The 72,089-nt window shown below is 45.0% G+C and overlaps 1 protein-coding gene across 1 annotated transcript; it reads right to left on the bottom strand.

Moving 5' to 3' along the window:
• Window positions 1-36,519: 36,519 nt before the first annotated feature.
• On the bottom strand, window positions 36,520-61,520 carry LOC148517508 (protein kinase C theta type-like). Its single transcript, XM_088478580.1, has 6 exons — window positions 61,371-61,520; window positions 47,332-47,423; window positions 45,615-45,750; window positions 42,457-42,648; window positions 38,863-38,991; window positions 36,520-36,669 (listed from the first exon to the last, which is right to left on the bottom strand). The coding sequence occupies exons 1-6, from the start codon at window positions 61,518-61,520 to the stop codon at window positions 36,520-36,522; spliced, it is 849 nt and encodes a 282-aa protein (XP_088334706.1).
• Window positions 61,521-72,089: the final 10,569 nt, after the last annotated feature.

Here is a 72,089-nt window from a genome sequence, read left to right as displayed (position 1 = left end):
CTCGGTACTGTTAGAGGAGAGATCTCACTACTGTTAGAGGAGGGATCTCAGTACTGTTAGAGGAGAGATCTCAGTACTGTTAGAGGAGGCTTCTCAGAACCGTTAGAGGAGGCATCTCAGAACTGTTAGAGGAGGGATCTCAGTACCATTAGAAGAGGGATTTCAGTAATGTTAGAGGAAAGATCTCAGTACCATTATAGGAGGGATCTCAGTACTGTTAGAGGAAGGATATCAGTACCGTTAGAGGAGGGATCTCAGTACTGTTAGAGGAGAGATCTCAGTACGGTTAGAGGAGAGATCTCAGTACTGTTAGAGGAGGGATCTCAGTACTGTTAGAGGAGAGATCTCAGTACTGTTAGCGGAGGCATCTCAGTACTGTTAGAGGAGGGATCTCAGTACCGTTAATATGGCACCAGCGTCTCAGTCTAGATGGCCATGCTGCATGACCATAAGGTTGTGCACAAGGGCTATTATCGGAGATCTTGTGTACAGGTTGCGAATGTGTACACAGTGCTCTTTGCGTTTACTCCAGTGGGCGTCTCAGGACTGTTAGAGGAGGGATCTCAGTACCATTAGAGGAGGGATCTCAGTACTTTTAGAGGAGGGATCTCAGTACCGTTAGAGGAAGGATCTCAGTACCGTTAGAGGATGGATCTCAGTACTGTTAGAGTAAGGATCTCAGTACTGTTAGACGAGGGATGTCAGTACTGTTAGAGGAGAGATCTCAGTACTGTTAGAGGAGAGATCTCAGTACTGTTAGAGGAGGGATCTCAGTACTGTTAGAGGAGAGATCTCAGTACTGTTAGAGGAGGGATCTCAGTACTGTTAGAGGAGGGATCTCAGTACTGTTAGAGGAAGGATCTCAGTACTGTTAGAGGAGGGATCTCAGTACCGTTAGAGGAGGGATCTCAGTACCATTAGAGGAGAGATCTCAGTACCGTTAGAGGAGGCATCTCAGTACCTTTAGAGGAGGGATCTCAGTACCGTTAGAAGAGGGATCTCAGTAATGTTAGAGGAAAGATCTCAGTACCATTAGAGGAGGGATCTCAGTACTGTTAGAGGAAGGATCTCAGTACCGTTAGAGGAGGCATCTCAGTACTGTTAGAGGAGAGATCTCAGTACTGTTAGAGGATAGATCTCAGTACTGTTAGAGGAGGGATCTAAGTACTGTTAGAGGAGAGATCTCAGTACTGTTAGAGGAGGGATCTCAGTACCGTTAGAGGAGAGATCTCAGTACCGTTAGAGGAGGCATCTCAGAACCATTAGAGGAGGCATCTCAGAACCGTTAGAGGAGGGATCTCAGTACCATTAGAAGAGGGATTTCAGTAATGTTAGAGGAAAGATCTCAGTACCATTATAGGAGGGATCTCAGTACTGTTAGAGGAATGATCTCAGTACCGTTAGAGGAGGGATCTCAGTACTGTTAGAGGAGAGATCTCAGTACTGTTAGAGGAGGGATCTCAGTACTGTTAGAGGAGAGATCTCAGTACTGTTAGAGGAGGCATCTCAGTACTGTTAGAGGAGGGATCTAAGTACCGTTAAGATGGCACCAGCGTCTCAGTCTAGATGGCCATGCTGCATGACCATAAGGTTGTGCACAAGGGCTATTATCGGAGATCTTGTGTACAGGTTGCGAATGTGTACACAGTGCTCTTTGCGTTTACTCCAGTGGGCCTCTCAGTACTGTTAGAGGAGGGATCTCAGTACCATTAGAGGAGGGATCTCAGTACTTTTAGAGGACGGATCTCAGTACCATTAGAGGAAGGATCTCAGTACCGTTAGAGGAGGGATCTCAGTACTGTTAGAGTAAGGATCTCAGTACTGTTAGACGAGGGATGTCAGTACTGTTAGAGGAGAGATCTCAGTACTGTTAGAGGAGAGATCTCAGTACTGTTAGAGGAGGTATCTCAGTACTGTTAGAGGAGAGATCTCAGTACTGTTAGAGGAGGGATCTCAATACTGTTAGAGGAGGGATCTCAGTACTGTTAGAGGAAGGATCTCAGTACTGTTAGAGGAGAGATCTCAGTACTGTTAAAGGAGAGATCTCAGTACCATTAGAGGAGGCATCTCAGTACCATTAGAGGAGGCATCTCAGTACCATTAGAAGAGGGATCTCAGTAATGTTAGAGGAAAGATCTCAGTACTGTTAGAGGAGGGATCTCTGTACTGTTAGAGGAGGGATCTCAGTACTGTTAGAGGAGGGATCTCAGTACTGTTAGAGGAAGGATCTCAGTACTGTTAGAGGAGAGATCTCAGTACTGTTAGAGGGGGATCTCAGTACTATTAGAGAGATCTCAGTACTGTTAGAGGAGGCATCTCAGTACTGTTAGAGGATGGATCTCAGTACCATTAGAGGAGGGATCTCAGTAATGTTAGAGAGATCTCAGTAATGTTAGAGGAGGGATCTCAGTACTGTTAGAGGAGAGATCTCAGTACTGTTAGAGGAGGGATCTCAGTAATGTTAGAGGAGGGATCTCAGTACTGTTAGAGGAGGGATCTCAGTACTGTTAGAGTAAAGATCTCAGTAATGTTAGAGGAGGGTCTCAGTACTGTGAGAGGAGGGATCTCATTACTGTTAGAGGAAGGATCTCAGTACCATTAGAGGAGGGATCTCAGTACTGTAAAAGGAAGGATCTCAGTCCCGTTAGAGGAGAGATCTCAGTACTGTTAGAGGAGAGATATCAGTACTGTGAGAGGAGAGAACTCAGTACTGTGAGAGGAGGGATCTCAGTACTGTTAGAGGAGGGATCTCAGTACCATTAGAGGATGGATCTCAGTACTGTTAGAGGAGGGATCTCAGTACTGTTAGAGGAAGGATCTCAGTACCATTAGAGGAGGGATCTCAGTACTGTTAAAGGAAGGATCTCAGTCCCGTTAGAGGTGGGATCTCAGTACTGTTAGAGGAGAGATCTCAGTACTGTTAGAGGGGGGATCTCAGTACTGTTAGAGGAGAGATCTCAGTACTGTTAGAGGAGGCATCTCAGTACTGTTAGAGGAGGGATCTCAGTACTGTTAGAGGAGGGATCTCAGTACTGTTAGAGGAGGATGTCAGTACTATTAGAGGAGGGATCTCAGTACTGTTAGAGGAGAGATCTCACTACTGTTAGAGTAGGGATCTCAGTACTGTTAGAGGAGAGATCTCAGTACTGTTAGAGGAGGCTTCTCAGAACCGTTAGAGGAGGCATCTCAGAACCGTTAGAGGAGGGATCTCAGTACCATTAGAAGAGGGATTTCAGTAATGTTAGAGGAAAGATCTCAGTACCATTATAGGAGGGATCTCAGTACTGTTAGAGGAAGGATCTCAGTACCGTTAGAGGAGGGATCTCAGTACTGTTAGAGGAGAGATCTCAGTACGGTTAGAGGAGAGATCTCAGTACTGTTAGAGGAGGGATCTCAGTACTGTTAGAGGAGAGATCTCAGTACTGTTAGCGGAGGCATCTCAGTACTGTTAGAGGAGGGATCTCAGTACCGTTAATATGGCACCAGCGTCTCAGTCTAGATGGCCATGCTGCATGACCATAAGGTTGTGCACAAGGGCTATTATCGGAGATCTTGTGTACAGGTTGCGAATGTGAACACACTGCTCTTTGCGTTTACTCCAGTGGGCGTCTCAGGACTGTTAGAGGAGGGATCTCAGTACCATTAGAGGAGGGATCTCAGTACTTTTAGAGGAGGGATCTCAGTACCGTTAGAGGAAGGATCTCAGTACCGTTAGAGGATGGATCTCAGTACTGTTAGAGTAAGGATCTCAGTACTGTTAGACGAGGGATGTCAGTACTGTTAGAGGAGAGATCTCAGTACTGTTAGAGGAGAGATCTCAGTACTGTTAGAGGAGGGATCTCAGTACTGTTAGAGGAGAGATCTCAGTACTGTTAGAGGAGGGATCTCAGTACTGTTAGAGGAGGGATCTCAGTACTGTTAGAGGAAGGATCTCAGTACTGTTAGAGGAGGGATCTCAGTACCGTTAGAGGAGGGATCTCAGTACCGTTAGAGGAGAGATCTCAGTACCGTTAGAGGAGGCATCTCAGTACCTTTAGAGGAGGGATCTCAGTACCGTTAGAAGAGGGATCTCAGTAATGTTAGAGGAAAGATCTCAGTACCATTAGAGGAGGGATCTCAGTACTGTTAGAGGAAGGATCTCAGTACCGTTAGAGGAGGCATCTCAGTACTGTTAGAGGAGAGATCTCAGTACTGTTAGAGGATAGATCTCAGTACTGTTAGAGGAGGGATCTAAGTACTGTTAGAGGAGAGATCTCAGTACTGTTAGAGGAGGGATCTCAGTACCGTTAGAGGAGAGATCTCAGTACCGTTAGAGGAGGCATCTCAGAACCATTAGAGGAGGCATCTCAGAACCGTTAGAGGAGGGATCTCAGTACCATTAGAAGAGGGATTTCAGTAATGTTAGAGGAAAGATCTCAGTACCATTATAGGAGGGATCTCAGTACTGTTAGAGGAATGATCTCAGTACCGTTAGAGGAGGGATCTCAGTACTGTTAGAGGAGAGATCTCAGTACTGTTAGAGGAGGGATCTCAGTACTGTTAGAGGAGAGATCTCAGTACTGTTAGAGGAGGCATCTCAGTACTGTTAGAGGAGGGATCTATGTACCGTTAAGATGGCACCAGCGTCTCAGTCTAGATGGCCATGCTGCATGACCATAAGGTTGTGCACAAGGGCTATTATCGGAGATCTTGTGTACAGGTTGCGAATGTGTACACAGTGCTCTTTGCGTTTACTCCAGTGGGCCTCTCAGTACTGTTAGAGGAGGGATCTCCGTACCATTAGAGGAGGGATCTCAGTACTTTTAGAGGATGGATCTCAGTACCATTAGAGGAAGGATCTCAGTACCGTTAGAGGAGGGATCTCAGTACTGTTAGAGTAAGGATCTCAGTACTGTTAGACGAGGGATGTCAGTACTGTTAGAGGAGAGATCTCAGTACTGTTAGAGGAGAGATCTCAGTACTGTTAGAGGAGGTATCTCAGTACTGTTAGAGGAGAGATCTCAGTACTGTTAGAGGAGGGATCTCAATACTGTTAGAGGAGGGATCTCAGTACTGTTAGAGGAAGGATCTCAGTACTGTTAGAGGAGAGATCTCAGTACTGTTAAAGGAGAGATCTCAGTACCATTAGAGGAGGCATCTCAGTACCATTAGAGGAGGCATCTCAGTACCATTAGAAGAGGGATCTCAGTAATGTTAGAGGAAAGATCTCAGTACTGTTAGAGGAGGGATCTCTGTACTGTTAGAGGAGGGATCTCAGTACTGCTAGAGGAGGGATCTCAGTACTGTTAGAGGAAGGATCTCAGTACTGTTAGAGGAGAGATCTCAGTACTGTTAGAGGGGGATCTCAGTACTATTAGAGAGATCTCAGTACTGTTAGAGGAGGCATCTCAGTACTGTTAGAGGATGGATCTCAGTACCATTAGAGGAGGGATCTCAGTAATGTTAGAGAGATCTCAGTAATGTTAGAGGAGGGATCTCAGTACTGTTAGAGGAGAGATCTCAGTACTGTTAGAGGAGGGATCTCAGTAATGTTAGAGGAGGGATCTCAGTACTGTTAGAGGAGGGATCTCAGTACTGTTAGAGTAAAGATCTCAGTAATGTTAGAGGAGGGTCTCAGTACTGTGAGAGGAGGGATCTCATTACTGTTAGAGGAAGGATCTCAGTACCATTAGAGGAGGGATCTCAGTACTGTAAAAGGAAGGATCTCAGTCCCGTTAGAGGAGGGATCTCAGTACTGTAAGAGGAGAGATATCAGTACTGTGAGAGGAGAGATCTCAGTACTGTGAGAGGAGGGATCTCAGTACTGTTAGAGGAGGGATCTCAGTACCATTAGAGGATGGATCTCAGTACTGTTAGAGGAGGGATCTCAGTACTGTTAGAGGAAGGATCTCAGTACCATTAGCGGAGGGATCTCAGTACTGTTAAAGGAAGGATCTCAGTCCCGTTAGAGGAGGGATCTCAGTACTGTTAGCGGAGAGATCTCAGTACTGTTAGAGGAGAGATCTCAGTACTGTTAGAGGGGGGATCTCAGTACTGTTAGAGGAGAGATCTCAGTACTGTTAGAGGAGGCATCTCAGTACTGTTAGAGGAGGGATCTCAGTACTGTTAGAGGAGGGATCTCAGTACTGTTAGAGGAAGGATGTCAGTACTATTAGAGGAAGGATCTCAGTACTGTTAGAGGAGAGATCTCAGTACTGTTAGAGGAGAGATCTCAGTACTGTTAGAGGAGAGATCTCAGTACTGTTAGAGGATGCATCTCAGAACCGTTAGAGGAGGCATCTCAGAACCGTTAGAGGAGGGATCTCAGTACCATTAGAAGAGCGATTTCAGTAATGTTAGAGGAAAGATCTCTGTACCATTATAGGAGGGATCTCAGTACTGTTAGAGGAAGGATCTCAGTACCGTTAGAGGAGGGATCTCAGTATTGTTAGAGGAGAGATCTCAGTACGGTTAGAGGAGAGATCTCAGTACTGTTAGAGGAGGGATCTCAGTACTGTTAGAGGAGAGATCTCAGTACTGTTAGCGGAGGCATCTCAGTACTGTTAGAGGAGGGATCTCAGTACCGTTAAGATGGCACCAGCGTCTCAGTCTAGATGGCCATGCTGCATGACCATAAGGTTGTGCACAAGGGCTATTATCGGAGATCTTGTGTACAGGTTGCGAATGTGTACACAGTGCTCTTTGCATTTACTCCAGTGGGCGTCTCAGGACTGTTAGAGGAGGGATCTCAGTACCATTAGAGGAGGGATCTCAGTACTTTTAGAGGAGGGATCTCAGTACCGTTAGAGGAAGGATCTCAGTACCGTTAGAGGAGGGATCTCAGTACTGTTAGAGTAAGGATCTCAGTACTGTTAGACGAGGGATGTCAGTACTGTTAGAGGAGAGATCTCAGTACTGTTAGAGGAGAGATCTCAGTACTGTTAGAGGAGGGATCTCTGTACTGTTAGAGGAGAGATCTCAGTACTGTTAGAGGAGGGATCTCAGTACTGTTAGAGGAGGGATCTCAGTACTGTTAGAGGAAGGATCTCAGTACTGTTAGAGGAGGGATCTCAGTACTGTTAGAGGAGGGATCTCAGTACCGTTAGAGGAGAGATCTCAGTACCATTAGAGGAGGCATCTCAGAACCATTAGAGGAGGGATCTCAGTACCATTAGAAGAGGGGTTTCAGTAATGTTAGAGGACGGATCTCAGTACCGTTAGAGGAAGGATCTCAGTACCGTTAGAGGAGGGATCTCAGTACTGTTAGAGTAAGGATCTCAGTACTGTTAGACGAGGGATGTCAGTACTGTTAGAGGAGAGATCTCAGTACTGTTAGAGGAGAGATCTCAGTACTGTTAGAGGAGATATCTCAGTACTGTTAGAGGAGAGATCTCAGTACTGTTAGAGGAGGGATCTCAGTACTGTTAGAGGAGGGATCTCAGTACTGTTAGAGGAAGGATCTCAGTACTGTTAGAGGAGAGATCTCAGTACTGTTAAAGGAGAGATCTCAGTACCATTAGAGGAGGCATCTCAGTACCATTAGAGGAGGCATCTCAGTACCATTAGAAGAGGGATCTCAGTAATGTTAGAGGAAAGATCTCAGTACTGTTAGAGGAGGGATCTCTGTACTGTTAGAGGAGGGATCTCAGTACTGTTAGAGGAGGGATCTCAGTACTGTTAGAGGAAGGATCTCAGTACTGTTAGAGGAGAGATCTCAGTACTGTTAGAGGGGGATCTCAGTACTATTAGAGAGATCTCAGTACTGTTAGAGGAGGCATCTCAGTACTATTAGAGGATGGATCTCAGTACCATTAGAGGAGGGATCTCAGTAATGTTAGAGAGATCTCAGTAATGTTAGAGGAGGGATCTCAGTACTGTTAGAGGAGAGATCTCAGTACTGTTACAGGAGGGATCTCAGTAATGTTAGAGGAGGGATCTCAGTTCTGTTAGAGGAGGGATCTCAGTACTGTTAGAGTAAAGATCTCAGTAATGTTAGAGGAGGGTCTCAGTACTGTTAGATGAGGGATCTCAGTAATGTTAGAGGAGGGATCTCAGTACTGTTAGAGGAGGGATCTCAGTACTGTTAGAGTATAGATCTCAGTAATGTTAGAGGAGGGTCTCAGTACTGTTAGATGAGGGATCTCCTTACTGTTAGAGGAAGGATCTCAGTACCATTAGAGGAGGGATCTCAGTACTGTAAAAGGAAGGATCTCAGTCCCGTTAGAGGAGAGATCTCAGTACTGTTAGAGGAGAATATCAGTACTGTGAGAGGAGAGATCTCAGTACTGTGAGAGGAGGGATCTCAGTACTGTTAGAGGAGGGATCTCAGTACCATTAGAGGATGGATCTCAGTACTGTTAGAGGAGGGATCTCAGTACTGTTAGAGGAAGGATCTCAGTACCATTAGAGGAGGGATCTCAGTACTGTTAAAGGAAGGATCTCAGTCCCGTTAGAGGAGGGATCTCAGTACTGTTAGAGGAGAGATCTCAGTACTGTTAGAGGGGGGATCTCAGTACTGTTAGAGGAGAGATCTCAGTACTGTTAGAGGAGGCATCTCAGTACTGTTAGAGGAGGGATCTCAGTACTGTTAGAGGAGGGATCTCAGTACTGTTAGAGGAAGGATGTCAGTACTATTAGAGGAGGGATCTCGGTACTGTTAGAGGAGAGATCTCACTACTGTTAGAGGAGGGATCTCAGTACTGTTAGAGGAGAGATCTCAGTACTGTTAGAGGAGGCTTCTCAGAACCGTTAGAGGAGGCATCTCAGAACCGTTAGAGGAGGGATCTCAGTACCATTAGAAGAGGGATTTCAGTAATGTTAGAGGAAAGATCTCAGTACCATTATAGGAGGGATCTCAGTACTGTTAGAGGAAGGATCTCAGTACCGTTAGAGGAGGGATCTCAGTACTGTTAGAGGAGAGATCTCAGTACGGTTAGAGGAGAGATCTCAGTACTGTTAGAGGAGGGATCTCAGTACTGTTAGAGGAGAGATCTCAGTACTGTTAGCGGAGGCATCTCAGTACTGTTAGAGGAGGGATCTCAGTACCGTTAATATGGCACCAGCGTCTCAGTCTAGATGGCCATGCTGCATGACCATAAGGTTGTGCACAAGGGCTATTATCGGAGATCTTGTGTACAGGTTGCGAATGTGTACACAGTGCTCTTTGCGTTTACTCCAGTGGGCGTCTCAGGACTGTTAGAGGAGGGATCTCAGTACCATTAGAGGAGGGATCTCAGTACTTTTAGAGGAGGGATCTCAGTACCGTTAGAGGAAGGATCTCAGTACCGTTAGAGGATGGATCTCAGTACTGTTAGAGTAAGGATCTCAGTACTGTTAGACGAGGGATGTCAGTACTGTTAGAGGAGAGATCTCAGTACTGTTAGAGGAGAGATCTCAGTACTGTTAGAGGAGGGATCTCAGTACTGTTAGAGGAGAGATCTCAGTACTGTTAGAGGAGGGATCTCAGTACTGTTAGAGGAGGGATCTCAGTACTGTTAGAGGAAGGATCTCAGTACTGTTAGAGGAGGGATCTCAGTACCGTTAGAGGAGGGATCTCAGTACCATTAGAGGAGAGATCTCAGTACCGTTAGAGGAGGCATCTCAGTACCTTTAGAGGAGGGATCTCAGTACCGTTAGAAGAGGGATCTCAGTAATGTTAGAGGAAAGATCTCAGTACCATTAGAGGAGGCATCTCAGTACTGTTAGAGGAAGGATCTCAGTACCGTTAGAGGAGGCATCTCAGTACTGTTAGAGGAGAGATCTCAGTACTGTTAGAGGATAGATCTCAGTACTGTTAGAGGAGGGATCTAAGTACTGTTAGAGGAGAGATCTCAGTACTGTTAGAGGAGGGATCTCAGTACCGTTAGAGGAGAGATCTCAGTACCGTTAGAGGAGGCATCTCAGAACCATTAGAGGAGGCATCTCAGAACCGTTAGAGGAGGGATCTCAGTACCATTAGAAGAGGGATTTCAGTAATGTTAGAGGAAAGATCTCAGTACCATTATAGGAGGGATCTCAGTACTGTTAGAGGAATGATCTCAGTACCGTTAGAGGAGGGATCTCAGTACTGTTAGAGGAGAGATCTCAGTACTGTTAGAGGAGGGATCTCAGTACTGTTAGAGGAGAGATCTCAGTACTGTTAGAGGAGGCATCTCAGTACTGTTAGAGGAGGGATCTAAGTACCATTAAGATGGCACCAGCATCTCAGTCTAGATGGCCATGCTGCATGACCATAAGGTTGTGCACAAGGGCTATTATCGGAGATCTTGTGTACAGGTTGCGAATGTGTACACAGTGCTCTTTGCGTTTACTCCAGTGGGCCTCTCAGTACTGTTAGAGGAGGGATCTCAGTACCATTAGAGGAGGGATCTCAGTACTTTTAGAGGACGGATCTCAGTACCATTAGAGGAAGGATCTCAGTACCGTTAGAGGAGGGATCTCAGTACTGTTAGAGTAAGGATCTCAGTACTGTTAGACGAGGGATGTCAGTACTGTTAGAGGAGAGATCTCAGTACTGTTAGAGGAGAGATCTCAGTACTGTTAGAGGAGGTATCTCAGTACTGTTAGAGGAGAGATCTCAGTACTGTTAGAGGAGGGATCTCAATACTGTTAGAGGAGGGATCTCAGTACTGTTAGAGGAAGGATCTCAGTACTGTTAGAGGAGAGATCTCAGTACTGTTAAAGGAGAGATCTCAGTACCATTAGAGGAGGCATCTCAGTACCATTAGAGGAGGCATCTCAGTACCATTAGAAGAGGGATCTCAGTAATGTTAGAGGAAAGATCTCAGTACTGTTAGAGGAGGGATCTCTGTACTGTTAGAGGAGGGATCTCAGTACTGTTAGAGGAAGGATCTCAGTACTGTTAGAGGAGAGATCTCAGTACTGTTAGAGGGGGATCTCAGTACTATTAGAGAGATCTCAGTACTGTTAGAGGAGGCATCTCAGTACTGTTAGAGGATGGATCTCAGTACCATTAGAGGAGGGATCTCAGTAATGTTAGAGAGATCTCAGTAATGTTAGAGGAGGGATCTCAGTACTGTTAGAGGAGAGATCTCAGTACTGTTAGAGGAGGGATCTCAGTAATGTTAGAGGAGGGATCTCAGTACTGTTAGAGGAGGGATCTCAGTACTGTTAGAGTAACAATCTCAGTAATGTTAGAGGAGGGTCTCAGTACTGTGAGAGGAGGGATCTCATTACTGTTAGAGGAAGGATCTCAGTACCATTAGAGGAGGGATCTCAGTACTGTAAAAGGAAGGATCTCAGTCCCATTAGAGGAGAGATCTCAGTACTGTTAGAGGAGAGATATCAGTACTGTGAGAGGAGAGAACTCAGTACTGTGAGAGGAGGGATCTCAGTACTGTTAGAGGAGGGATCTCAGTACCATTAGAGGATGGATCTCAGTACTGTTAGAGGAGGGATCTCAGTACTGTTAGAGGAAGGATCTCAGTACCATTAGAGGAGGGATCTCAGTACTGTTAAAGGAAGGATCTCAGTCCCGTTAGAGGTGGGATCTCAGTACTGTTAGAGGAGAGATCTCAGTACTGTTAGAGGGGGGATCTCAGTACTGTTAGAGGAGAGATCTCAGTACTGTTAGAGGAGGCATCTCAGTACTGTTAGAGGAGGGATCTCAGTACTGTTAGAGGAGGGATCTCAGTACTGTTAGAGGAGGATGTCAGTACTATTAGAGGAGGGATCTCAGTACTGTTAGAGGAGAGATCTCACTACTGTTAGAGTAGGGATCTCAGTACTGTTAGAGGAGAGATCTCAGTACTGTTAGAGGAGGCTTCTCAGAACCGTTAGAGGAGGCATCTCAGAACCGTTAGAGGAGGGATCTCAGTACTGTTAGAGGATGGATCTCAGTACCATTAGAGGAGGGATCTCAGTAATGTTAGAGAGATCTCAGTAATGTTAGAGGAGGGATCTCAGTACTGTTAGAGGAGAGATCTCAGTACTGTTAGAGGAGGGATCTCAGTAATGTTAGAGGAGGGATCTCAGTACTGTTAGAGGAGGGATCTCAGTACTGTTAGAGTAAAGATCTCAGTAATGTTAGAGGAGGGTCTCAGTACTGTGAGAGGAGGGATCTCATTACTGTTAGAGGAAGGATCTCAGTACCATTAGAGGAAGGATCTCAGTACTGTAAAAGGAAGGATCTCAGTCCCGTTAGAGGAGGGATCTCAGTACTGTAAGAGGAGAGATATCAGTACTGTGAGAGGAGAGATCTCAGTACTGTGAGAGGAGGGATCTCAGTACTGTTAGAGGAGGGATCTCAGTACCATTAGAGGACGGATCTCAGTACTGTTAGAGGAGGGATCTCAGTACTGTTAGAGGAAGGATCTCAGTACCATTAGAGGAGGGATCTCAGTACTGTTAAAGGAAGGATCTCAGTCCCGTTAGAGGAGGGATCTCAGTACTGTTAGCGGAGAGATCTCAGTACTGTTAGAGGAGAGATCTCAGTACTGTTAGAGGGGGGATCTCAGTACTGTTAGAGGAGAGATCTCAGTACTGTTAGAGGAGGCATCTCAGTACTGTTAGAGGAGGGATCTCAGTACTGTTAGAGGAGGGATCTCAGTACTGTTAGAGGAAGGATGTCAGTACTATTAGAGGAAGGATCTCAGTACTGTTAGAGGAGAGATCTCAGTACTGTTAGAGGAGAGATCTCAGTACTGTTAGAGGAGAGATCTCAGTACTGTTAGAGGATGCATCTCAGAACCGTTAGAGGAGGCATCTCAGAACCGTTAGAGGAGGGATCTCAGTACCATTAGAAGAGCGATTTCAGTAATGTTAGAGGAAAGATCTCTGTACCATTATAGGAGGGATCTCAGTACTGTTAGAGGAAGGATCTCAGTACCGTTAGAGGAGGGATCTCAGTATTGTTAGAGGAGAGATCTCAGTACGGTTAGAGGAGAGATCTCAGTACTGTTAGAGGAGGGATCTCAGTACTGTTAGAGGAGAGATCTCAGTACTGTTAGCGGAGGCATCTCAGTACTGTTAGAGGAGGGATCTCAGTACCGTTAAGATGGCACCAGCGTCTCAGTCTAGATGGCCATGCTGCATGACCATAAGGTTGTGCACAAGGGCTATTATCGGAGATCTTGTGTACAGGTTGCGAATGTGTACACAGTGCTCTTTGCATTTACTCCAGTGGGCGTCTCAGGACTGTTAGAGGAGGGATCTCAGTACCATTAGAGGAGGGATCTCAGTACTTTTAGAGGAGGGATCTCAGTACCGTTAGAGGAAGGATCTCAGTACCGTTAGAGGAGGGATCTCAGTACTGTTAGAGTAAGGATCTCAGTACTGTTAGACGAGGGATGTCAGTACTGTTAGAGGAGAGATCTCAGTACTGTTAGAGGAGAGATCTCAGTACTGTTAGAGGAGGGATCTCTACTGTTAGAGGAGAGATCTCAGTACTGTTAGAGGAGGGATCTCAGTACTGTTAGAGGAGGGATCTCAGTACTGTTAGAGGAAGGATCTCAGTACTGTTAGATGAGGGATCTCAGTACTGTTAGAGGAGGGATCTCAGTACCGTTAGAGGAGAGATCTCAGTACCATTAGAGGAGGCATCTCAGAACCATTAGAGGAGGGATCTCAGTACCATTAGAAGAGGGGTTTCAGTAATGTTAGAGGACGGATCTCAGTACCGTTAGAGGAAGGATCTCAGTACCGTTAGAGGAGGGATCTCAGTACTGTTAGAGTAAGGATCTCAGTACTGTTAGACGAGGGATGTCAGTACTGTTAGAGGAGAGATCTCAGTACTGTTAGAGGAGAGATCTCAGTACTGTTAGAGGAGATATCTCAGTACTGTTAGAGGAGAGATCTCAGTACTGTTAGAGGAGGGATCTCAGTACTGTTAGAGGAGGGATCTCAGTACTGTTAGAGGAAGGATCTCAGTACTGTTAGAGGAGAGATCTCAGTACTGTTAAAGGAGAGATCTCAGTACCATTAGAGGAGGCATCTCAGTACCATTAGAGGAGGCATCTCAGTACCATTAGAAGAGGGATCTCAGTAATGTTAGAGGAAAGATCTCAGTACTGTTAGAGGAGGGATCTCTGTACTGTTAGAGGAGGGATCTCAGTACTGTTAGAGGAGGGATCTCAGTACTGTTAGAGGAAGGATCTCAGTACTGTTAGAGGAGAGATCTCAGTACTGTTAGAGGGGGATCTCAGTACTATTAGAGAGATCTCAGTACTGTTAGAGGAGGCATCTCAGTACTATTAGAGGATGGATCTCAGTACCATTAGAGGAGGGATCTCAGTAATGTTAGAGAGATCTCAGTAATGTTAGAGGAGGGATCTCAGTACTGTTAGAGGAGAGATCTCAGTACTGTTACAGGAGGGATCTCAGTAATGTTAGAGGAGGGATCTCAGTTCTGTTAGAGGAGGGATCTCAGTACTGTTAGAGTAAAGATCTCAGTAATGTTAGAGGAGGGTCTCAGTACTGTTAGATGAGGGATCTCCTTACTGTTAGAGGAAGGATCTCAGTACCATTAGAGGAGGGATCTCAGTACTGTAAAAGGAAGGATCTCAGTCCCGTTAGAGGAGAGATCTCAGTACTGTTAGAGGAGAATATCAGTACTGTGAGAGGAGAGATCTCAGTACTGTGAGAGGAGGGATCTCAGTACTGTTAGAGGAGGGATCTCAGTACCATTAGAGGATGGATCTCAGTACTGTTAGAGGAGGGATCTCAGTACTGTTAGAGGAAGGATCTCAGTACCATTAGAGGAGGGATCTCAGTACTGTTAAAGGAAGGATCTCAGTCCCGTTAGAGGAGGGATCTCAGTACTGTTAGAGGAGAGATCTCAGTACTGTTAGAGGGGGGATCTCAGTACTGTTAGAGGAGAGATCTCAGTACTGTTAGAGGAGGCATCTCAGTACTGTTAGAGGAGGGATCTCAGTACTGTTAGAGGAGGGATCTCAGTACTGTTAGAGGAAGGATGTCAGTACTGTTAGAGGAGGGATCTCGGTACTGTTAGAGGAGAGATCTCACTACTGTTAGAGGAGGGATCTCAGTACTGTTAGAGGAGAGATCTCAGTACTGTTAGAGGAGGCTTCTCAGAACCGTTAGAGGAGGCATCTCAGAACCGTTAGAGGAGGGATCTCAGTACCATTAGAAGAGGGATTTCAGTAATGTTAGAGGAAAGATCTCAGTACCATTATAGGAGGGATCTCAGTACTGTTAGAGGAAGGATCTCAGTACCGTTAGAGGAGGGATCTCAGTACTGTTAGAGGAGAGATCTCAGTACAGCTAGAGGAGAGATCTCAGTACTGTTAGAGGAGGGATCTCAGTACTGTTAGAGGAGAGATCTCAGTACTGTTAGCGGAGGCATCTCAGTACTGTTAGAGGAGGGATCTCAGTACCGTTAATATGGCACCAGCGTCTCAGTCTAGATGGCCATGCTGCATGACCATAAGGTTGTGCACAAGGGCTATTATCGGAGATCTTGTGTACAGGTTGCGAATGTGTACACAGTGCTCTTTGCGTTTACTCCAGTGGGCGTCTCAGGACTGTTAGAGGAGGGATCTCAGTACCATTAGAGGAGGGATCTCAGTACTTTTAGAGGAGGGATCTCAGTACCGTTAGAGGAAGGATCTCAGTACTGTTAGAGGATGGATCTCAGTACTGTTAGAGTAAGGATCTCAGTACTGTTAGACGAGGGATGTCAGTACTGTTAGAGGAGAGATCTCAGTACTGTTAGAGGAGAGATCTCAGTACTGTTAGAGGAGGGATCTCAGTACTGTTAGAGGAGAGATCTCAGTACTGTTAGAGGAGGGATCTCAGTACTGTTAGAGGAGGGATCTCAGTACTGTTAGAGGAAGGATCTCAGTACTGTTAGAGGAGGGATCTCAGTACTGTTAGAGGAGGGATCTCAGTACCGTTAGAGGAGAGATCTCAGTACCGTTAGAGGAGGCATCTCAGTACCTTTAGAGGAGGGATCTCAGTACCGTTAGAAGAGGGATCTCAGTAATGTTAGAGGAAAGATCTCAGTACCATTAGAGGAGGGATCTCAGTACTGTTAGAGGAAGGATCTCAGTACCGTTAGAGGAGGCATCTCAGTACTGTTAGAGGAGAGATCTCAGTACTGTTAGAGGATAGATCTCAGTACTGTTAGAGGAGGGATCGAAGTACTGTTAGAGGAGAGATCTCAGTACTGTTAGAGGAGGGATCTCAGTACCGTTAGAGGAGAGATCTCAGTACCGTTAGAGGAGGCATCTCAGAACCATTAGAGGAGGCATCTCAGAACCGTTAGAGGAGGGATCTCAGTACCATTAGAAGAGGGATTTCAGTAATGTTAGAGGAAAGATCTCAGTACCATTATAGGAGGGATCTCAGTACTGTTAGAGGAATGATCTCAGTACCGTTAGAGGAGGGATCTCAGTACTGTTAGAGGAGAGATCTCAGTACTGTTAGAGGAGGGATCTCAGTACTGTTAGAGGAGAGATCTCAGTACTGTTAGAGGAGGCATCTCAGTACTGTTAGAGGAGGGATCTAAGTACCGTTAAGATGGCACCAGTGTCTCAGTCTAGATGGCCATGCTGCATGACCATAAGGTTGTGCACAAGGGCTATTATCTGAGATCTTGTGTACAGGTTGCGAATGTGTACACAGTGCTCTTTGCGTTTACTCCAGTGGGCCTCTCAGTACTGTTAGAGGAGGGATCTCAGTACCATTAGAGGAGGGATCTCAGTACTTTTAGAGGACGGATCTCAGTACCATTAGAGGAAGGATCTCAGTACCGTTAGAGGAGGGATCTCAGTACTGTTAGAGTAAGGATCTCAGTACTGTTAGACGAGGGATGTCAGTACTGTTAGAGGAGAGATCTCAGTACTGTTAGAGGAGAGATCTCAGTACTGTTAGAGGAGGTATCTCAGTACTGTTAGAGGAGAGATCTCAGTACTGTTAGAGGAGGGATCTCAATACTGTTAGAGGAGGGATCTCAGTACTGTTAGAGGAAGGATCTCAGTACTGTTAGAGGAGAGATCTCAGTACGGTTAAAGGAGAGATCTCAGTACCATTAGAGGAGGCATCTCAGTACCATTAGAGGAGGCATCTCAGTACCATTAGAGGAGGGATCTCAGTAATGTTAGAGAGATCTCAGTAATGTTAGAGGAGGGATCTCAGTACTGTTAGAGGAGAGATCTCAGTACTGTTAGAGGAGGGATCTCAGTAATGTTAGAGGAGGGATCTCAGTACTGTTAGACGAGGGATCTCAGTACTGTTAGAGTAAAGATCTCAGTAATGTTAGAGGAGGGTCTCAGTACTGTGAGAGGAGGGATCTCATTACTGTTAGAGGAAGGATCTCAGTACCATTAGAGGAGGGATCTCAGTACTGTAAAAGGAAGGATCTCAGTCCCATTAGAGGAGAGATCTCAGTACTGTTAGAGGAGAGATATCAGTACTGTGAGAGGAGAGATCTCAGTACTGTGAGAGGAGGGATCTCAGTACTGTTAGAGGAGGGATCTCAGTACCATTAGAGGATGGATCTCAGTACTGTTAGAGGAGGGATCTCAGTACTGTTAGAGGAAGGATCTCAGTACCATTAGAGGAGGGATCTCAGTACTGTTAAAGGAAGGATCTCAGTCCCGTTAGAGGTGGGATCTCAGTACTGTTAGAGGAGAGATCTCAGTACTGTTAGAGGGGGCATCTCAGTACTGTTAGAGGAGAGATCTCAGTACTGTTAGAGGAGGGATCTCAGTACTGTTAGAGTAAAGATCTCAGTAATGTTAGAGGAGGGTCTCAGTACTGTGAGAGGAGGGATCTCATTACTGTTAGAGGAAGGATCTCAGTACCATTAGAGGAGGGATCTCAGTACTGTAAAAGGAAGGATCTCAGTCCCGTTAGAGGAGAGATCTCAGTACTGTTAGAGGAGAGATATCAGTACTGTGAGAGGAGAGATCTCAGTACTGTGAGAGGAGGGATCTCAGTACTGTTAGAGGAGGGATCTCAGTACCATTAGAGGATGGATCTCAGTACTGTTAGAGGAGGGATCTCAGTACTGTTAGAGGAAGGATCTCAGTACCATTAGAGGAGGGATCTCAGTACTGTTAAAGGAAGGATCTCAGTCCCGTTAGAGGTGGGATCTCAGTACTGTTAGAGGAGAGATCTCAGTACTGTTAGAGGGGGGATCTCAGTACTGTTAGAGGAGAGATCTCAGTACTGTTAGAGGAGGCATCTCAGTACTGTTAGAGGAGGGATCTCAGTACTGTTAGAGGAGGGATCTCAGTACTGTTAGAGGAAGGATGTCAGTACTATTAGAGGAGGGATCTCAGTACTGTTAGAGGAGAGATCTCACTACTGTTAGAGGAGGGATCTCAGTACTGTTAGAGGAGAGATCTCAGTACTGTTAGAGGAGGCTTCTCAGAACCGTTAGAGGAGGCATCTCAGAACCGTTAGAGGAGGGATCTCAGTACCATTAGAAGAGGGATTTCAGTAATGTTAGAGGAAAGATCTCAGTACCATTATAGGAGGGATCTCAGTACTGTTAGAGGAAGGATCTCAGTACCGTTAGAGGAGGGATCTCAGTACTGTTAGAGGAGAGATCTCAGTACGGTTAGAGGAGAGATCTCAGTACTGTTAGAGGAGGGATCTCAGTACTGTTAGAGGAGAGATCTCAGTACTGTTATCGGAGGCATCTCAGTACTGTTAGAGGAGGGATCTCAGTACCGTTAATATGGCACCAGCGTCTCAGTCTAGATGGCCATGCTGCATGACCATAAGGTTGTGCACAAGGGCTATTATCGGAGATCTTGTGTACAGGTTGCGAATGTGTACACAGTGCTCTTTGCGTTTACTCCAGTGGGCGTCTCAGGACTGTTAGAGGAGGGATCTCAGTACCATTAGAGGAGGGATCTCAGTACTTTTAGAGGAGGGATCTCAGTACCGTTAGAGGAAGGATCTCAGTACCGTTAGAGGAGGGATCTCAGTACTGTTAGAGTAAGGATCTCAGTACTGTTAGACGAGGGATGTCAGTACTGTTAGAGGAGAGATCTCAGTACTGTTAGAGGAGAGATCTCAGTACTGTTAGAGGAGAGATCTCAGTACTGTTAGAGGAGGGATCTCAGTACTGTTAGAGGAGGGATCTCAGTACTGTTAGAGGAAGGATCTCAGTACTGTTAGAGGAGGGATCTCAGTACTGTTAGAGGAGGGATCTCAGTACCGTTAGAGGAGAGATCTCAGTACCATTAGAGGAGGCATCTCAGTACCATTAGAGGAGGGATCTCAGTACCGTTAGAAGAGGGATCTCAGTAATGTTAGAGGAAAGATCTCAGTACCATTAGAGGAGGGATCTCAGTACTGTTAGAGGAAGGATCTCAGTACCATTATAGGAGGCATCTCAGTACTGTTAGAGGAGAGATCTCAATACTGTTAGAGGATAGATCTCAGTACTGTTAGAGGAGGGATCTCAGTACTGTTAGAGGAGAGATCTCAGTACTGTTAGAGGAGGGATCTCAGTACCGTTAGAGGAGAGATCTCAGTATCGTTAGAGGAGGCATCTCAGAACCATTAGAGGTGGCATCTCAGAACCGTTAGAGGAGGGATCTCAGTACCATTAGAAGAGGGATTTCAGTAATGTTAGGGGAAAGATCTCAGTACCATTATAGGAGGGATCTCAGTACTGTTAGAGGAAGGATCTCAGTACCGTTAGAGGAGGGATCTCAGTACTGTTAGAGGAGAGATCTCAGTACGGTTAGAGGAGAGATCTCAGTACTGTTAGAGGAGGGATCTCAGTACTGTTATTGGAGAGATCTCAGTACTGTTAGAGGAGGCATCTCAGTACTGTTAGAGGAGGGATCTCAGTACCGTTAAGATGGCACCAGCGTCTCAGTCTAGATGGCCATGCTGCATGACCATAAGGTTGTGCACAAGGGCTATTATCGGAGATCTTGTGTACAGGTTGCGAATATGTACACAGTGCTCTTTGCGTTTACTCCAGTGGGCGTCTCAGTACTGTTAGAGGAGGGATCTCAGTACCATTAGAGGAGGGATCTCAGTACTTTTAGAGGACGGATCTCAGTACCGTTAGAGGAAGGATCTCAGTACCGTTAGAGGAGGCATCTCAGTACCATTAGAGGAGGGATCTCAGTACCGTTAGAAGAGGGATCTCAGTAATGTTAGAATAAAGATCTCAGTACCATTAGAGGAGGGATTTCAGTACTGTTAGAGGAAGGATCTCAGTACCGTTAGAGGAGGCATCTCAGTACTGTTAGAGGAGAGTTCTCAGTACTGTTAGAGGATAGATCTCAGTACTGTTAGAGGAGGGATCTCAGTACTGTTAGAGGAGAGATCTCAGTACTGTTAGAGGAGGGATCTCAGTACCGTTAGAGGAGAGATCTCAGTACCGTTAGAGGAGGCATCTCAGAACCATTAGAGGAGGCATCTCAGAACCGTTAGAGGAGGGATCTCAGTACCATTAGAAGAGGGATTTCAGTAATGTTAGAGGAAAGATCTCAGTACCATTATAGGAGGGATCTCAGTACTGTTAGAGGAATGATCTCAGTACCGTTAGAGGAGGGATCTCAGTACTGTTAGAGGAGAGATAGTACGGTTAGAGGAGAGATCTCAGTACTGTTAGAGGAGGGATCTCAGTACTGTTAGAGGAGAGATCTCAGTACTGTTAGAGGAGGCATCTCAGTACTGTTAGAGGAGGGATCTCAGTACCATTAAGATGGCACCAGCGTCTCAGTCTAGATGGCCATGCTGCATGACCATAAGGTTGTGCACAAGGGCTATTATCGGAGATCTTGTGTACAGGTTGCGAATGTGTACACAGTGCTCTTTGCGTTTACTCCAGTGGGCGTCTCAGTACTGTTAGAGGAGGGATCTCAGTACCATTAGAGGAGGGATCTCAGTAGTTTTAAAGGACGGATCTCAGTACCATTAGAGGAAGGATCTCAGTACCGTTAGAGGAGGGATCTCAGTACTGTTAGAGTAAGGATCTCAGTACTGTTAGACGAGGGATGTCAGTACTGTTAGAGGAGAGATCTCAGTACTGTTAGAGGAGAGATCTCAGTACTGTTAGAGGAGGTATCTCAGTACTGTTAGAGGAGAGATCTCAGTACTGTTAGAGGAGGGATCTCAATACTGTTAGAGGAGGGATCTCAGTACTGTTAGAGGAAGGATCTCAGTACTGTTAGAGGAGAGATCTCAGTACTGTTAAAGGAGAGATCTCAGTACCATTAGAGGAGGCATCTCAGTACCATTAGAGGAGTCATCTCAGTACCATTAGAAGAGGGATCTCAGTAATGTTAGAGGAAAGATCTCAGTACTGTTAGAGGAGGGATCTCTGTACTGTTAGAGGAGGGATCTCAGTACTGTTAGAGGAGGGATCTCAGTACTGCTAGAGGAAGGATCTCAGTACTGTTAGAGGAGAGATCTCAGTACTGTTAGAGGGGGATCTCAGTACTATTAGAGAGATCTCAGTACTGTTAGAGGAGGCATCTCAGTACTGTTAGAGAATGGATCTCAGTACCATTAGAGGAGGGATCTCAGTAATGTTAGAGAGATCTCAGTAATGTTAGAGGAGGGATCTCAGTACTGTTAGAGGAGAGATCTCAGTACTGTTAGAGGAGGGATCTCAGTAATGTTAGAGGAGGGATCTCAGTACTGTTAGAGGAGGGATCTCAGTACTGTTAGAGTAAAGATCTCAGTAATGTTAGAGGAGGGTCTCAGTACTGTTAGAGGAGGGATCTCATTACTGTTAGAGGAAGGATCTCAGTACCATTAGAGGAGGGATCTCAGTACTGTAAAAGGAAGGATCTCAGTCCCGTTAGAGGAGGGATCTCAGTACTGTTAGAGGAGAGATATCAGTACTGTGATAGGAGAGATCTCAGTACTGTGAGAGGAGGGATCTCAGTACTGTGAGAGGAGGGATCTCAGTACCATTAGAGGACGGATCTCAGTACTGTTAGAGGAGGGATCTCAGTACTATTAGAGGAAGGATCTCAGTACCATTAGAGGAGGGATCTCAGTACTGTTAAAGGAAGGATCTCAGTCCCATTAGAGGAGGGATCTCAGTACTGTTAGCGGAGAGATCTCAGTACTGTTAGAGGAGAGATCTCAGTACTGTTAGAGGAGGCATCTCAGTACTGTTAGAGGAGGGATCTCAGTACTGTTAGAGGAGGGATCTCAGTACTGTTAGAGGAAGGATGTCAGTACTATTAGAGGAGGGATCTCGGTACTGTTAGAGGAGAGATCTCAGTACTGTTAGAGGAGTAATCTCAGTACTGTTAGAGGAATGATCTCAGTACCGTTAGAGGAGGGATCTCAGTACTGTTAGAGGAGAGATAGTACGGTTAGAGGAGAGATCTCAGTACTGTTAGAGGAGGGATCTCAGTACTGTTAGAGGAGAGATCTCAGTACTGTTAGAGGAGGCATCTCAGTACTGTTAGAGGAGGGATCTCAGTACCATTAAGATGGCACCAGCGTCTCAGTCTAGATGGCCATGCTGCATGACCATAAGGTTGTGCACAAGGGCTATTATCGGAGATCTTGTGTACAGGTTGCGAATGTGTACACAGTGCTCTTTGCGTTTACTCCAGTGGGCGTCTCAGTACTGTTAGAGGAGGGATCTCAGTACCATTAGAGGAGGGATCTCAGTAGTTTTAAAGGACGGATCTCAGTACCATTAGAGGAAGGATCTCAGTACCGTTAGAGGAGGGATCTCAGTACTGTTAGAGTAAGGATCTCAGTACTGTTAGACGAGGGATGTCAGTACTGTTAGAGGAGAGATCTCAGTACTGTTAGAGGAGAGATCTCAGTACTGTTAGAGGAGGTATCTCAGTACTGTTAGAGGAGAGATCTCAGTACTGTTAGAGGAGGGATCTCAATACTGTTAGAGGAGGGATCTCAGTACTGTTAGAGGAAGGATCTCAGTACTGTTAGAGGAGAGATCTCAGTACTGTTAAAGGAGAGATCTCAGTACCATTAGAGGAGGCATCTCAGTACCATTAGAGGAGTCATCTCAGTACCATTAGAAGAGGGATCTCAGTAATGTTAGAGGAAAGATCTCAGTACTGTTAGAGGAGGGATCTCTGTACTGTTAGAGGAGGGATCTCAGTACTGTTAGAGGAGGGATCTCAGTACTGCTAGAGGAAGGATCTCAGTACTGTTAGAGGAGAGATCTCAGTACTGTTAGAGGGGGATCTCAGTACTATTAGAGAGATCTCAGTACTGTTAGAGGAGGCATCTCAGTACTGTTAGAGAATGGATCTCAGTACCATTAGAGGAGGGATCTCAGTAATGTTAGAGAGATCTCAGTAATGTTAGAGGAGGGATCTCAGTACTGTTAGAGGAGAGATCTCAGTACTGTTAGAGGAGGGATCTCAGTAATGTTAGAGGAGGGATCTCAGTACTGTTAGAGGAGGGATCTCAGTACTGTTAGAGTAAAGATCTCAGTAATGTTAGAGGAGGGTCTCAGTACTGTTAGAGGAGGGATCTCATTACTGTTAGAGGAAGGATCTCAGTACCATTAGAGGAGGGATCTCAGTACTGTAAAAGGAAGGATCTCAGTCCCGTTAGAGGAGGGATCTCAGTACTGTTAGAGGAGAGATATCAGTACTGTGATAGGAGAGATCTCAGTACTGTGAGAGGAGGGATCTCAGTACTGTGAGAGGAGGGATCTCAGTACCATTAGAGGACGGATCTCAGTACTGTTAGAGGAGGGATCTCAGTACTATTAGAGGAAGGATCTCAGTACCATTAGAGGAGGGATCTCAGTACTGTTAAAGGAAGGATCTCAGTCCCATTAGAGGAGGGATCTCAGTACTGTTAGCGGAGAGATCTCAGTACTGTTAGAGGAGAGATCTCAGTACTGTTAGAGGAGGCATCTCAGTACTGTTAGAGGAGGGATCTCAGTACTGTTAGAGGAGGGATCTCAGTACTGTTAGAGGAAGGATGTCAGTACTATTAGAGGAGGGATCTCGGTACTGTTAGAGGAGAGATCTCAGTACTGTTAGAGGAGTAATCTCAGTACTGTTAGAGGAGAGATCTCAGTACTGTTAGAGGATGCATCTCAGAACCGTTAGAGGAGGCATCTCAGAACCGTTAGAGGAGGGATCTCAGTACCATTAGAAGAGGGATTTCAGTACTGTTAGAGGAAGGATCTCAGTACCGTTAGAGGAGGGATCTCAGTACTGTTAGAGGAGAGATCTCAGTACAGTTAGAGGAGAGATCTCAGTACTGTTAGAGGAGGGATCTCAGTACTGTTAGAGGAGAGATCTCAGTACTGTTAGCAGAGGCATCTCAGTACTGTTAGAGGAGGGATCTCAGTACCGTTAAGATGGAACCAGCGTCTCAGTCTAGATGGCCATGCTGCATGACCATAAGGTTGTGCACAAGGGCTATTATCGGAGATCTTGTGTACAGGTTGTGAATGTGTACACAGTGCTCTTTGCGTTTACTCCAGTGGGCGTCTCAGGACTGTTAGAGGAGTGATCTCAGTACCATTAGAGGAACGGATCTCAGTACTTTTAGAGGAGGGATCTCAGTACCGTTAGAGGAAGGATCTCAGTACCGTTAGAGGAGGGATCTCAGTACTGTTAGAGTAAGGATCTCAGTACTGTTAGACGAGGGATGTCAGTACTGTTAGAGGAGAGATCTCAGTACTGTTAGAGGAGAGATCTCAGTACTGTTAGAGGAGAGATCTCAGTACTGTTAGAGGACGGATCTCAGTACTGTTAGAGGAGGGATCTCAGTACTGTTAGAGGAAGGATCTCATTACTGTTAGAGGAGGGATCTCAGTACTGTTAGAGGAGGGATCTCAGTACCGTTAGAGGAGAGATCTCAGTACCGTTAGAGGAGGCATCTCAGTACCATTAGAGGAGGGATCTCAGTACCGTTAGAAGAGAGATCTCAGTAATGTTAGAGGAAAGGTCTCAGTACCATTAGAGGAGGGATCTCAGTACTGTTAGAGGAAGGATCTCAGTACCGTTAGAGGAGGCATCTCAGTACTGTTAGAGGAGAGATCTCAGTACTGTTAGAGGATAGATCTCAGTACTGTTAGAGGAGGGATCTCAGTACTGTTAGAGGAGAGATCTCAGTACTGTTAGAGGAGGGATCTCAGTACCGTTAGAGGAGAGATCTCAGTACCGTTAGAGGAGGCATCTCAGAACCATTAGAGGTGGCATCTCAGAACCGTTAGAGGAGGGATCTCAGTACCATTAGAAGAGGGATTTCAGTAATGTTAAAGGAAAGATCTCAGTACCATTATAGGAGGGATCTCAGTACTGTTAGAGGAAGGATCTCAGTACCGTTAGAGGAGGGATCTCAGTACTGTTAGAGGAGAGATCTCAGTACGGTTAGAGGAGAGATCTCAGTACTGTTAGAGGAGGGATCTCAGTACTGTTAGAGGAGAGATCTCAGTACTGTTAGAGGAGGCATCTCAGTACTGTTAGAGGAGGGATCTCAGTACCGTTAAGATGGCACCAGCGTCTCAGTCTAGATGGCCATGCTGCATGACCATAAGGTTGTGCACAAGGGCTATTATCGGAGATCTTGTGTACAGGTTGCGAATATGTACACAGTGCTCTTTGCGTTTACTCCAGTGGGCGTCTCAGTACTGTTAGAGGAGGGATCTCAGTACCATTAGAGGAGGGATCTCAGTACTTTTAGAGGACGGATCTCAGTACCGTTAGAGGAAGGATCTCAGTACCGTTAGAGGAGGGATCTCAGTACTGTTAGAGTAAGGATCTCAGTACTGTTAGAGGAGAGATCTCAGTACTGTTAAAGGAGAGATCTCAGTACCATTAGAGGAGGCATCTCAGTACCATTAGAGGAGGCATCTCAGTACCATTAGAAGAGGGATCTCAGTAATGTTAGAGGAAAGATCTCAGTACTGTTAGAGGAGGGATCTCTGTACTGTTAGAGGAGGGATCTCAGTACTGTTAGAGGAGGGATCTCAGTACTGTTAGAGGAAGGATCTCAGTACTGTTAGAGGAGAGATCTCAGTACTGTTAGAGGGGGATCTCAGTACTATTAGAGAGATCTCAGTACTGTTAGAGGAGGCATCTCAGTACTGTTAGAGGATGGATCTCAGTACCATTAGAGGAGGGATCTCAGTAATGTTAGAGAGATCTCAGTAATGTTAGAGGAGGGATCTCAGTACTGTTAGAGGAGAGATCTCAGTACTGTTAGAGGAGTGATCTCAGTAATGTTAGAGGATGGATCTCAGTACTGTTAGAGGAGGGATCTCAGTACTGTTAGAATAAAGATCTCAGTAATGTTAGAGGAGGGTCTCAGTACTGTTAGAGGAGGGATCTCATTACTGTTAGAGGAAGGATCTCAGTACCATTAGAGGAGGGATCTCAGTACTGTAAAAGGAAGGATCTCAGTCCCGTTAGAGGAGGGATCTCAGTACTGTTAGAGGAGAGATATCAGTACTGTGAGAGGAGAGATCTCAGTACTGTGAGAGGAGGGATCTCAGTACTGTTAGAGGAGGGATCTCAGTACCATTAGAGGACGGATCTCAGTACTGTTAGAGGAGGGATCTCAGTTCTGTTAGAGGAAGGATCTCAGTACCATTAGAGGAGGGATCTCAGTACTGTTAAAGGAAGGATCTCAGTCCCGTTAGAGGAGGGATCTCAGTACTGTTAGCTGAGAGATCTCAGTACTGTTAGAGGAGAGATCTCAGTACTGTTAGAGGGGGGATCTCAGTACTGTTAGAGGAGAGATCTCAGTACTGTTAGAGGAGGCATCTCAGTACTGTTAGAGGAGGGATCTCAGTACTGTTAGAGGAGGGATCTCAGTACTGTTAGAGGAAGGATGTCAGTACTATTAGAGGAGGGATCTCGGTACTGTTAGAGGAGAGATCTCAGTACTGTTAGAGGAGGGATCTCAGTACTGTTAGAGGAGAGATCTCAGTACTGTTAGAGGAGGCATCTCAGAACCGTTAGAGGAGGCATCTCAAAACCGTTAGAGGAGGGATCTCAGTACCATTAGAAGAGGGATTTCAGTAATGTTAGAGGAAAGATCTCAGTACCATTATAGGAGGGATCTCAGTACTGTTAGAGGAAGGATCTCAGTACCGTTAGAGGAGGGATCTCAGTACTGTTAGAGGAGAGATCTCAGTACGGTTAGAGGAGAGATCTCAGTACTGTTAGAGGAGGGATCTCAGTACTGTTAGAGGAGAGATCTCAGTACTGTTAGCGGAGGCATCTCAGTACTGTTAGAGGAGGGATCTCAGTACCGTTAAGATGGCACCAGCGTCTCAGTCTAGATGGCCATGCTGCATGACCATAAGGTTGTGCACAATGGCTATTATCGGAGATCTTGTGTACAGGTTGCGAATGTGTACACAGTGCTCTTTGCGTTTACTCCAGTGGGCGTCTCAGTACTGTTAGAGGAGGGATCTCAGTACCATTAGAGGAGGGATCTCAGTACTTTTAGAGGAGGGATCTCAGTACCGTTAGAGGAAGGATCTCAGTACCGTTAGAGGAGGGATCTCAGTACTGTTAGAGTAAGGATCTCAGTACTGTTAGACGAGGGATGTCAGTACTGTTAGAGGAGAGATCTCAGTACTGTTAGAGGAGAGATCTCAGTACTGTTAGAGGAGGGATCTCAGTACTGTTAGAGGAGGGATCTCAGTACTGTTAGAGGAGGGATCTCCGTACTGTTAGAGGAGGGATCTCAGTACTGTTAGAGGAGGGATCTCAGTACCGTTAGAGTAGAGATCTCAGTACCGTTAGAGGAGGCATCTCAGTACCATTAGAGGAGGGATCTCAGTACCATTTGAAGAGGAATCTCAGTAATGTTAGAGGAAAGATCTCAGTACCATTAGAGGAGGGATCTCAGTACTGTTAGAGGAAGGATCTCAGTACCGTTAGAGGAGGCATCTCAGTACTGTTAGAGGATAGATCTCAGTACTGTTAGAGGAGGGATCTCAGTACTGTTAGAGGAGAGATCTCAGTACTGTTAGAGAAGGGATCTCAGTACTGTTAGAGGAGGGATATCAGTACTGTTAGACGAGAGATCTCAGTTCCGTTAGAGGAGGCATCTCAGAACCGTTAGAGGAGGCATCTCAGAACCGTTAGAGGAGGTATTTCAGTAATGTTAGAGGAAAGATCTCAGTACCATTATAGGAGGGATCTCAGTACTGTTAGAGGAAGGATCTCAGTACCGTTAGAGGAGGGATCTCAGTACTGTTAGAGGAAAGATCTCAGTACGGTTAGAGGAGAGATCTCAGTACGGTTAGAGGAGAGATCTCAGTACTGTTAGAGGAGGGATCTCAGTACTGTTAGAGGAGAGATCTCAGTACTGTTAGAGGAGGCATCTCAGTACTATTAGAGGAGGGATCTCAGTACCGTTAAGATGGCACCAGCGTCTCAGTCTAGATGGCAATGCTGCAAGACCATAAGGAGGGATCTCAGTACTGTTAAAGGAGAGATCTCAGTACTGTTAGAGGAGGGATCTCAGTACTGTTAGAGGGATCTCAGTACTGTTAGAGGAGGGATCTCAGTACTGTTAGAGGAGGGATCTCAGAACTGTTCGAGTAAGGATCTCTGTAATGTTAGAGGAGGGTCTCAGTACTGTTAGAGGGATCTCAGTACTGTTAGAGGAGGGATCTCAGTACTGTTAGAGGAGGGATCTCAATACTGTTAGAGGAGGGTCTCAGTACTGTTAAAGGAGGGATCTTAGTACTGTTAAAGAGGGATCTCAGTACTGTTGGAGGAGGGATCTCAGTACTGTTAGAGGAGAGATCTCAGTACTTTTAGAGGAGGGTGTTATTTCACAAACAATCGCACCTTCGCAGTATACAAAATCGCAGCTGTGATTGAAACACCATCTCTGAACCGGGCCCTAGATGGGTACATTCGTTCATATGCAAATTTGTATACATCTGCGTCTGGACCACAGCTATCCATGTGCCTGGTTCACCGCCATCATCGTTATCAGTGTGCACTTATACCATCTCTTGACTGGTGGAGATCTGTCTGAAAACAGTTATAATTACGCTTACACACAACTCTACATCATACTTGCCGGGGAGTAGAAGCAGCTGGGTGGCAATGGGGGTTGGGGACATGACGGTCCGCATCATTAAGCCCCGCTCCCTCACGGTAAATTGCTGTGATGCACGCATATTTAAATACGGGGTGGAGCCAAATGACAAGATTCTATTAAGCCCCGCCCCATACATGGGGACCCGCGATCGCCGTAGAAATTCTCCCCATTCTGCCCACTTCACTAGGAAGTGGGCAGGAATGAGGGAGAAATGCCTACTCTACCGAGGGTGCAGGGGGGTACCCAAAAAAACGGTGACTTCCGGGAGAGTAGGCATGTATGCTCTACATATCCTGCTATTCTGTTGACGATCCCCCTCCAAATTTTGCCTACACCCCGTTGCAATCCAGTTACTCCCCACCAGCTGCAAGTGGAGATGCAACTGGATCGTGTACGACTCTGTATGATCCATACTTGTGTACGATTGGTTCCAGCGCACGTGCAGTACAAAAAAACGCAAGTAATGCTTGTCAGACAGACTTGCAATGAACTCAGCCCATGTTCCTCCACAAAAATGTATTCAATAATTGAAGCACTCAACACGGGATGGGAGAGTGGTAAGATATATTGGTATGGTCGGCTTCTCCAATAATGTCCAAGGCGCCAAAGATTTCTATGACCTAAAATGAGAATCCATCATCGTGTAATATTTGGTGTGATCAAATTTAAAAATTTCATTTCTAACGGCTCTCACCCCACTGAGGAGCTTCATTTATTCAGGTCTACATTTTTGCACAGAATCATGGGGCAAACTTACCTACTTTCAATACAAAGAATTCGGGAGAATCCCGTAGGGGGCAACCAGATGTGAGGTGCAGGTGTGAAGGTGGGCACGGCGTCACAATTGCGTCATTGTTGCTCATCACCCCGCGGTATAAAGTCACGTTATGTAATATTTTACAATGTGAGCAGGACCAGGATAATGTGATTCGCAATAAATTGCGTCATCAAGCTCCCGGACTGCCCACTTCACTCAGGAAATGGGCAGCATTCAGGAAAGTGGCTAGCACTCTAAAGGGGTATATTTACTAAAGTGCGGGTTATTAGAAGTGGAGTTGTTGCCCATAGCAACCAATCAGATTCTACTTATTTATCTAGCATCTTCTAGAAGATAAAGGCTAGAAGCTGATTGGTTGCTATGTGCAACAACACCACTTCTAAAACCCACACTTTAGTAGTTATACCTCTTAGGAGGCCAGGACAGTTCCCCAAAATGAGTGAGTATCCCGACCATTCCTGGAGAGTAAGTAAGTAGGAGATAGGGGTGAGCAATTAGCCCACATTTCGTGCTCTAAAACATTTGGGGATCTTTGCCTGTATTCAGAGTTTGCTTCATCTACTGTACAGTATGTAACTAGACAGCCCTATACATCCGTTTGTGAGAGTAGCACTCTTCATTATAGGTGCACAGACACGAGTGGCGTCACAAGAGGGGTACGGGCCGCACACGGATGTCACCCGGGGTGACACCAAAGTACAGACTCCCCCTCAGTGACAGAAGCCGAGTGCTGCACTGTAGTATTAAGTGCAGCACTCGGCTCCTGACATTGTGAGGGAGCCGGCACACTGCACACAACACAGTCCACACCTCTTGCACCCCCCCAGTAGAAGAACTGGACCACAGGGGTTCATTGTCACCCAGTTACACCCATTTAGCCAGAAGTGGAGATGTGGCTAAATAGCCTGCAGGTCCACAGAGGTACATATGCCCGCCTCGGACACATCCGCAGTGCGAAAACTTGCAGATGCAGCCAATTTGCGTACGACTCTTACTCAGGCCCACAGTGAGCTCTTTACGCGTATTGACTTTTTACACATGTAGTACATTTCTGCACCAGAATCACTACTGGGTTTGTCAGGTAATTGAGATTGAAAATCTATTACATCTGGCTTACACCAAAGCCACCATTTAAAAAAAAAAATAGGGTTATGGATGAGCTGCAATTACGGTTAGGCTGCAATTACGGTTATGGATAAGCTTCAATTAGGGTTAGGCTGCAATTAGAGTTATGGATATGCTGCAATTAGGGTTAGGCTGCAATTAGAGTTACGGATAAATTGCAATTAGGGTTAGGCTGAAAATAGCGTTATAAACTGCAATTATGGTTAGGCTGCAATTTGGGTTATGGATAAGCTGCAATAAGGGTTAGGCTGCAATTAGAGTTATGTATAAACTGCCATTAGGGTTAGGAATAGGCTGAAATTAAGGTTAAATATAGGCTGCAATTAGGGTTAGGAATAGGATGCAATTAGGGTTAGGGTGGTATATGTTCAGAGTGTCGACATAGAAGGGGTGTCAACATTTACAATGTTGACGATGACATAATGTCAATTAAAAAGGAAGGAAGAGGGGAAGACTTGGAAAAACAATTGCACAGGAGTAAAAGTAGGTCAGAAAATAAAGTCTACTCAGGTAGGGTCTCTACTTCAAGGAAAAGATGGGGGAGCTCCCAATCCAGACATAATGCTGAGCATAAAGCTAAAATGAAGTCTGTTTTCCATGTAAGGAATTTGAGGTCAACAGATTCTAGTAGCTCGAAAAGTGGAAACTGAAAAGCTGAGGACTAAATTTAGGTACTAATGAGCTATCGGCAGAACAGAAGGTAACTAAATGTGCAGGGGTCCATATGTTCTTGTGAGAAGGGTACACACAGGCACCACAATCCTGGGGGGCCTACACTGCACACCATGCACTCATATAATTATTATAATTACTTTTCCAGAGTTCCACATCGGTCGGTTCTGTATATTGAAATCACTGGGAAAATGGCGTGGCAGCCATTTTCCAGGTGACATCATCACGTTGTAGAAAGCCAGAGTCTACTATACTGCCGGAGAAGAGGAGGCCCGCCTGTGGGCTGCACACGGGCCCTCTCCTCTCCTAAATCATCCCCGATATTAATGGTTGTCCTAAGAAATTACTGAATCTGTTGTTTGATCAATCTGAGAGAGAAATATGACTAACTATAACAGTTATTAACTTCTGTGATAATATGAAAATAGGGCATGTTCTAATACAGCTTGGATATTCAGGTTTATAGATGATGGTACATGTGTGTAGTAATATATGCACTCCATGTACTTTTCAATATTATTAAATAGTGATTTCTATTAATTTCTGTCTATTTCACACATATTTATACAGATTGCCCCCAGCGCCATCATCTCTTTTACCCAAGCCCGGGCCTGTTGAAGGGGCCCGGTGGGGACCCGGGTCCTGCAGCCCGCCCCCCACCCCGTCAAAGCTGCCGTTGCTGCCATCAACTTATGGACAGCAGAGAGAGGGGACTGACTGCTACTGAAGCAGCCTCTCCCCAGCACACACGCTGCTGTCACGATGTTTGCTGGGCTAGGGAGACCTCTCTCCATGCGTTAGTCAGACCTCCCTTCCTGTATTATATGCGGGAGTGGGGAACAATTGCGCCCCCACCCCCTAACACCTGCCCATCCTATGCAGTACGTGCGCAGCAAATGTAGTCTTTTTTTGGGGATGGAGGGGGTCTGGCCACACCTCCCCAGTAGGCCATGCCCCCTCCCTATACCTGGGCCCGGCAGAGCTGTTGGCAGCCCTGCTCAGGATACCGGCAGTCACAATCCCAATGCCAGCATCCCGACAGGGTTAGGAAACCGACAACTGTTGGTATGTATCCTAACCCTGCCTCTATCCCTAAACCTAGCCCTCCCTCCCCGCAGCCTAAACCAAACCCTCCCCCCACAGCCTAAATCTAACCCCCCACAGCCTAATTCTAACCCTTCCCCTAGTGTCTAACCCTCCCCCTAACCTCAATACTTACCAGTAGGATTCTGGCGGTCGGGATGCTGGTGTCAGGATTCTGGCACCGGTATTCTGAGCACTGTCATCTGGACCGCCAGGATATAAACTACATCCGGAAATCAGTGCTATGTCCTCAGAAGGTCACATTTATGGGTGATAACAAACAAATGGGCATTAATCATGGACAGATAGTCATTACACCATAGAGAATATCATTTTTTTATTATTATAACTGGACATAGTGCAAATATCAGCAGCTCACACAGTATATAAAGCAGAAGCTGGTGGAAATTGGGTCTGGCCTGTGGTGGGTGCGCACCCGCGCACGCAGGGGGGTTTCTGAGTACCTAGAAACCCCCCCTGCCAGCTGCTCCATCGCTGCGCAGCTGAACTATTTTTTTTTTTTTTAAAGAGAAGCTCAGGCAACTGTGCCTGCTGTCATACTGTGCTGGCTGTAGGGGGAGCTGCAGCGGCAGCGCACAGTCCCTCCTAGGCAGTTCACATGGCAGCACCAGCATTGTGAGAGGCTGAGAGGGAGCTGCTGCCGGGTGACAGAGATCTGATCTTACTGCCGGCAGTCTCTCCTGGACTCGAGCTGCACTGCAGGTCTGTGTATAACATGTGGGGTGTAATGATGCCAGAGCTGTATTTATTTATGTTTTTAAGTGAGAGGTATGTGTCAGTGTAGTCTTTGTCAGTGTGTGTGTCTGTGTCTTTGTCAGTGTGTGTGTCTGTAGTCTGTGTCAGTGTGTGTATGTCTGTAGTCTGTGTCAGTGTGTGTGTCTGTGTCAGTGTGTGTGTCTGTAGTCTGTGTGAGTGTGTCAGTGTGAGCCAGGACTTATTGCAGTGATCACTATAGGTTTCCTGTCCAGGCCAGACTCCCCATTTATAGTAGACTCTTCTGTGACTCCTGTTCCCATGTAGACCCGACGTCATTCTCCGCTGCCAAATGCTCCTCTGCTCTGCAAGATGAAGGCAGGATCGTTTTGTTATAAATCAGTCATGTTTATATGGGGCTACTCTGAGACTGACATTAAATCATTAGTTTATTTAAACATGGAAAAGCTGTATGGTGACTCTTCTTTTAGCACCCAAATACTGTACCACTGACCACACTACTGAGCAGAATACCCCAGAACATCACACTATGTATGGCATTTCTCATTCATACAGGGGGCATAAGCAAAACCCAATAATTTTTGAAAGATGACTCCATGAACCATTAACAGTGCTTTATACCTGCCCTCTTACCCCCATTCATAACCATGTACCATTATCCCTCATTATACTGCCCCTCACACTTACCTCCAGCCATAAGTACAGTGATCCCTCATTATACTGCCCCTCACACTTACCTCCAGCCATAATAAGTACAGTGATCCCTCATTATGCTGCCCCTCACACTTACCATCAGTGATCCCTCATTATACTGACCCTCACACTTACATCCAGCCATAACTAAGTACAGTGATCCCTCATTATACTGCTTCTCACACTTACCATCAGTGATCCCTCATTATATTGCCCCTCACACTTACATCCAGCCATAACTAAGTACAGTGATCCCTCATTATACTGCTTCTCACACTTACCATCAGTGATCCCTCATTATACTGCCCCTCACACTTACATCCAGCCATAACTAAGTACAGTGATCCCTCATTATACTGCTTCTCGTACTTACCACCAGTGATCACTCATTATCCTGCCCCTCACACTTACCTCCAGCCACAACTAAGTACAGTGATCCCTCATTATACTGCTTCTCACACTTACCAACAGTGATCCCTCATTATACTGCCCCTCACACTTACATCCAGCCATAACTAAGTACAGTGATCCCTCATTATACTGCTTCTCACACTTACCATCAGTGGTCACTCATTATGCTGCCCCTCACACTTACCTCCAGCCACAACTAAGTACAATGATCCCTCATTATAATGCCTCTCACACTTACCTCCAGCCACAACCAAGTACAATGATCCCTCATTATACTGCCCCTCACACTTACCTCCAGCCATAACTAAGCACAATGATCCCTCATTATACTGCCCCTCACACTTACCTCCAGCCATAACTAAGTACAGTGATCAGTCATTATACTGCCCCTCACACTTACCTCCAGCCATAACTAAGTACAGTGATTCCTCATTATACTGACCCTCACACTTACCTCCAGCCATAACTAAGTACAGTTATCCCTCATTATACTGCCCCTCACACTTACATCCAGCCATAACTAAGTACAGTGATTCCTCATTATACTGACCCTCACACTTACCTCTAGCCACAACTAAGTACAGTTATCCCTCATTATACTGCCCCTCACACTTACATCCAGCCATAACTAAGTACAGTGATTCCTCATTATACTGACCCTCACACTTACCTCTAGCCACAACTAAGTACAGTTATCCCTCATTATACTGCCCCACCTGTCACTTATTATACTATTAGTAGTTCAGGTTTTTCAGTCGGTTTGTGGACGGCTAATGGTCAATTTCAAAACCGACTGTTAGTAAATCTTCAGTTTCTATAGTCGTCTATGTGAAAGTATCATTTGTTGGTCCAATGTTCTAAACTGTTGTAAAGTCAGATTTCTGGTTGGTTTTGCGTCGTTTTTTTACTTTAGTAAATCTCCACTTTGCACACAAGACAGCAAAATGCACAAGAATGCAAAATCAACCAAAACTGACTCTTAGTAACTTTAGCCCATAGTATGGAAAGGTCTTATGTACAAAGCAGTAATATATATTTACAGTTCTTCTCTCTCTATCTTACATCTGTCGAGCAGACAATTTATTACATGGGACTAGATTATAGGCTTGTTTATATCTGTGATTTATGAGTACGAGTAGCCAGTCATTGAATTAGGGTAAATAATGTATTCTGTAATCTGATAATACTGAACATTTATTTCCTATTAGTAATTTTGTTGGAATATTGACCATAGATACATCAGTGTCACTATAATGTGGTATATTGTGTTGGGGTGTGCACCATTATACACATCCTGTACATGGTGTGATTAGGGTGTAGAGATGCTGGTGACTGGTGGACCTCAGCAAATACAGAGTTGTGTACACAGCAAATCATTCTACAATCTAAATGTTATAATTTAGTCAAATACTGTAATAGAGTTGATTGTATATAAAAATATTACCTCTGCTGTCCCAAGTTTTGAAGTACAGAGGAACTGCTGCTGCAACTAACATGCCAGTTTTATGGAATGCCGAGATTATCCAGGTGCAAGAAATAATGCTGCTACAGACTTGAGGAGGACACAGCAGATGTTACTACTGTGATTGTTGGTAAACAGCAGATGTTACTACTGTGTTTGTTGGTAAACAGCAAATGTTACTACTGTGATTATTGGTAAACAGCAGATGTTACTACTGTGATTGTTGGTAAACAGCAGGTGTTACTACTGTATTGTTGATAATCAGCAGATGTTACTACTGTATTGTTGTTAATCAGCAGGTGTTATTGCTGTATTGTTGTTAATCAGCAGATGGTACTATTGTGATTGTTGGAAAACAGCAGATGTTACTACTCTGATTGTTGGTAAACAGCAGATGTTACTACTGTATTGTTGATAATCAGCAGATGTTACTACTGTATTGTTGTTAATCAGCAGGTGTTATTGCTGTATTGTTGTTAATCAGCAGGTGTTATTGCTGTATTGTTGGTATTCAGCAGATGGTATTGCTGTATTTGATGTTAATCAGCAGGTGAAAATTGCTGTGATGGAACCAGGCAGGATGTTATGCCGATCACTGGTTGTCCATGGTTCTCCACCGGTCACTTACAAACGAGAATCCACGGAACCGGCGCTCCTCCACCTTAGATATTGGTGGCTCCCGTGATGCTTGAGGTGGTACCAAGTCATCCAGTTTATGATGTTCACAGGTGGTAACTGGGGTCTAGGAACAGGAGACAAATCAGATCCATCATGTAAACACAAAATAAATACACAGTAATTGGGCTCTTTGTCACTGTGTCATAATGAAAAATAATTAGGTAATGTGCAAACTCTGCTTACTAATATTATGCTATACCTGTATGTTGTGTGATTATATAAGCAATCAGTATATTAATATTAGATAATACTGTAACCTGCACATTAGGTGGCAGATATATTTATAATGGTAACTAGATGCCTCACTGACTTTGGGTTGCTGTATAATTACATTGTAGTTTGGATTTACCCTTCTACAATATCAATGCATGTTGCATGTGAAAGGAAGAATATTGCCATAGGCAAATGCAAGGGTTTTTTTGGTTGCCCCTCTCCAGCCCACACCATGACCACAATAGAAATAGTAAACTAATAGAATTATACTAGTGTTGCATGTTCTTCTCAGTATCAGAAATGGTCAGCACCATCTGTGGATCTTTTAATGTGTCAGCCAGAAATAAATACACCTGTGCACCAACTAGGAGATCTGGAAAACATGCACTAAGGGGTGCACTACTACAGACCATCTATAGGGATCATTAATCAAGTGCACAAGGAAACTAATGTGTACATATATGCCCAGGGCAGTGCTAGGTTCTTCTGCTGCTCGCCTAGACTCCTGGACTTGCTCCAATACTCTGGAATTGTGCCCACATCTGAAATAAAAACATTCAGCTCAGGCAGGATGGCCCTACTGCCACATCTAATGGGTTAACTATGTTTGCTGGCCCTTTATATGTCAGAATTATGACACACACAGTACTTTGGGCCTGATTCACTACCGATTGCATCTGAGATTACTTACGCAATCGACCGATCGTTGCATTCTGCGCATGGAACGCAGTGTGTGAACTGAACACTGCGATCGCAGTGACTATGCAGATCCATTGCAGAGTGATTGATAGAAAGTGCCGTTTGTGGGTGGTCACGCGAGGTGGTTGGCGAAACACAGGCGTGCCAGTGCGTTGGAACGCCGTTGCCTGGGCGTGTAAAAATTATCCACTGCAATGCCGTATGCAGCCTGAGGCCTCATAGCGTGAGCTGAAGTTAGCAATTCCTGAGTAAGGTCAGAGCTTGTGCAAGTGTGCGTGAGGCTGCGATGATACTCAATAGTACAGATGGTTTTGCAGTCGTACTAAACAGTACATATGTATGTGTGTAAGGTAAAGTGGGCGTCCTTATGTTCTGCGATGGCATAGTGATCGCAATGGATTAGCATACTACTATCGCAGTGAGTCTGCGTGCATAATCGCTATTGCATTCGCAGTTACGATCCTTGCTGAATCAGGCCCTTTGTATGACACAGTGTAAGTGCTAATGATGCCCTCTCCATGGACTGGCCACACTCGCTCAAAATCAAGGATTTCTAAACTCCCTCTAGAAATTCTGCATTTGCCACCGATTGCAATAAATTGGCTGAAAGTAACATATACGGCTGATAATAAACATATACTGTCCATGTGTTTACAATTGAATTTCAAAAACATTCTACAAAATATTCTCCACATTCTGCATTTGGCCACAACATTTTTACTGCAGTCATTTAGCCATACTGTGGGCCTGATCCAGCAAGGATGACAAGTAAGAGATTGCATGTACTTGTCCGCTGCGAGAATATGCTAATGAATGTTATCTCAATGCCATCACACAGCCAGCATAGAGATGCCTACTGCTACCGAGTAACATCGGCCCCTCACGCACAATTACAGCAGGGTTGACCTTACTCAGAAATTGCTAACCTCATCGCACGCAGTGTGTGCACAAGCTGTGTATGTCGTTGCAGTGGCTAATTTATGCACGCCCATGAAAATGGACAGACACGCCTGCGTTTCACCAACCACTCCCCCGCCACCATCCCCAAATGCTCACGGCCTGTCACTCACTCTGCGATGGATTCCTATCTGTGAAGGTGAACGCAGTGTGATCGCAATGCTAACTCGTGCAGTGCATGCGCAGTACGCACCATCGGCCGATCTGCATACACTGTTGCAGTTGCGATCTGTAATGAATCAGGCCCATTGTCCCTCTAGATTGGCATTTGTGTGACCATTTGTACTATAACATTCATCTCTCCTGATCACCAGCATTGTCTATGAGATAATAGGACTGTATGATGGAGCACATATTGTGTACATTCCTATATTGTACATATACTTACCGGCGGCATTATGAATGGGGGACATATCCTGCCAGCCTCCAGGTCTTCCCAGTTAATGGGCCAGAAAAACTGATGATCTTTGATGTTAATATATAGTCGCTGCCTTCTTTCTGGGGATTTGCATAGGAACTATCAAAGGAATAAACAGAAAAGTATAGAGTGTTAATGGTAGATAAGCACTAGCTGACCAATGTCATACCTTTTCCTTATGCTACTTTATTCTCAGGATGACATGTATAAAATATTACATTTTGTCTTACAACTACAGCCATGGCCAAAAGTTTTGAGAATGACACACGTATTGGTTTTCACAAAGTCTGCTGCTTCAGTTTTTGCATATACTCCAGAATGTCATGAAGAGTGATCAGATGATTTGCAATTAATTGCAAAGTCCCTCTTTGCCATGACAATGAACTTAAGAGCTGATTCAGAGCCGCTCGCTAGATGTGTATGCAAATTGCGTAGGCAGTGCAATCGCACAGCAATGCATTTGCACGCCCAGTATTTCTTAAGCTGCATACACACACAATGATTTTTTTAATGAACGATTTGAGTAAATGATTTTTTCCCTTGAAAAATGTACTAAAATCGTTTACTAAAGTTGTTCATTTACTAAGTGTCATGAACGATTTTTATGAACTACAAACGATTTTTGCATATTCCCTTAATGAAAATCGTTGAGTTGACAAGTCTGACTGAACGACAAACTACAAACGTGAACGCGCATGAACGATAATCGTTCATCGTTTGACTCAGAAAGTGAACGATTTTTGCCATCAATTTTTGTTAAACGATATCGTTTAACGATAATCATTAAAAAAATCGTTGTGTGTGTATGCAGCTTTAGAGAGCGATCACATAGTGTATGCAGACATCCCCCAGCCTGTCTTAAGATCCTCACTTGTGCACATCATGCCCAGGAAGTGTATCCAACCATCGGTACATGACCATACCCTGCCGCAAGCACTGCGAGCACTTCTGTGTAAATACAAGCCAGGTGACGTGTACTATGATGCTGTCTTATAATTATGCACACTACTAAAATGCAGTTGAGATGCTCAGGCATGCCTGTGTTTGCACCTCCACTCCCTTGTTTTTAATGGCCAGCCCCTGTTACCACCTACAAACTGCTTCCCCTGTCACTCACTCTGCTGGGCTGTCTATGCGCAGTGAGCAAACACATTGTGAGCTTTCGCTAAGGTATGCGCACTGCAATGCATACACACTGCATACCATCGGCAGCAGCGAACGTTTGCATCTTAGCAAGTGGGTCTGAATGAGCTCCTTAATCCCAAAAACAAAGGCCCTCATTCAGAGCCGTTCGCTATTTGCAGTCGTTCGTTTAAAAACAAGGGGTGGCTATTCAAATGATCCGTACGCACATTGCAGTCTGTTCACACCTCTAAGTCTGAACGAACGAGCAAAACATACGCTCGTTTATTTGTTAAAAACGCCCCCTGGCCGCACGCATCCTACGTCATGTCCGCTATTTATTAGATTAATCGAGTACATCGACCAGCGTATGAACTGCTCGCTATTCTTGTGGTTGGTGTTTGCTACCACAAATTTGCGAGCAGTTCTGGCTCTAAAATAATCCAGTGACGTGGTCAATGACGCTGCTGTTTTAAATATACACACCCATAAAACGCCCGTTTTGACCTTTAAGCACGCCTGCGTTCGGATCTCCACTCCCCATTTTCAACCACCTTCCCCTGTTACCACCCACATACGCCTCATTCTGTCACTCAAAATAGCAGGCACTCGCTATATAGCGTACAAACGATTTTCGGCCGCACTGACTGGTTCGCGCATGCGTACTAAAAAGCGTACGCATGCGCAGATGTGCAAACATCGCTCGGAACGAGCGTACTGCCGCTAACGAGCGGCTCTGAATGAGGGACAAAATTTCCACAGCATTTCACCCCTGCCACAAAAGGACCAGCTGGCGACATATCAGTGATTCTCTCGTTAACACAGGTGATGCTGATTGAGTTAGAATTAACACACTGGAAGCTTTAAAAGGAGGGTGGTGCTTGAAATCATTATTCTTCCTCTGTTAACCATGGTTACCTGCAAGGAAACACGTGCAGTCATCATTGCTTTGTACAAAAAGGGCTTCACAGGCAAGGATACTTTTGCTAGTAAGATTGCACCTAAATCAACCATTTATCGGATCATGAAGAACTTCAAGGAGAGAGGTTCAATAGTTGTGAAGAAGGCTTCGGTGTGCCCAAGAAAGTCCAGCATGCACCAGGACCGTCTCCTAAAGTTGATGCAGCGGGATTGGGGCACCAACAGTGCAGAGCTTGCTCAGGAATGGCAGCAGGCAGATGTGAGTGCATATTAACGCACAGTGAGGCGATGACTTTTGAAGGATGGCCTGGTGTCAAGAAGTGCAGCAAAGAAGCCACTTCTCTCTAGAAAAAACATCAGGGACAGACTGATATTCTGCAAAAGGTACAGGGATTGACTGCTGAGGACTGGGGTAAAGTTATTTTCTCTGATGAATCCCCTTTCAGATTGTTTAGGGCATCTGGAAAATCACTTGTCTGGAGAAGGAAAGGTGAGCACTACCTTCAGTCCTGTGTCATGCCAACAGTAAAGCATCCTGAGGCCATTCATGTGTGGGGTTGCTTCTCAGCCAAGGGAGTGGGCTCACTCACAATTTTGCCTAAGAGCACAGCCATGAATAAAGAATGGTACCAAAACATCCTCCAAGAGCAACTTCTCCCAAGAACAGTTTGGTGACAAACAATGCCTTTTCCAGCATGATGGAGCACCTTGCCATAAGGCAAAAGTGATAACTAAGTGGCTAGGGGAACAGGTCCATGGCCAGGAAACTCCCCAGCAGAGCTGTAACTAGACTTTTTGGTGCCCTGAGCCAGAAAGGACATTAGCACCCCCCATTTTTCAAATAGGGACATAACGCACCCAAAAAAAGGGGAAAGGCCTCATGGGAAAGGACCAGGGAAGAGATGGGGTAGGCCAGAAAATGCTTGGATGAAATAAGAGGAAGCTAGAAGTGAGAATGATAATAAACAGAAAATTAACAGGCCTGAACATTGCCGCTTGTTCTGCGGAGCCCTAGTTACAGCCCTGCTCCCCAGACCTTAATCCCATTGAGAACTTTTGGTCAATCCTCAAGAGGCGGGTGGACAAACAAAAACCCACAAATTCTGACAAACTCCAAGCATTGATTAGGCAAGAATGGGCGGCCATCAGTCAGTATGTGGCCCAGAAGTTGATTGACAGCATGCCAGGGCGAATTGCAGAGGTCTTGAAAAAGAAGGGTCAGCACTGCAAATATTGACTCATTGCATAAATAAACTTAATGTAATTGCCAATAAAAGCCTGACGCTTATGAAATGCTTGTAATTTTACTTCAGTATACCATAGTAACATCTGACAAAAACACAGAAGCAGCAAACTTTGTGAAAACCAATACTTGTGTCATTCAAAACATTTGGCCATGGCTGTACATTTGCTGGGAGTGTATTCATTAGTATTAATGTATGTTCTCAGACCTGTGCCTTATTTCCCCTGTGACAGTATAATCTCCTGACCCTGTGATAAGCCTGTATACTGCATACTCACTCGCTTTAGGATGTTACTGATGCCAGGACTGAGTTCCTTTGGGTAGACTGGGTTATCATTGAGGACAGATTTTATAACCTCAACAGACTCTTCACCACAGTAAAAGGGTTGGTCTCCTGTGGCCATCTCAAATACCATGACACCCAAGGAAAAAATGTCTGCCATGGCATCATACGGCTTCTTTCTAAGCATCTGTAAAAACATGATGGAGAAACAGATGATTAGTACATTGTCCAACCTGGCAGGAGGCACCGGGTTATGCTGACAGCTCTCCTTTTTGTGCACTATGAAACATCTGATGGAAGGAAGAATATCAATGAACATATACAGGCAATTACACAGACAGCATTCAGCTGAGGGTTTATATGAGGGAAATCAATTACTAAATTAAAATAACTGTTATGATAAATAATGACCGTGTATATTATACTAGAGAGCCAAAGCAAACACCGAGGCAAATCAGGCAATCACAGCAATAAATATGGAGAAAGTGCAATGGTTACTGTTATATAGAAATATGATCATGTACATAAAGCTGTGGTGCCCAGTAGAGTAGTCAGCAGTTGATATACATGGAGCTGCAGCATGATGCTGGCACATTACTGGGAGGAGAGACTTGGCAGCATTACTCGTCAGTGGAATCTTCTGTGAATGATGGAAGACAGAAGACACAAGTGACGGGGAAGCTACTGATACTTTCAGCCACTTATGTCACAGGAAGCGCTGGATAAGCTGCAGCGTGCAGAAGTACACCTGGGGGACTGCAGAGGAAGGACAGCTTGGCCATCTTTTTGGAAGCTATTTAAATATGGAAGTGGGAACATCAAGAGGGGTGAGAGCTCCCTGACTGAATGTACCACAAGGTCATAAGACTCATTTGGGGAATGAATACCCTGTGGAAGCCATTCATACACTGTACTGCTTACTATATATTGTTACTGAATCATTCCTGGTATAGGCTTTTACTCTTTGGTAAAAGGTTTTTATTAATGTAAACTCACTCATCTACTAAGCTCTCACCCACACCTCTCCTCCCTACATCTCCAGCCTCATCTCCTCACATGCTTCCTCCCACCCTCATCTCTCTGCTAATCTCCCTGATCACCACTTCCCACTCTCACAGTCAGGACTTCTCCTGGGCCTCTCCTAACCCCTTTTTTCATCTCTACATAATTATGCTAAGTGAACATTGCAATGCTTGGGTCTATTCATAAATAACAATGTTCCCACACCATGTTGCCGCATATCACAGTGATATGCAATGTGACATCTTATATAGGAAGAAGCAGTGATAGCCTCTTTCTCTGGCCAAAAACTCCACTTCACTGCCTAATAATTACACCCCTATGTGACTATGGGCCTAATACAGAGGTGAATGCAGTGCAGCGATTTTTTTCCACATACTGTGATTGATTAGTAACGATGGGGGGAGGTAACGGGTGTGAAGATACAAAAACACAGGCATGTCACCACCGTATTCTGGGCCCCTCCTAGTCAGTCTCTGCGCATTTGTTTGCAGATGGACTGGGCCCGGCCTCTTAGTTGAGACGGACATTATGAGACACCGTAGGGTTGCTCAGAAGTTCAATTCTGGGACCGATGTTGGGGCTATTGTATGTAAGCGGCGGGTCCGAGACGCCGGCCGGTGGGCATCTCTGTACACAAGACAGCGGCTGAGTCATTAACATATTTTCACAAGTCCGCTGCATCTGAAATCTCAGTTACAGTACGAATGCAACAGCTGCCACCTCTGCATCAGCCCCTATGTAACATTGCTTACTTGGATATATTAGTCTGTACTTATATAATTTTGTGTCACTTCTCTTCCTCTTGAAAATATTCTTCTGGACTATAACCTGATTCAGAGATGGACCCTAATCATGCTGCAAATGTGTACACAGCGACTGTGCAAGAATATGCAACTGTCACAGTCACCTAGATTTGTATTGAGCCGCCCACCGGTGACTTCACAAATCCAAGTGACTGTACAAAGACCCAGCATTAGTCATAGATCAGTCGATTATCGGAGTCCTGAGTAACCCTATTGTCACACAGAGTGTCCACGGCAACTGAGAACCATTTTTCTGCATACGGGATCACAGACAGCGACATGCACCCAAAATGGTCACCAAATGCCTCCCCCTTTACTCCCCCCAAATGTTCCCGGCCTGTCAATCACACTGCAAGAAAATAGTCGCTCCGACAGCTGGCGGTAATGGAACTTGATACATGCTCAGATTCCGATAATTGCTCAATTGCGCAAACATCTGCATTGCGGTCCTGATTCAAAGTAATATGCAAACCCGATGGTATGTGTACTATTGCGATGTTAGAAAACTGGTGCATGTGCAGGATCTGTACTACACAGGCGCCAGTCTCTACTGCAAGATCTCTCACAGTTCCCCAAAGCTAGAGCCTGATTCACAGGCTGTGGCCATTTGGGGGTGGGGAGTGGGTGGAGCTAGCCTCCATGTCTTGTCCCATTATTGTAAGAGTGTTGAGGCCAGGGTCTGCGTCTTCCAACACAAACTTCCTGGCCTCGACTACGCAGCTGCTAGGGGCAATCTGAGTAACCTCAGGGTTACTCAGATTGCAGGTTGTCTTGAAGAACATCTGATGCTGCATCTTAGGGCACAGAAATTGTATATGCGATGCTGTCATGAGGCCTCTATGTACACAAGACGCTTCCTGCTGCATTAGTATATCAGCTGTACGGTATTGCACAGCTAATTCCCTGCAGCTGTGCAATACCACACAATGCTGGCTTAGGCCCTGTATCCATCCCTGACTCAGACCCTGCCTCCATCCCTGACTCAGACCCTGCCTCCATCCCTGACTCAGACCCTGCGTCCATCCCTGACTCAGACCCTGCATCCATCCCTGACTCAGACCCAGCGTCCATCCCTGACTCAGACCCTGCGTCCATCCCTGACTCAGACCCTGCATCCATCCCTGACTCAGGCCCTGCGTCCATCCCTAACTCAGACCCTGCATCCATCCCTGACTCAGGCCCTGCGTCCATCCCTGACTCAGACCCTGCATCCATCCCTGACTAAGACCCTGTGTTTAGATATCATTAAGAACCAAGATGTTGTCCGATTAATAGTGAAATGGAGATACAGTATGAGAAGCCTGTAGCCAATTAATCTGTTACTCACCTCAGGGGCCATGTAACCCACCGTCCCAGCAGCTCCTGATATCTTCTGGCCATTGGTGTTTTTAACTGCGAGGCCAAAATCACCAATTTTGGCATGGCCAACAGCATCCAGGAGCACATTCTCTGGTTTGATGTCCCTGTGAGGAGAATGAGTGTAAGTTCTGCCTGTCAGACAGCTACCAGCTGTACAACTTTGTTTGTTACAGAGAAAGATTCCCAGAGACACAATAAGAACCATGTCAGCGACACAGTGGGAAAAAGGGATCAGTGGTGTAAAACATGGTGACTGTAGGGAGTCAATCACTGTGACTGACAGCTGCATAGAGTCACTATGGGGCCTATTTATTAGTTATCAGCTTTGAGACCTAATAAACATAATTTCTTATCTATATCTATAGTGGCAGCCATTGCCGTGCAGACATCCTATGGATCCCTTTCCCAATAACTATCTGAAGATGGTGTTAGCTACTGGGGCCAAGCTCCAGAATACTTCACATTCCAGAGCTTGGTAAAATCGGCATATACAGTATGCAGCCCCCATATAAACCTATAGAAACCTATGGGGGCTGCTTTTGTGATTAAACTGGGGGATTGCAGCAGATATCCCCAATATGTGCTGAGATTCCCTATACATACATTCAGGGGTTACTTAATATTTGCAGGTACCACCTAAAAAATTGTATTTTCAGGGGAAATCTATGATAAATAGGCCCCTATGTATGCGGTGGGATAAAGAGGGAGATAAGAGGGTGTGTGAAGCAGTCACAAGAACCTCGCCCTACATATCATGTAACTCAAGAATGAATGATCCCCCATTTGCAGAAAAGGGCAGCGACACTTCTCTATAGCCTGACCCCCAGCAACATAATAGCTATACTGTAACTGCATATAGGGGGTTACTGTATGTGATCATTAGAAATAATGAGTTACCTATGGATAATGGCCCTTGAGTGGAGGAATTGGAGCCCACAAAGGATTTCTGCTGTTAAAAATCTGATGAGGAAGAAAGAACATAAATATTAATAGCAAATATTTTTAAAGTAAAATGACCAATAATGAGATAGTACATTCCCCCTGATATAGTATCAGAGTATAAGAGTGACACGTGACATATTATTATCACACATGGGGCGGGATGCATGATGCATTGCACTCGCGATGCATTCCACCGGTCATCGCATGCATGCTGGTGTTGGTATAGCTGGTATGCATGATGATCACCGCAAAGGACCGCTCTGTCGGTAAGAGCATCCCTTTGCGATGGAGGGACATTCGGGTCTTTGACCCAGATCCCCTCTGGCATGTGCTGTGGAGGATGCTGGGAAGGATTCAATTGGAAACCTCTCTCAGCACTCTGCTGAGAGAAGCCCATGGGCTCCTATTGATAATCCCAACAGGAAGATGTCGTTACCCACCGCGCCCTCCGAGGCTAGGTGCATATGAGAAATGCACATTATTGACCACATTTCTGCCCTTGATGCATCCCGCCCATGCTCTTTGTATAGCTGAGTAACACAATGGAGCCCCTGTGTCCAGGAGACTCTGTATTATACACAGACCTGTCACCATGGACACCTATAAAGGCCCAGCCTGGATTTGTTAGGCCGCATAGGCCGGGTCCTACTGCAGCCCAGGTGCAGGGATGGAAACACTGATGTTACTATTTGTCATATCAATAATAATAATAATAGTAATAATATACCCACGTTCTTTCTTACCTGCTAGTGGCATCACCTAATGGGGCACTCTTCTCTATTAGCTGGTATAGATCTCCCCCACTCAGGTACTCCATGATGAATATGATGTGTTCCTGTATAGGAATCAGAGAGTATGATATAAGTTACATTATGGACATTACTCTGACACACAGCAGATTATAATCAGTAATACTCAGTCACCACTAGTGATGTGAATGAGGCCCAATGTATACGCTGTATACAGCCCATCTTCTGTCTGAGATGGGCCTCTACATATATAATGCCCACAGGATACGGGGTAAGTGATTGAGTCAGTGCTGGACAGTGAGGAGCACGGGATGAAGGATCCCAGATACTACACAAATGTACAGAATTAGGATAATAAACCTCTGTGTCAGAATAATGCGTCATACAATATGTGCCATTGGAATTATGCGGGGGTCCAGTAATGGTAAAATAATTGTCTTATATTACAGAAGCTGTGATATTCAGAAGTTAGTTACAATTATGACAGATACAGAGACTCTTACCGGGGTCTGGGATGCTGCATAGCCATGGGTGAAGAAAGTGCTGTTGCCAGTGACTTGCAGGATGTCCCGCTCTATAAATATAGGGTTCTTGCCCCTGAGTAGTGTCCTCTTCTTCACCAGTTTTACTGCCAGCTGCTCTCTGCTGTTGGGGTGGGATGCCAGCAGTACCTGCATGAGACAGATAATTTTACTGGTATGAATACCCCTTTCCCACTGCTGCAATAACCCTGGTTATTGCCGGGTCGATCCAGGTCACTGCTGAGTGGAAAATGGTCCTGGAAAAATAACCCAAGTCAAGTGACCGAGGAATCTAACCCAGGTCACGACCAGAGTTGATATCAGAAAGGAACTGAGTATCGGTCCACTATAAACAGCATGACCAGAGTCACGATGACCCGGGTCATTCCTCAAACCAGGGGATGGCCTGGCTTCAGTAACGCTTGGAGAATACATCAGCTTCAAAAGTCCACTGTAATGCCGGACCCGGGATATAACTCAGGTCCAGCTGCTGGTGTAAAAGGGGTAAAACCTGGCTCTGACCCGTGCTTACTCTGTGCTCAGTGCTCACAGCTGGGTTTTTGGTGGGATAAGGTATAAGAGTTAGAAGAAATTTGCAATGTTATTTAGCTGTGGAACCTGCCTGGCTGACACTCCCAAAGATCATTGTACAAACAGGAGACAGCAAGATAAATTGACAACAGCAAGGTGAGAATGTCCCATCACCCCGTAGGGAAAGTACAGGGGATGAGCGTCTTCCCTGAGCCCAGGATTGTAGATCTTTTGTGCCCAACATTTATTACAGAAAGCCCAATCTCCCCATCTAGTAGATCCTTGTGGGTCTTCACTTGTTCCTGAGATACCAACCATCACCAGCTTCTCAGCCCCTATAGTCTCTGTAATAGCCTGTACACAAACAGGACATTGAAGTGAGGTTATTTGGTGACTGTTCTGGGCAACAAAATGTAAGAACAATGGAGCCCCAGTTTTGAGCAGACAGCACCATATCCATACCTCCCAACTGTCCCGCATTCTGCGGGACAGTCCGGTTTTTCTGGGACTGTCCCACCCGCGGGCCGCAGTGTCCAGCGGTAGGGGGAAGTTGGGGGAAGCATACACCACTGCTCTGCATAGCAGAGCAGCGGATATGCAGAGCACAGCATCTATTCACAGCATGGGGGAGAAGCCCGGGGGCAGCCCAGCATCTCGGAGATGCTGGGCACGCCTTTTAGTGATGTAAATGGGGGTGTGCCATTAGGCCACACCCCCTTTACCATCTCATAATGCCCCCTTTTCGGGCGTGCATCTCCAGTCACAAATGTTGGGAAGTATGCCATATCTAACATTGGCCTATTACATGTACTGTAGCTCAGCTCTGTTAAAACGCAGAGCAGAACTGTCCCCTAGCACCTCAGAGGTAACAGAGGATTTCAGAGCAGGGAGTGGTACAACAGGCTGTTTGATAATAACTAATATCATTGCCATGCATGTGTGACCTAGCTCCGCCCTGACACCTACACTGGCCACGCCCCTGTCAGCTGTTCTAAGCAACAGTCCAAAACCATATATGGAGGTGAGTGTGGGAATGTGCCACTGTATTCTCTATATTTGCCTATTTACATAGGCCCCATTGTATTTTTAATGGAGAGCTCCCAATGTAAACACCTATGTGCATGTAATGATAATTATATTTAGATATGAGCGGTAAAGATTCTGTGGAATCCAAATCGCTCTGAACATAGGGGATCCGAGTCCACCCGAACCCTGTTCAAGTGTTCCCTGCCTGACTCAGATCCCCGTTAGAGGCCGAGCCGCAGCCTCCTGATGTCAGATTCTCGCGAGAGAATCCAACGTCAGGGCTCCTCTAGTGTAGGGCAGACCACTGTGAAAGCTGTCTGCCCTACACAGACACAAACACAGCCGCCAGCGGCAGCTGTGTGTTTGTAAAAGCAGCCAATGAGAGTCAGGCAGACTCTTATTGGCTGCTGCACGGAGGGAGACGGTTGGAGCTCACTCATGAGCTCCGTCTTCCGCCTCCCTCCACGCGTAACAGAGTAGAGCAGAGTGTACGGAGACAGGAGCGGGGATTCAGGTAAGTACTACTGGGGGCCTGCTAATGGGGGCACTACTACTGGGGGCCTACTACTGGGGGCACTACTACTGGGGGGCATACTACTGGGGGCATGCTAATGGGGTCACTGATACTGGGGGGCATACTACTACTGGGGGCATGCTTATGGGGGACTACTGCTGGGGGCCTGCTACGGAGGGCATACTACTATGGGGCATACTACTGGGGGAATGCTAATGGGGGCACTACTACTAGAGGGCATACTACTACTGGAGGCATACTACTGGGGGCCTGCTAATGGGGGCACTACTACTGAGGACCTGCTAATGGGGGCACTACTACTGGGGGGCATACTACTATTGGGGCTTGCTACTGGGGGCACTGTTACTGGGGCCTGCTACTGGGGCATGCTAATGGGGGCACTACTACTGGGGGCCTGCTAATGGGGGCACTGCTACTGGGGGGCATACTACTACTGTGGGCACTACTATTGGGGGCCTGCTAATGGGGCACTACTACTGGGGGCACCACTACTGGGGGCATGCTAATGGGGGCACTACTACTGGGGGCCTGCTAATGGGGGCACTACTACTGGGGGGCATACTACTAGGGCATGCTACTGGGGGCATTACTACTGGGGGCCTGCTAATGGGGGGCATACTACTGGGGGCACTACTACTGGGTGCCTGCTAATGGGGTGCACTGCTACTAGGGGGGCATACTACTACTGGGGGCACTGCTTCTTGGGGCATACTACTGGGGGCATGCTAATGGGGGCACTGTTACTGGGGGCATACTGCTACTGGGGGCACTACACTGGGGGCCTGCTAATGGGGGCACTACTACTGGGGGCCTGCTAATGGGGGCACTGCTACTGGGTGGCATACTACTACTGGGGGCACTACTAATGGGGGCACTACTACTGGGGGGCATACTACTGGGGGCCTGCTAATGGGGGCACTACTACTGGGGGGCATACTACTGGGGGCACTGCTACTGGGGGGCATACTACTACTGGGGGCACTGCATAGGGAGCCCTCCTACTAAGGGGACTGCATAGGGGGCACCACTACTAGGGGCATTGTGTAAGGGACACCACTGCTGTGGGCATTACTACTTTGGGCTTTGTGTATAAGGGTCATTACTGTGGACATTGTGTAAAATGGTCACTACTGTGGGCATTGTGTAAAAGGGTCACTACTGTGGGCTTTGTGTATAAGGGTCACTACTGTGGGCATTGTGTAAAAGGGTCACTACTGTTGGCATTGTGTAAAAGGAGCACTCCTGTGGGCATTGTGTAAAAGGAGCACTCCTGTGGGCATTGTGTAAAAGGGTCACTACTGTGGGCATTGTGTAAAAGGGGCACTACTGTGTCGTAACATAGATAAGAGACACTACTTTATGGTGTAATGTGAATCAGGGGCACTATGTGCTGTGTAATGTGAATAAGATTGTGCACTGTGACTCCTAAGGCCGTAGCCCACTTTGTAAACAAGTACTGTGATTCTGCTGGCCGTACCCCACTGGGTGGGTGCACTACTTTTCATTTCTACCACTGCTGTGTGGCAATCTGTCATTGATGTGCTTTATACTGTGGTGTCTGCGCCGCTGCTTTGTCGCTTGGTAACCAGTAAGATCACTGCAACCTTTGGCCAATAATGGTGAAAACTATAATTTAAACTGTGAGGTGGTCTAAATTGACTGTAAATGACTGGAAATCAAGGTTATTTAGGTTAATAATACTCTAGGAAGAAAAAAAAGCCCAATTTATGTGATTTTAGCTTTTGTTTGTCAAATTTTGTAAAAAAATCCAAATCCAAATCCAAAGCAAGACGACGAATTAGAACCAAATCCAAATTCGTCAAAAATGGTCCTGCGCACATTCCTAATTATATTATATATTTATTAAAGCAAAGTTCTTAAGATATATTTGCTGCATTGTTTACAGGTAAGTCACCAAATATGTACTAATCACTTACCTTCCCGAAACCACCCTCTCCAATAATACTGTGGTAGATCAAACATTCCAATATATGAGAGGCAGCGGCTGTTTCCGGGGGGCTGGCTGGAGGGGTCCCACTTACACCTTGTGGCATAAAGAGAAATCACATTTATTGACTGATATAAACATAGATATTTGGCAATATTTAATTTAAAGGTTTGAGATAATTATATCATAGAAAGTATTTATACCCTGTATTATATAGTATCTGGTAAGAATATTGTTATGTTGCCTAATTATATGTTGTTGGGGTGTAAGAGAAATGAAATACATGAATAGGGAATAGCTGCCAGCATTGGATAGGACAATGTAACAGTCACAGGTGCTGCAGAATAGTAATAACAAGGTATAAAGATGTTGCAGAGTTAGGTGATAGGGAAAGGACGTGAATGGTGGTGAGAGGTGAGAACATGACGTCACCGTATTGCACGTAAGTACTAACCTACACCTCACTTACTTCTCTATTACATTACATGTGGGGGGAGATGTATCAAACCTATAGCAACCAATCAGCTTCTGTCATTTTAAAGCTTTTTATTGTTAGACAATTTGATACATCTCTCCCTTATTAGTGTTTTCAAGCAAAAGGCTTTTTACCTGCTGTTCCCTTTTTAAATTTCTTTTGATGGTCTGGGGCTTCACTTTTGTGAGTTCTCTTATTGCCCCTCCGAGCTGTGAGCTCTATGATGGGAGCACTGGGTCCCTCTCCTGGGCTGTCATGTCTCAGCTCCTTCTTCTTTTTCTTATTGCAGCCAGTGTCCCCGGTCTTGTCTAAGGGTCTCTTTACAACTGATCTCTTGCTGATGGTGTTGTCTACCTTGGGCCTCTTATTAGGGGCCTTACCTGGCTGCTTTGATGTTCTAGCCTGGTTCCTGTTGTTCTTACACTGATGGTCCTCTCTCACCTCAATATCTCCTCCCTCTGTGATATTGGGAGAATCTCCTCTTCCCACACAGATATCCTCCTTATTACTCCTACTACTCTCCTTAATAGGAGACCTGTTGTTATCCGGTCGCCTTTTCCTCTTTCTTGATCTCATATCAAGATAAATCAAGAAAAATAAAAAAAAATTCGCTAAGCACGAATAAAATCGCCTTCACACTGCAATAGGTGAAAACACACAAACGTATCTTGTGCAGGTAAGCAACTGAGCCAACAGCTCTCTGACATCATAAAGCTTTGTGACATCACCAGCTGCTGTAGGCCCAGTGTCACTGCCTGTTACCCACAGTGCCTATAATACAACCATGTTTATATAAATTACTGGTGGGCCCTGTCCCAAGCACTGTGATGGGAATCTTTGGGGTCCAATGTGTCACCCAAATCTCATATGTAATTACTGTACTTATTTAGCCTATCAGGGTCAGGTGATACCTGTCTGCTTGTAAAAAACAATAAAAATGGGCTGCTATAGTGTGATCCACAGGTTACATTCAGCTTTTATTTTATATCAGTAAAATTATATACAAAATTATTCAAATTTAGCAAAATATAATAATAGAGCAATCTTAGGGCCTCATTTACTAACGAGTTTTATCACCAAAATGAGTGATAAATGTCACTGTGTATGATAAATGGTGCTCCAGCCAATCAGCTCCCAACTGTCATCTGTTAGAAAAATGACAGTTGGGAGGGAGCTGATTGGCTGGAGCACCATTTATCATACACAGTGAAACTTATCACTCGTTTTGATTATAAAACTCGTTTGGAAATGGGGGCCTTAGTGTCAAAAAGATAGGAAATTATGAAATAAAAACTACTGTATTTTTATTCCTGAGATATCTCAAAAACTTTCTGGGGCTGTTTCAGAGTTGGGTGCAATGCAAAGAAAAAAGGAATCACTTTGCACCAGGACAAACCATATTGTACTGCAGGTGGGGCAGAATTATAATATGCAGAGATATTTAATTTTGGGAGGGGCATGTCCTATCTGAACTCTAATTTGAAGTGTAAAAATAAAGCTGCCCAGCATTGTAGGCTACATGCTAAATCAGCCATTATTTACCCTGCATTCAGAAGGACAGCGTAAGGCAGGTGCAATCTGACTGAGCCAGGTTAAACCCCGTGGTTGTGATAGCAGTATACCTATGAGAATGTTGTTGTTAGTGTCAGACATTAGAATTAGCCTATAGGGTTCCTAGGGGGTGTGGCCTTGCTGGTATATTCGGTCTGATATGCATACAGTAGATTCAGCCTCTTTGTTTCTGGAAATAATGTTTTTGTTTTTGCATGTTTGTTTGCTATGAGTGTTGTGGCGGAAAGAACGGTAGTGTGTTTTTAGTCGTTATACAAGTTAGATGGGTGCGCTCTCCTTGTTCAATTATAGGCCAAAATGTCCTACAGGGAAATGACACAGCCCGTCCGGGCGTGCTTTTTCTGGAGAGTTGAACTCTAACGAGTGATGTGTTTGGTCTGCCTGTTTTTTGTGGGAGTGTCCGTTCTTTGTTGTCCACCACCATACTAACTTTAAGCTCACAATCAATTTCAATTGGCAAGATCTAATGGTCTAATTCGATAGCCCAAATTCAATATTTAATGAATTATTATTAATTATTAATAATCTGTTGTCAAATAAAATTGACCTTTAATTTTAAATCCAACTGTTGTTGTCCGTGTGTTTATTTTTAGATACGTTTTTAGTCGTTTTAAGTCTGTAAGATATAGTGCACATATCAACCATTAGGGAGTTTAATAAAATACATGCATTTGTACCTTTGCATTGTAACATGGTTTGTCCAGGTGCAAAGTTACTGGCTTTGTTTTAGTTGACTTTGCTCCAAATTTAGAATCAGCCCCTTTATCTCATATTAGGGGTGTTGCAAATAAGGGCCAAATGTAATTGCAAGCGAATTGTGGAAGCCGCCATGATTCCGGCGAGATAGTCTTTACATTTAAAGTGATAATTAGTTTAAAGGCAATATCAGCTTTAAACCTAGTGACTATCTCACCAGAATTGTGCCGGCTCCTGTAAATCGCAGGCTATTACATTTGGCCAAGATACTTTAATATTTACACTAGGGGTCAAAAGATTTACAACACCCCCATTTTTTCAGTTTTTATTGACATTTTTTTTGCAATTCAAGTCCAGTTAATAACCTTACACAGGGAAGCCCTGAGCTGTTAGAGGATATGGAAAAGAGTTTAGCTTAGCCAAAACTGTGTAAATGTTACAGTTATAAGAAAACACCTTTTTCAGGGAACAAGCAATGGGCTAAGGGCCTGATTCAGAGCCGCTCGTAAGCGGCAGTACGCTCATTCTGAGCGATGTTCGCCCATCTGTACTGTATATGTCTGTGTTAGTGTGTATATATGGGTATGTACTGTATATGTCTGTGTTAGTGTGTATATATGGGTATGTATTTCGGTATGTGTTAGTGTGTATATATGCGTATGTATATATCTGTATGTGTTAGAGTGTACATATGTGTATGTATGTTTGTGTGGATGTATGTGTATGTACCTATGTTAGCGTGGATATATGTATATGTGTTATATATACATGTACATGTGTGTTATGCTGCATATATTATATGTGTATGTGTGTGTTTAACTATATATATATATATATATATATATATATACACACAGTATATATATATATATATAAATATATATTTATTTTATTTTAATTATTTTATTAGAAACCCCCTCCCTCTCCCTCAGAAAATCCTGTATTTGCCCCTGCACTTGTTTACTAAATTTTCTTTTCCTTTGGCGTTGGGGTGCATGACATCACGCCACTGGATGGGAGATGTCAGATGAGCCACGGCGTGTGAGGAGCAGCGCCAGCCAGCCCTGGAGGAGAAGAAGCCAGAAGGAAGAAGCACAAGGCGATAAGGTAAGTCATAATTAATTAGACCTAGCAGTAGCGGGAGGGGGGGCCCAGGGGCCCTGCCTATTTTGTCAGTCCTGGGCCCCACAATATCTGATGGCAGCCCTGCATGCGCGAACCAGTCAGTGCGGCCGAAAATCGTTTGTTCGCTATATAGCGAATGCCTGCTATTTTGAGTGACAGAATGAGGCATATGTGGGTGGTAACAGGGGAAGGTGCTTGAAAACGGGGAGTGGAGATCAGAACGCAGGCGTGCTTAAAGGTCAAAACGGGCGTTTTATGGGTGTGCATAATTAATACAGCAGCGTCATTGACCACGTCAGTTGGTTGTTTTATAGTCAGAACTGCTCACAATATAGTGGTAGGAAAAACCATCCACAAGAATAGCGAGCAGTTCATACGCTGTTCAATGTACTCGATTAATCTAATATATAGCGGACATGACGTATGATGCGAGCGGCCAGGGGGCGTATTTTTCAAATAAATGTCCGCATGTTTTGTTCGCTCATTCAGACATGGAGGCGTCAACAGACCGCAAGGAGCGAACGGTTCATTTGAATAGCCACCCCCTTTTTCTGAACGAGCGAGCGCTAATTGCTTCCGGCTCTGAATCAGGCCCTAAGACCTTACAGCTGTTCTGCAGCAATGACAAAGAGGCTTGCCTGGGCCATGATGCACAGTCAGTGTACTGCTGAAGACTGGGAGAAGGTCTTTTGGGCTGATGAATCCAAACTTTAAATCTTTGGCTCATCATGCAGGGTTTTGTACACTATCGAGTAGACAAAAGGATGGTTTATCAATATGTGGGGTTTATTTACTTGTAATAGCCACCACTTCCACACATGTTTTAGCCAAATATTTAAAAGGCCAATGCTTTTAATAGCAAAGCTCTCCATGTTTTGTAGTAAAAGCATTGACCTTTTTAAATTTCAGGCTGAAACACACCAGAGTAGGAAGCGAGATCGTCTGGGACTCTTTTGCTGGAACCGAAGCCAGCAACTTGCATGAAGTTACTGTCACCTGGAACCAAAAGGGTGACCTCAGCATTTGCAGTGCCATGCAATACCCTCTGCTCTGCATCTAATTGGTCAAGAGTTCATCCTATAACATTAACCTGAAACATATGTCCAGGCTATGGGGCAGATGTACTAAGCTCTGGAAAGTGATAAATTGGAGAGTGATAAACTACTAACCAATCAGCTCCTAACTGTCATTTTTCAAACACAGCCTGTAACCATGACAGGAGCTGACTGGCTGGTAGTTTATCACTCTCCAATTTATCACTTTCCAGAGCTTAGTACATCTCCCCCTATGTCAGAACTGCCTTCCGAGGAAAAGAATTAGACGGTAGGCTTCATATCATGGAATGGACAGCACAGTCTCCAGACTTAGGGCCTGATTCAGCTTTGGGAATAGAGTAAGATATAGCGAGTAACTGTGAACCTGGACAAACCATGTTACAATGTAAGGGGTGCAAATAGTATTACATATATTTTGTGTGGTAAATACTGGCTGCTTTTGCATGTAGCCCACAAATACTGCACAACTTTATTTTTACACTGCAACTTAGATGACAGTTTGGGCTCATCCCTCCCAAATCTAAATCTATCTGCACATTTTACATCTGCCCGACCTGCAGTGCAGCATGGTTTTACCAAGGTGCACAGTTACTTGCTATATCTTACTATATTCCCAAGGCTGAATCAGCCTGTTAAACCCAATTGAGCTGGCTTGGGATAAACTGCACAGAAGGGTAAAAACAACTAACCAATAAGCTCAATACATTTGTGAGAACTTCAGCAACAGTGTTGGAAAGAACTTCCCGAACTCTGAGCCTTATACAGAGATGCACGCCATGCTGATATTTATGCAGATTGAGCGATTGTTTACCATCGTACATGCATGTAAGCTGCATTGTGCATGTGCATAGATTATTTTGTGACTGCGCTCGCACAGAGGAGTCAATCGCAGAGTGAGTGACAGGTAGTCAGCATTTGGGGAGGTAACGGGGGGGCGACTAGGCATATGCAGGTGTGTCTGACCGTTTAAATGCCATTTCATGGGTGTGCATAAATAAGCCATTGCGATCTCCTTCGCAGCATGAGAGCTCTCTGTGTGTCAGTCGCTGTGTTTGAGACAGGTCAGACTTGCCACCTATGCTGCATGGCTGCCCGATCTACATCGATGTTACCGATGTTTATGCTGGTGTGAGACATCGGATGCATATGAGAAGGCAGCAGTGAGCGTCTCTATGCTTGTGCAAGGTTTGGAGACATTAGCATATTTCTGCAATTGCGACCCATGCAAAATCGCAGCTCTGAATCAGGCCCTCTATGTGATTTCCATGGTAGAAAGAATGACTATGAGTAAAAAATGTAGATTAAAACTTGTACAATGAGACAATAAACTGCAAGCACTTCACTAAGAACTGGAAACATGTGGGTGTACTAAATCTTTTGAATTTGTACCCCTATATTGGGCCTGATTCATCATAGATCACAACTGCATAAATTAGCCACTGCGATGCCATACAAAGCCAGGGCCGAAATCAGGGGGGGACTGGCAGGCCTCGAGTCCTGGGCCCGGAGACAGCGGAAAGAGAGGGGTCCCGGGTGCTGCAGTCCTGCACTTGCAGCCCTGTTCAATGGAAATACAACACTGCCGGCTGCTTGTCATTTATTGTGCCGCCGTGAGCCAGCCGGAGCTCGCGGACCGGCAGCCAATCAGGAGCAGCCGCTCCTGATTGGCTGCTGGTCCGCAAGCTGTGATTGGCTCACAGTCACGCCATATTGGAAATGCCGATGCACGGATGCAGCGCTACTACTAGAGCCACCCCGGCCCCTCCCTCTCTCTGCTCTCAGCGCTGACTCTGGTTGGCTGGCTGCACCAGCGCAGCCAGTTGATAAAAAATCGAAAAAAGGTACCATACTACTCACCCCCCAGTCCAGCAAGCTGTCCCTGCCATTCTTCCTTGCCCTGTGCTTCTCCCTAGTCCTACCAGCCTTCCCTGTCCTGCCCCCTCCTCACAGGTCTTAGTAGCAATTGTAGTAAATAAGTATATGGAGTAGTGTCTCTTTATTTACTACTATTGCTACTAAGACCTGTGAGTGCCGCTCGTGACTCTCTTTTATATATATATATATATATGCTGCTTTACTGCTTTTCAAATTGGTTTACGCAAATTGGTGTCCGACCCTCTGGTGTAGCTCCACCCACCTCTGCCAACTCTCCCCCCCCCTCCTTGGTGGGGGCCCTGCCTATTCTCTCCCCATGATTTCTGATGGCAGCCCTGTACACAGCTCAGGCTTGCCTACCCTCCTGATTTGGCCGGGAGCCTCCCGAATATCGGGTGCTGCTCCCGGCCCCCCAGAAAGGCAGGCAAGCATCCCGACATTCCCCAACCCTCCCGACCTCCCCCCAGAATACACAAGAAATCCCCACAGCGGGGAGACTGTTGACACGATTCGCGCTGAATCGCGTCATCGTGGCCCTGTCCCTGCTTCACAGTGCTGAAAATAACGGCATTGTGAAGAGGGGGCGGGGCCACGATGGTGCGATCGCACAGCCCCGCTCTCGGCTCCACCACCAAACGTGTCACAGCTGTCCGGACATGACCCCCCCTGTTAGCCGACAATCAGCTCCATCCCGGAAGGAGGTAGCTGATTGTTGGCAAGTATGACACAGCCTGAGGTTACATTGCATGCGATGAGGTTAGCAAATTCTGAGTCAGACCTGTAATTGTGTGTTAGGTTCCGATGGTGCTCGATGTTACCGATGGTTTTGCAGACTTGCAATGTGTTACGGATGTGAATAAGGTGAAGTGGGCGTCCTTATGTTAGGCTGTAACGGGATTGTGATTGCAAACATTAGCATATTTTCGCAGTGGGTCTCCGTGCGTAATTGCACCTACGATCGCAATAGCAATTGTAATGAATCAGGCCGTGTGTTACTTATCTCAGGGGGAACACTGATGGTAAGTCTGGTCACTGAGTGATCCTTAAATGGACCCAGTTTTCCAAAATATTGATTATGTTTTATTTTTGTAGTTCAAATACCTAAATAATATTATGGGGTGTGTCCACCATTATATATGTGAGAATTATATTACACAGTGGTGATACTGACATGCATTGTGCTATTGGTGCTTCAATAAGTTTTATTTCTTATGTCTGTAAGTATTTAATAGAATATTTATTATTGAAATGTTAGAACTCGGGGAGAGAAGATCCCTGACAGGTGCTCACTGTCATAGTGTCCCTAGTAGGGTCCTCCTCCTAAGCGCCATTGAAGACCATCAGTAGGGACCTCCGGCCATTGTCACTAAGGAAAAAAAGAATAGAATTAACTATTCAGCGCGTTTCGTCCTTTAGGGTGACAAGCAAGGGAATAGTCACGGGTGATGGTGACCTTCACCGGGAGGATAAACGGTCATCACAAGCACTGGTGCCTCAGCCACCCAGGTATCACCTAATAGTACTTGTGCACTGAGGGTGAAATGTGGGTGTGCAAGGATCACTGATACCGGAAGGAAGGGGACAAGGACAGGACACACACACGGAGTGTATACTCACCATTGTAATACTTGTCACCTTGATTGAGGGTCAGTCAGCACCTGTGAGGAGATATTACACAGCCACCCACACAACTACCTCCATACTAACCTAAGTAAGACCGAAGGCTGTCAATTTAAGCCTAAGGGACATTAAACCACAAGTGTTTTGAGTGTTGCCAGTTTAATAACGTGTTGGTTATTGCCACTTTAAGTGTAGCTGGTCTTATGCAGCCAATAAATCTTTCATGGGGAGTGGTCTAATGGTGCGTACACACTGGGCGATTAAAGTGGACGACTGAACGATAACGATATCGTTATCGTTCAGTCGTCCACTTTATCGTCCATTTTTAACACAAAAAAGATGAACGATGACGACGACGCGCGTTCCCGCGGGTCGTTCGTCATCCTCGTTCATCGGGCTGACATGCAGGCCAACCTGACGACCTCGTCAGGTTGCTGCATGTCAGGGAATGGGTGAGAGAGCCCGGCGCTGAACGATATCGCTAATGATATTGTTCAGCGGCTGTGCTCAATGTCATGAACGACATTGAGCACAGCCTGCCGGGGACACACTAGACGATATCGCTCAGGGAGCATATCGTCTAGTGTGTATGCACCTTTAGAGTATATAATGGAGTGATGTATGCAAATCTGCCTCTTTGTTACAGTTTTTTTCCAGGACAGGGAAGTACAATGTGTGATGTGAATCTCCTGTATTTATCTCCTTTTTTCCTTTTCTCTTTCTCCTGTTCTCTACACTCCAGCTATTCTTTTGTTCTCTTACCCTATACTTTCATTCTTTTCCCCTATTCTTCCATGCTTTCCCTCAATCTTCTATACCCCTGGGATTCCTTCCTGGTCTCTCCCTCTTGCCCTTCATAATGTCCCCCCATCACTCCTGTTAACACTGCCCGCTATGTGTGCTGCTGGGCTAAAACAGCAGGCTCCCATGCTGCCCAGCTCTTTCTTTCCCCCCCCCCCCGAGCAGGCCGCCGCGCTTATCGTGGACAGGGCCTGAGGCAGCGCTTGTGCAGTAGGGCAGGGCCGCAGCTATGGCCGTGGCTGTCAGTCCTGACCTTTATCTTTGCTGTACGGAGGCAACTGGCGGTATCCACCGCCTCCGATGCTGCCTCCACATGGTGCCCGGCGTGGCCGCGCGCCTTAGCAGAGCCGAGGCCAGAAACTTCGGCCCCGCCTGTGCTGTGAGACAGAGCGCGGCTCAGCATGTTGCCGCTGGCTCCGTCTCTATTTTGTTTAACCAGAGGCAGGCAGCATTGGCTGCTCCGCTGGTTTGGTTCAGTGAGCGGCCTGCGGGCCGTTGGGCACCCGCTATTGGGGTGGCGAAGGGCGAAGGGGGTATGGCTTTGCCCCAAGTGCGGCCGCCATCTTAATACTGGGGGGCTGCTGCTGCCTGCTCTAGGCGCGGCAGGAAATCCTTCCAGGTTCCACAGTCTGCCCTATTTGTGCCCCATAGTATAAGGGACCATACAAAATTAGGATCCCCTTAGTAATGTCACTAATTAACTAACTGGCACACTTCAGTCCCTGTTGATCTTTTAAAATGTGTTACTAGGAGATCTGGAAAACATGCAATGAATATGGTTGTGCAGCCGGTAGTAAATAAATTGGACAGCCAGTAATAAATAACGTGGTGCATCGACTAGGGGATCTGGAAAACATGTAATGAATATAGTGGTGCAGCAAGTAGTAAATAAATTGGAAAGCCAGTAATGAATATAGTTGAGCACCGACAAGGTGACCTGGAAAACATGTACTGTTTGGGGTGCACTGATATAGCCCATCTATAGGATCAATTATTAATACTGAATAATACCCTATCCAGTACATAAAGAGACCAATCTGTGCATCTATGTCCACGGCAGTACATGTTTCTTTTTCTGCCCTCCCCCAGATTCCCCAACTTGCTCAAATGATCTGTAATAGAGCCCACATATGTAATAAAAAGATTCAGCTCAGACAGGATGACTCTACTTTTTACATTGAATTGATTACTGAAGCTGTTTGTCCTGGCTGTATATGGAAGAATTATTTAATTCCGTATATTCGTATGATGCCTGTTATAGCTGGTTTTCAGTGCTGATTATGCCCTCTTAGTGGTAACATGCTAAAAATCAGGCATTTGAAAGCCCCTCTGTAGAAATTCTGCATTTGCCTCTGAGCCCTGTCCCCCTTTACAAACAAGGGCTGTTAGGTTTGCCCAAGCGGGAGGCACAGGCAGGCCCCTCCTACATATATTTAGCAGAGGTCGCGTGTGTGACCAGTAGCAGTGGGCTCTCCACTACCACAGTACGCAGTTACGCCAGCAGTTATTTAGTCTCCTATGCATAGAACTAGGCAGTCCTGGCTCCGCTGACCCAGAGTGCTGCCTGGTCGGCTGCCCAACACTGCGTCAGTTGTTACCAGAGTTGGGACCATGGCGCCCGTAAAAAGTGTATGTCATAGCACCCACCCCCCTGCACACACACTCCCTGTACTGAACCGAGCTAGTGGGGTATGGCAAGCTTGCAGGGGAATACTGGAGTGAAGAGTAAAAACAGCAAACAGTGGCAGTATCCAGTATCTGGGCACTGAGGTACTATTGGTAATAGAACTTTTTAGTTATGCACTATCTGACATTAATGGGTAGCTGCTTTGACACTGCTTATTTAAGTATAGCACCTAGGATCTAACTGTGATCTCCTTTGAATCATTGATATCAATTGATGAAAGAGCTTGGCCCACAAAGTCACGGTGCTTGTATTTTTGGGCCCACAAAGTCACGGTGCTTGTATTTGTTATACACAGAGGGCTATGGCCCACATTCACGATGCTTGTATTTGTTATACACAGAGGGCTATGGCCCACAAAGTCACGGTGCTTGTATTTGTTATACACAGAGGGCTATGGCCCACAGTCACGGTGCTTGTATTTGTTATACACAGAGGGCTATGGCCCACAAGTCACATTGCTTGTATTTGTTATACACAGAGGGCTATTGCCCACAAAGTCACGGTGCTTGTATTTGTTATACACAGAGGGCTATGGCCCACAGTCACGGTACTTGTATTTGTTATACACAGAGGGCTATGGCCCACAAAGTCACAGTGCTTGTATTTTTTATACACAGAGGGCTATGGCCAACAAAGTCACGGTGCTTGTATTTGTTATACACAGTGGGCTATGGCCCACAGTCAAGGTGGTTGTATTTGTTATACACAGAGGGCTATGGCCCACAATGTCATGGTGCTTGTATTTGTTATACACAGAGGGCTATGGCCCACAAAGTCATGGTGCTTGTATTTGTTATACACAGAGGGCTATTTTTTATTTTTTTTACACACAGCCACTTCTTGTAGTCAGTGTGCCCCCTTAAACAGTCACCTCCACTTGTGAGTCTCTGGACACCGCACTTAATCAGCAGAGTATAGTGCAGCATACATCAGCATGCAGTGTGCCCCCTTACATACACAGTCACTTTTGCCAGCGCAGCCACTTAGCAGAGTATAATGCAGCATCAGTGTGTGTCCCCTTATACAGCCACTCAGTGATCAATGCTAGTGATCTAGCCACTCGGTGCCCCCTCAGCCCAGTTGCAGAGTAGCGCACTATCGGAGTGTGCAGGACACATGGCGCTGAGTCGCGGGACTCGGCACCTTATGTAGAGGCGAACTCTTGCCTCTCGCGAGAGTTCAGCACTCTTGCAAGATCCCATGTCAGGACGCAGACGTCTGGCTCGCAGTGGGGATCAGAGATGGCAGGAACACCCGAGCCTCAGCTCAGGTGGACTCGGATCCCTACTGTTCTGAGCGGTTCGGATTCCACAGAATCCGAACCGCTCATCTCTAACTAAAATTCGCACCAACAGCCAAGATGGACAAGTTTGACACATACATGGACCTCAAATAATTATTTGCTAAGACACCCATGCCCCCAACACAAACCAACAAGTAACGACATATACAAACACACCAATCATAAACCCACCTATCAATTCTACCCCAGTTACATCATGGAGAACCATATACAAAGGAACAAAAACATCATTATCAAACCGGCAGACAAATGGGGTGGAATAGTCCGACTAGACAAAGCTGACTACCTTAAAGAAGCGTTAAGAATACTTAGCGATGAAAACACATATAGTAATCTGAAACAGGACCCCACCAAAAATTTTTAGTCAGTACTTCAGAGATTACTTAAAAAGGGACTTCTTGAAAGAATACTCACGAAACAAGAACATGAATTCATTAATATAAAAAATTTGGTAATTCCTGTATTTTACTACTTACTCAAAATTCATAAAGACCAGACACAACCACCAAGCAGGCCCATCATATCCGGAATTAACTCACTCACCGCCAACCTCTCACAATATTTTGATACCTACCTACAACCATATCTAAAGGCGCAAAGAGCATACCTCCGAGACACAACAGACATTCTCAACTGACTAAAAAGCATGAAATGAAATGAAGACTATTGGTTAGTTACTTGTGATGTGGCATCTTTATATTCCATCATAGATCATGAACAGGGTTTAGAGATCACCAGACACTACCTCACTTTGGACCCAGAAATGGAAGAAAAACAAATAGACTTCATCATTGAAAGCATAAATTTTATCCTAACACACAACTACTTTTGGTTCGGCGATGAGTTCTACATACAGACCAAGGGAACCGCTATGAGAACAAGGTTCACGCCAAGCTTTGCAAATCTCTTTATGAGTTACTGGGAGGACAAAAACATCTGGTCCCATCCTAAACTCGACGCGAACCTCGTTACATGGACGAGATTCATAGACAATGTCTTTTTTATTTGGAAAGGAGACATCATTTCACTCACAAACTTCATTACATACGTCAATGACAATGAAAACAACCTTGTATTCCCCACCAAATATAGCAAATCCCTAGTAGAGTTCCTAGACTTAAACATCTTTATCGAGAACAACAAAATCCAGACAAACACGTTCCGCAAAACAGTTGATGTGAACAGTATGATCTTAGCCTCAAGTGAACACCACCCCAACTGGTTGAATAACATACCAGTTGGGCAGTTCAAGAGGCTAAGACGTAACTGTTCAAAGCTAACAGACTATGACAAACAAAGCACGACAGTAAGATCACAATTTCTGGAGAAGAACTACAACAAAGACCTAGAACAACAAGCATACAAAGAAGTGAGAGAACAAAATAGAGAACCACTTCTAGAATATAAATCAAAGACAGAATCAAATAAGCAAAACAAAGTCCTCTTCATCACACAGTACAATAGACAAGCAAGTCAAATCAAACATGTACTGAAAAAACACTGGCACATATTACTCCAGGACGAGACCTTGGGGGACATCCTACCACCTGTACCAAAGATAGTGTTTCGTAAAGCACCTGATGTGAGAAGCTAAGTAATCAAAAATCACATTCCCCCCACCAAAACTATCCAAACAACACTAAAACCAAAACCAATTACAGGGGGTTTCTACTACTGTGGGACATGCATAGCATGCAAAACAACCAAAGAAGCACAACACCCATACATGCAATAACACTCACTAGCAATGGAAAGGAACTTAAAATAACACTGAATCTCATAGTCATGATTGAGTAACACAGGTCTAGAGACATTTAGTATTGTACACATTAGTTTCCTGTCCAATGACAAGTACCAATCCACCAAGGGAAGAGCACAATCAGTAACCTTATGGTTATTTTCACATAAGTTACTGTAGGGACCTGTGATCGACGATCGCGGGTCGCTACAGTCATCGGTAAGTTGGTGGTGTGCTGGATGATCGATATTGATCATCGAGCATACCAGGGAGGGTGCATTTCGATCTGCCATCGATATCGTATCACTGGCAGATAGCTACGTGTGTGCGCATCATTACTGAGTGTTGGAGAACAGCTGCCACAGACAAGTGTGTAACTGTATCCGCCAAGAAGCCGCTGCTTCATATATATAGCCCCAAGTGTCAAGATGAAAATGATATGGTAATAAAAAAGAACTTTAAGAATGCCCCCTGAAATGTGCTGATATTTGCATGTGCCTAGTTTGCCTTTAGGGTGAAAACGAACTACAGCACTAGTCAACATACAAACCAGATGCCATATAAACTTATAAAGCTACATATATACTAAAAATTAAAATGAATAGTCATATATCGGAATGGATCTGAGAGGACTTGAACATTTGCTCAATGGCCTCCCCTCATGTCTTGAACTGCAGATGGTTCACCTATTTACAACACAGCAGTGTTACTGAGGTATGGATAGGTTACTGTTCTCAGTGCCTCTCAAATTCAATACACGGACACACTAACAGTGCATGTTTTCCAGGTCTCACAAGTGAAATAATTAGAATTACCTGTGGATCTTTCAAAACATATCAGTTGGTAATGAATACACCTGTCTCCAACAAGAATATATTGAAAACATGCACTGTAAGTGTGTCCCGAGGGCTGGATTTGAGGAGCACTGCTCTACTATGAGCTGCAGCCAATAACCTGATCCAAAATGTAATCCTAATGCATGTTTTCCAGGTCTCCTCATAGAATCACAAGTTAAATAAATAGTACATTTTAAAATATGTTAAGTCAGTCAGTAATGAATACACTTGTGATCCAGCACAGAGTATGGGAATCATGCACTGTTTCCTGAGACCTGGGGATATATTTTTTAGAAGTGGAGATGTTGCCAATAGAAACCAATCAGAATCTACTTAACATTTAACTAGCACCTTCTAGAACAGGGGTGGGCAATAAGCGGCTCTTCAGCTGTTGTTGAACTACAAATCCCAGCATGCCTTGCAACAGTTTTAGCATGGCCAAATAGAAAAACTATGGCAGGGCATGATGGGATGTATAGTTCTACAACAGCTGGGGGGCCGCTTATTGCCCACCAATATTCTAGAAGGTTATAGCTAGAATCTGATTGGTTGCTATGGGCAACATCTCCATTTCTAAAAACTCTCACTTTACTAAATAGACCTCCTGGAGTACAGAAAAACTGATATAGTCTAAACATGGGCACACACTATACCAGAGTTTATCAAACTCCGCCTCTACATACTAAGTTTTAAGGATATCTATGTTTGAGCACAGGTGACATAATTAGTAGCTTAGTCAATTTGATTTACCTATCTGGACTCAAGTATGGATATCCTTAAAACCTGGACTGTGGCGGCGTGGCTTGGACGCTGAAGATTACGGCAGCATGGCGCCGGAGCTCCGCTGTTTTTAATCTTCAAACAGCGCCTGCCGCCGTGCTATCCCATTCCCCGGGTCAGTCCTGCACTTTCTGACAAATTAAAGACCCCCGGGCAGATAATTCACCTGCCAGACAGCCTCTCTAGCCTCCAGACAAAGGGCCCTGGGAGCCAGCAGCAGCGGAGACGCCAGTGCTGAGGCTCTGACTTCTCCCTGACACGTCGGGATAAAAAGCTGCCGCATCCCCCGCCGCCGATTTATATCCCCGCTCATTACTCACCACAGCTTGCGGAGACATGAGAGAATGCCGCCGGTCGGGCCCTCGCTCCTGTCCCAACATTACAGGTGACAGTTATTCAAGAGAGGGAACTCCCTGGGGAGAAAGGAGTTCCGGGCGCCTTTTTAAGTTTATACAAACTCTCACTTTCTCACTAAGCGCTCCCCTTCTATTTTCAGAGCGGCATTTGAGCACAATATTATCTGAAAGTTCTCTAATTAATTACCACAACAGCCTTAGTGCTCCTAATTAATAGGCACCTAAAGAGCTCTACATTAACCCCGGTATTCCAATCCATAAAGCTGCACTAGCAGCACCTTAAATACAGCAAGATATCCCAGTGTTAAAAGGAGTTGAGGCTCTAACATCAGATGGAGCATTCTGGCCCTTCTCAAAGGCAGCCCAAACAACAAAGAGCTCGCTCTGAGAAAAGAAGAGCTGAAATCAACATGGCTTCTGCCTCTGAGTCACAGTGCTCCATTGCAGACATGGATACAAGCACTGCTATATCTCAGCCCGCTTCCCCTGCCTCAGATCATCAAGATAACCTTGTTACCTATGGAGAAGTGGTTAAAGTGATCCAGGAGGCTATGGGCCCTATAATGGACACTCATTCAACTAAACTAACACAAGCGGTCTCGGACATAAAATCTCAGATTTCAGACCAATGAGAATAGACTGGAAGTCATGTTCCACGATGTTGATGAGTTAAAAACCAATACTGCTTCTCTACAAAAATCACATTACCAAGTATTGAGTAAACTTGATGATTTAGAAAATAGATCACGAAGGAACAACCTTCGCATCACTGGCCTACCCGAAACCCTTAAGGGCACAGAACTGTCTCGATTTCTTATGTCGACCTTACCGGAACTACTGAATATAACGGATATATGTTCTGATATGGTAGTGGAAAGGGCGCATAGAATTGGCCCAGTGCATGACTCTAAGGACTCTAGACCACGTGTTATCCTCATATGCTTAAACTTTCTCCACAAGGATGCCATTTGGAGCGCTTCACGCTGACATGGAGAACTTCAGTGGGAGGGATCTAAATTCCATATATTTCAAGACTATTCTGCAGAGGTGACACGGGCAAGGAGAGAGTTTTCTCCTCTTTGTTCCCGTTTATACAAGGCCAATCGCAAATTTGCTCTGCTTTACCCTGCGAGACTGCGATTGTTTAATGGAGATTCCTTTAAGGACTTCACTTTGGTTGCTGATGCGGATCTATTCATTTCCGAGGAGATGGTGTCTTCCTCTACATTTGACCCATGAATCTATTAAGCCATCCACGTGAGCTGAAGTCAAAGTGCAGTTTAGTTTTCTTCATATGTCTTCATATATTTGTTTTTGAAGTCTAATTTAATACAAAAAGCTAACGTAAGGGGACTTATTTCTATGCTGTCTGATTATTAGAGGTCTCTATAAATTTCTTAGACATATCTTTTTTATTAAAATTAGACTAGGAAGTTGTAATAAGTATAATGGTAACGTTATATTATGTTATGCTGTATGACGATTTATTTGTCTTCAAATGCCGGGGTATGTCAAATGCATTCCTAAATTGTTAAAGAGATGTTTTTGCGCTCTAATGCGTTGAAAATCTGTCTGTATTCAAATCTTAGGGAACTTCTTGACCCTAACAGTTTTTTGTTTGTCTTCCCCCTTTTTTTTCATTTTAGTAATCCTCATGTGTCTTGTCTTGCTTATCTTATGATACGATCTATATGGTGTTCTCACTATCTGATGATATTAAAGTGGCTCAGTGGTTACTACGCTTCTTCCATATTTCATCATGACTAGTTTTGTTTATGGTACCTGGAATGTGGGTGGGATTAGCTCCCCGATAAAGAGAAAGAAAATCCTCCTTTATGCGAAAAAACTTAAACTTGATGTTGTTTTCTTACAAGAGACACATCTCCTCCCTCCTGAAGTGATTAAATTAAACATGCTGGGATGGTCAGTCTTAGCCTCCTCCACATATTCTTCTAAGGCTAGGGGGGTAGTCATCTTGGTAAACAAAAATCTTAATATAATTGTCCACTCAACTACTACCGACCCACGTGGCCGATATGTTATTGCAGACATATCAATCAATAATTCTAGATTTACTCTATGTAATATATATGCTGCTAATTCACAATCCAAGAAATTTTTTCTACATATTCTTTCTAAATTACATATGTACTCAGATGCACCTCTTATTCTTGGAGGAGATTTCAATTTAGTTACCTCAAATGTATTAGACAGAAATACTATGTTAACAAGACCTTCCCCCCCAAAGATTGGTGTGCCCTATGTATGTGACCAGCTGGGATTGGTAGATGTGTGGAGGGTGTGCCATCCAGTGGAGAAGGATTTTACATGCTTATCTGCGGCTCATGCACTCTCTCCCGCATCGATTACTTATTGATCTCCAACCATTTGTTCTCCAGAGTAATAAACTCTAAAATAGAACCAATACATATATCGGATCACGCTTTGTGTTGGATACCGATATTGGGTACTACAGACAGGGATCCTATCCGCCAGTGGCGTTTTCCATCTTACTTGTCTAGTTCTATTAAGTTTCGTAATATGTTGGAGTCCACATGGAGTGATTTTAAACTTAATAACTCAGATTGTGAACATACTGACCCGTTCCTCTTTTGGCAGGCCTCCAAACCTGTGATGAGAGGTGCTATTTTATCTTATTGCAAACATAGAGAAAAACAAATAGGATCAGATTACTTGGAATCCCAGGCAAAATTTACATCTGCATACCAAGATTTTAAAAGTAATCCTAATCTGATATCCAAACAATCATATTATCTTCAAAAAGCCCAGTTTGACAATGTTTTATCCTCTATGGAGTCTAAATATACTTTCAGTAAAGAATCGAGATATTATACCCATGGGAATAAATCAAGTAGATTATTATCTAACTTAATAAAAGGACATCACTCCCCTACAATTATTAAAGCCTTAAAAAAAGATGACGGTACATTGGTCAGATCCAATGCAGAGATGATAGCAATTCTTAAATCATTTTACTCTCAACTATATTCTGATCCGGTCCTGGATGAGTAAAAAAAACAGCTTTTTGGTCCAACTTGCATGTACCGGCTATGTCCACAGATCAGGCTCTATCTTTGATAAAACCAGTAACCACAGATGAAATAATAGCAATCATTTCTTCTCTAAAAAATGATAAAGCCCCAGGTCCTGTTGGCTATTCTAATGATTACTATAAGATTCTCTCCTCAAAAATTTCTGAAACCCTTATGGTAATATATAATTCAATTCTAATGGGTAATAGTCCTCCACAAAATTTTAATTCTGCCACCATCAGAGTTCTACCAAAACCAGGTCGGGATCCAGAACTCCCAAGTTCATACCGTCCGATATCATTATTAAACACGGACTATAAGATCTTCACAAAGTTACTAGCAAATAAACTTAAATTAGTCCTACCATCCATCATCCACGCTGATCAAACTGGATTCATCCACGGCCACCAGTCTGTTGCAAACATTAGGAAGGTATTTTCAGTTATGCAATGGGTGGAATTCACTGGTTCTCACCATGCCAATGTAATACTATCAACTGATTCCGAAAAGGCATTTGATTTAATCATGTGGGACCACCTACTTGAGTTATTGCGAAGGTTTGGGGAACCGGCGGAGTTCACTCAATTAATAGCTAATCTATACTCAGATCCTATGACACAGGTAATGAATAATGGATATCTGTCCTCACCGTTCTATATAAAGAGGGGTACACGCCAGGGTCGCCCACTGTTGCCCCTACTTTTTGCACTAGCTTTGGAACCCCTGGCGATTGCTCTACGAGAATCCTCACTTTTTACTGGTATTATGGTGGGGAAGGTAGAGGCTAAGATGGCACTGTTCGCAGGTGACATGCTTCTACTAATATCTATGCCTAGTGAATCTATTCCAGTAATTGTCTCTTTAATTGAAGATTTTGGGAAGTTTGCTGGTTATAAAGTAAATTATACTATATCTGAAATGCTTCCCTTCGCAGGAGATGTAACAGGATTTGATTTGCACCCAATACTTTCCCTGTTTCCAGTGGTCACAACTACTCTCACATACCTGGGAATTCAGATTGCTAGGTTATTAATAGATTTATACACGGCTAACTTTAGACCTGTATTATCAACCATTTCTAAGATATTGTCTGGTTGGATGAATTTGCCATTGTCTTTGTTAAGTAGAACTACTGTGATTAAAAGTATTGCCTTTCCCAAACTAGCATATTTGTTGCAGATGCTTCCTTTGGACCTCACAAAGAAAGATGCTTCCCATG

The sequence above is a fragment of the Taudactylus pleione genome, unplaced genomic scaffold (assembly GCF_031769625.1).
Source record: "Taudactylus pleione unplaced genomic scaffold, aTauple2 ptg000215l, whole genome shotgun sequence".
Classification (NCBI taxonomy): domain Eukaryota; kingdom Metazoa; phylum Chordata; class Amphibia; order Anura; family Myobatrachidae; genus Taudactylus; species Taudactylus pleione.
Note: the sequence above shows the minus strand (reverse complement) of the source record. Positions and strands in the feature narration are given on the sequence as shown.

Coding starts and splice junctions, on each gene's coding strand:
- LOC148517508 (XM_088478580.1), bottom strand. CDS start 61,520: ATGCTGAGCCGCGCTCTGTCTCACAGCACAGGCGGGGCCGAAGTTTCT. Junction 38,992..42,456: donor TCAGTAACATCCTAAAGCGA/GTGAGTATGCAG, acceptor TTCCTTTGATAG/TTCCTATGCAAATCCCCAGA. Junction 36,670..38,862: donor CCCCATTCATAATGCCGCCG/GTAAGTATATGT, acceptor TCCTGTTCCTAG/ACCCCAGTTACCACCTGTGA.